General features: G+C 40.8%; 1 protein-coding gene across 1 annotated transcript; it reads left to right on the top strand.

Moving 5' to 3' along the window:
- Window positions 1-12,836: 12,836 nt before the first annotated feature.
- LARS1 (leucyl-tRNA synthetase 1) lies at window positions 12,837-69,392 on the top strand. The gene is made up of 32 exons (XM_066272884.1): window positions 12,837-12,996; window positions 19,809-19,927; window positions 22,199-22,286; window positions 23,021-23,101; window positions 25,259-25,396; window positions 27,031-27,192; window positions 27,757-27,869; window positions 29,250-29,313; window positions 30,708-30,775; window positions 30,880-31,105; window positions 32,710-32,797; window positions 32,877-32,953; window positions 34,151-34,204; window positions 34,974-35,114; window positions 37,189-37,266; window positions 40,032-40,117; window positions 40,212-40,277; window positions 40,372-40,454; window positions 41,221-41,359; window positions 41,735-41,947; window positions 42,440-42,497; window positions 43,605-43,668; window positions 46,099-46,282; window positions 47,426-47,516; window positions 48,340-48,480; window positions 49,515-49,655; window positions 49,908-50,018; window positions 53,024-53,134; window positions 60,346-60,450; window positions 62,193-62,288; window positions 64,334-64,466; window positions 69,002-69,392. Exons 1-32 carry the CDS (start codon window positions 12,991-12,993, stop codon window positions 69,205-69,207), a joined length of 3,531 nt encoding a protein of 1,176 aa, XP_066128981.1. The 5' UTR covers window positions 12,837-12,990; the 3' UTR covers window positions 69,208-69,392.
- Window positions 69,393-72,089: the final 2,697 nt, after the last annotated feature.

Here is a 72,089-nt window from a genome sequence, read left to right as displayed (position 1 = left end):
TACCCTGAATGCAATGCAGACATACATGAATTAATTCAACACACTGATATTGAGTGCTGGTTACCATGTGCCAGATTCTGTGCTATAGGCTTGGGCAGAGACAAAAGTTAGAAAAGTAATATCCATTTACTTCCTTTTGGAAGCTTAGATTCCGGTGGCCTAATAGTCAGACATCAGAAATAATAATCATAGCCAAAGTTGTTGAGCACATGTCTTATGCTAAATATTTTAGTATATTCTTACCACTCATCCTCACACTATCCCTAGGTAGTAAACAATATGACAGACAAGAAAAGTTCATTCCAGAGATCATGAAGCTAATGAGTGGAGAAGCCCAGCCTGGACCATGTGTATTTGACTCCAAAGCCCACACCTATAATCTTTACTTAACCATCTCACTATCAAATAATAAAATATGAAATATGTGATTCCTTCAAAAGTCATTCAAGCCCTGGCCGGTTGGCTCAGTGGTAGAGCGTCGGCCTGGTGTGCAGGAGTCCCGGGTTTGATTCCCGGCCAGGGCACACAGGAGAAGCGCCCATCTGCTTCTCCACCCCTCCCCCTCTCCTTCCTCTCTGTCTCTCTCTTCCCCTCCTGCAGTCAAGGCTCCATTGGAGCAAAGTTGGCCCCGGGCGCTGAGGATGGCTCTGTGGCCTCTGCCTCAGGTGCTAGAACGGCTCTGGACGCAACAGAGCGAGCCCCAGAGGGGCAGAACATCGCCCCCTGGTGGGCATGCCAAGTGGATCCGGTCGGGCGCATGCTGGAGTCTGTCTGCCTCCCCATTTCCAGCTTCGGAAAAATGAAAAAAAAAAAAAATCATTCAAGCCTGACCAGGCGGTGGCGCAGTGGATAGAGAGTTGGACTGGGATGCGGAAGACCCAGGTTCAAGACCCTGAGGTCGTGAGCTTGAGCGCAGGCTCATCTGGTTTGAACAAAAGCTCACCAGCTTGAGCCCAAGGTCAGTGGCTCAAGCAGGGGGTTACTCGGTCTGCAGAAGGCCTGCAGTCAAGGCACATATGAGAAAGCAATCAATGAACAATTAAGGTGTTGCAACACACAATGAAAAACTAATGATTGGGAAATGATGACCTGAATTTCTGAACCCACAAAGACTGGTTGAGGAGGTGGCGCTAGACTACGATACCCCAACTACAGTACTTTCTTACAGTACTTTCTGCTTGGACAGGGCCAGTGCCTCGCAGCCTTCAGTATTCAACTCCAATTTCACTTCCTGCAGCTGGATGGGGCTGTGTGCTGGCATCTAACAGTGTCCTACTCCACAGCCTCCAGCTATGGGGATATAGTTAATAAGACCTGTTACATGATCCTGGACTGAGCCTTGTTAGGGTACTGGAGGTAGAATGGAGGTAACAGGAATGGAAAGAGTCTTGCTCTAAGGGGTTGGGAACCTATGGCTTGCAAGCCAGATGTGGCTCTTTTGATGGCTGCATCTGGCTCACAGACAAATCTTTAATTAAAAAAAATGATTGATGCTTCTCATCTCTCCGTTCCTGTCTGTCTGTCCCTGTCTATCCCTCTCTCTGACTCTCTCTCCGTCTCTGTAAAAAATAACAATAATAAAAAAATTGCTTTATACTATCTAACTATAAAAATGGCTAATATTTGCCGACCCGTGGTGGCGCAGTGGATAAAGCATCGACCTGGAACACTGAGGTTATCGGTTCAAACCCCTGCACTGGTCTGGTCAAGGCACATATGGGAGTTGATGCTTCCTACTCCTCCCCCCCCTTTCTGTCTCTCTTTCTCTTTCTCTCTCTCTCTCTTTCTCACTCTTCTCTCTAAAATAAATAAATAAATAAATAAATAAATGGCTAATATTTAAAAAACTGACCATACTGCATGCTGATAAAGGTGCAAAGAATCTGGATCATGCATACTTTCCCGAATTCCCTAATTCAACAGCATAGTCACTCTGAAAACCAATTGTTTTTCATATTCTGTCTAAACACTAAACCTGCAACTACCATATGACCCAACAATTACACTTCTGGGCATTTATCCCAGAGAAATGAAAACTTATGTTCACTCACAAAAACCTGTACATGAATGTTTATAACAGCTTTATTTATAATAGCCTAAAACTGGAATCAGTCCAGATGACCTTAATTAAACAGGTGAATGGTTAAACAAACTGTGATACATATGTAGCATAGCATGCTACCTAGCAATGAAAAGGAAGGAACTATTGATACAATGCAGCAATTTGGATGAATTATGCTGAGTGAAGAGAAAAGCCAATCTTCAAATGTTATATATAATATATATTGTGTATCTATATATATATTCAATATATATATCTATTGATTTATATAATATTATTTTTTAGAGAGAGATGAGAAGCATCAACTTGTAGTTGCAGCACCTTAGTTATTCATTGATTGATTCTCATACGTGCCTTTACCAGGGGGATCCAGCTGAGCCGGTGACCCCTTGCTCAAGCCAGTGACCTTGGGCTCAAGCCAGCGGCCATGGCATCATGTCTATGATCCCATTCTCAAGCCAATGACTCCAGGGTTTCAAACCAGGGACCTCAACCTCTCAGGTTGACTCTCTATCCACGGCACCACTACTGGTCAGGCCATTTATATAATATTTTGAAAATGACGTAATTTTAGGAGCAGAGGAGGGAGATGGAGATGTAGAAGTAGAAGGAAAGTAGGTGTGCTTATTACAGAGCCATGTGAAGAATTCTTGTGCTGTTGGAACTGTTCTGTATCTTGACTGTGGTGGTGAATACAGGAACTATAGTGGTGATAACATTGTATAAAATTTAATTTATATCTATAAATACACACATAAACATGCACTAATGAACATAAACTTGTATCAACGTCAGTATTCTATGGTATTGTACTATAGTTTTGCAAATGTTAACAATTAGGGAATTTGGGGAAGATATGTAAGAGTTCTGTTTGCATTATTTCTTAGAATTGCATATGATTATGAATATGTCAATTAAAGAGAGTTGCTTCACACAGTTGAGAGTTTTGTCAACAGTAAGAAAAGGGTCAAAGTGGCATCTCTGGGTGTGCACGTACCAGAAATAGTCCTTGTCCTATTCACTGAGGCCTTGCGGGTTCCAGCTGGACCTGTGTGGGGACCCAGACCTGACATCCTTGCAGATTCAAAAAAGCGTGCAGGAGAAATGTGCAAAGTTTCACTGTAGTAGTGACATATTTTATTTGCAGCAGAAAACAGCAATGGTAGTGGACTGAGAAGACAGCAGTACTCTCTGGTTCTCCCTCTGATATTAGGGGGAAAATACTGCTCCCTCTTCTTCGGATTGAATAGCCTCTTGGAATTTGGATACATCAAATAATAAGAACTCATACTCCTTGTGTGCCAGGCACTCTGCCAAGCAACTTTGCATGGATTAGCCTCTTTTGGTGCTTGCATTCAGCCTTTCTTTCTTTCAAGAAATATTGATTGAAAACTGATCATAAGTAAAGTACTGTTATAGTCCTGGGGATACAGCAGTGAAGAAAATAGGCGTTCTCTTGGAGATCAATTTTAACAGGAGGAGAATGATGACAAATAACCAAAATATGTCGGGTGGAATATTTCTATAATGAAAAATAAGGCCCTGGCAGGTGGTTCAGTGGATAGAGTGTTGGCCCACTGTATGGACGTCCCGGATTCTATTCCCAGTCAGGACACACAGGAAAAGCAACCATCTGCTTCTCTCCCCTTACCTCTTCCACTTTCCTTCTCGCAGCCAGTAGTTCGATTGGTTTGAGTGCAAACCCAGGCTCTGAGGATAGCTTGTTGGTCTGATTGTCAGCCTCAGGCACTAAAAATAGCTCAGTTGATTTGAACATCAGCCCCCAGATGGGGTTTCTGGGTGGATTCTGGTTAGGATGCATGTGGGAGTCTGCCTCGCTATCTTCTCTCCTCTCACCTAAAAAAAAAATGAAAAGAAAATGAAGGCAAAGTGAGAAGATAGAGAGTGAGGTGGAAATTAAAAGGACTCTTAGCAGTGGGCTAGAGCTGGAAGGGTGTTATTCATGTGTATATCTGGGAGAAGAGCTTTCCAGGGAAGTGCAAAGACCCTGAGGCAGGAACTAGCTTGGCATGTTTCAAGAAAAAGGAGGAAGCAATGGGGTTGGAGCAGAGTGAGCCCAGGAGGAAAGTGATAGTAGAAGAGGTTACAGAAGTAGTTAGAGGCTAGATCATAAAGGACTTTGTAGGTCATGGTAGGTGCTTCGAATTTTTATTCTGAGTGATACTGGAAGACACTGAAGGTTTTAAGAGGAGGAATAAAATTATCTGATCTGATCTTTAACTTTTTAAACAGTTTCATCATGGCTGCCTTATGGTCATCAGGCTGGAGGGGACAAAAATGGAGGTAGGGAAACCAGTTTGGAGGCAATAAACCAAGAAAAACTTGATAGTAGTTTGGACTAGACTCACAGTGAAAGAGATAGTGAGAAAATTTGAAGGTACAGCCAGTTAATTTTTACCAACAGATTGTCAGTATGAAACACAAAGAAGAATCAAAGATGACACCAAGGTGTTTGGCAATCTGACACTAGAGCCTGCACTCTGGGACACTATATGGAAGAACAGTTATAAGAAGATACTGACTTCTGGCTACTAAAATATTGGGAACCTTACCACTTAATAGAAAAAAAAGTAGAACCATGGTTATGCCCCCAACTAATAATTTAGACCTCGCTAATTTCATTGACCCTTAAAAATAGGAATTATAAACATCATAAATGCATAAAATACATTTTAAAAAGTAGTCACTAAAATTAAAATCTCAATAATGTGATTGGTTGTGTTATTTCTTTCTCTAGCCTTCCTGCCTGCCTTCTTTCCTTTTGTCTTTCCCTCCTTCCTTCCATTTCTTAAGGTAATGGGGCTGACAGGCAGTGTTTTGGTGACTCAGGTGTCACATTTCGCATATGAGCCCATGACAGGGCTAGCAATGCTCTGTGGAATGTTGACAAGGCAGCTGACTGAAGCTTGTGGTTCCTGAGTCTGGAGTGGCATCAGTGAGTGATTTCTGATTCCTGAAAATGGCAGGTATTACTACTTTAGAAGAAATCTGGGCAACAGGGTTTCTCAAAATATGGGTACCTCAGAAGTGCAACTTCTCTAATTTGGCTGTATTTGTCTAAATATAAAAGTCTTCCTAATTAACATAGCTACTTGTTCCTAGCTCATGTCAGTCAAATTTAGAATTTCTGTTAAATGACTGACAGTCTGTTCAGGCTCCTATAACAAAATACCATAATACCAGGTGGCTTATGGACAACAGAAATTTATTTCTCACAATCTGGAGGCTGAAGTCTGAGTGACGGCCCCGTCTGGGTGACACACTTCTCTTTGTATCTTCACAAGGAAGAAGGCAGTGGGGAGTTTGTGGGTTCTCTTTTTAAGGCACTACTCTCATTCATAAAGGCACCATCCTTTTGACCTAAGCACTTAGCAAATGCCCCACCTTTTTTTTTTGTATTTTTCTGAAGTTGGAAATGGGGAGGCAGTCAGACAGACTCCCGCATGCGCCTGACCAGGATCCACCTGGCATGCCCACCAGGGGGCGATGCTCTGCCCATCTTGGGGCATTGCTCTGCCACAATCAGAGCCATTCTAGTGCCTGAGGCAGAGGCCACAGAGCCATCCTCAGCGCCCGGGCCAACTTTGCTCCAATGGAGCCTTGGCTGTGGGAGGGGAAGAGAGAGACAGAGAGGAAGGAGAGGGAGAGGGGTGGAGAAGCAGATGGGCGCTTCTCCTGTGTGCCCTGGCCGGGAATCAAACCCGGGACTCCTGCACGCCAGGCCGACGCTCTACCACTGAGCCAACCGGCCAGGGCCAAAGGCACCATCCTTTTGACCTAAGCACTTAGCAAATGCTCCACCTCTTAATACCATTGCATATAGGATTAGGATTTCTTTTTTTTTTGTTTGTTTTATTGATTTTAGAGAGAGGAAAGGTGAGAACAAGAGAGAGACAGGATGGTCTGTCTGTTCCTGTATGTGTCCTTGACAGAGATCGAACCGGCAACCTCTGCACTCTAGGACAATGTTCCAACCAATAGGACTCTCCAGCCAGGCAAGCATTAGGATTTCAATATATAAACATTGAGGGGGGTGGGAACAAACATTCAGACAATAGCACTGATCAAACTGGTTTCCGGAGTTCTCCACTTTTCTTTCTTTCTGTTCTCTTTAGCTTAATATATGTTCTTGTGCAGTTACCATGAACCAAGCAAGCATCGGGCTAATCATCTGGCTTGATGTAGCTCATTTTCTCACGGCAAGCCTAAGAAGTAGGTGTTATGATCATCCACAATTTACACATGAGGTCCGAGTCCCAAGTAGAAGGAATATAGCTAGCTTGGGACAGAGTTTAATTCAGACCCAAGCATCCTCCTCCACAACCTGTCAGCACAACCACTGTGCAGGCTCTTTCTCTGATGCCCACTAACTGTCAGAGATTACACACAGAGCAACCCCAGGACCAGCTAAGTGCGTAAGTCTGGAAAGATTCTTCTTTCTTTTCCTTATACTCATTTCTTGTATCATTAAAAAAAATCTATTCATCATTTAGGGAGCATAAAAGTAAAGGCAGAACACTAGTGGAAAAAAAATCATTTAAAAACAAAAGGTATCTAATAATGACACCCACATTTGTTGAGTGCCACACGCTACAGGAACAGAAGTCTCAAAAAGGAGTGTCCACAGTTTCTTCCCTGATTGTGTCATCTGTGAGTAGGGAAGTTAGGTAAATATACATGAAAAACAAATACAAAGGTACTCAAAGACAAGCCAAAGCTAATTATAGCTTTATGGATCTTAATTTAGAAATGCTGACTCAATTAAATTGGATTGAGTTACAGGTGGGTGGGTTTGGGGGAAAAAAGGCAAAACAAGGAGGAAGTTAGGTGTGTTGTAAAGTATTGAATAATGATCATGATGTGGTTTGACAGTTGGAGAAGGTGTACCACACAATTATATAGTGATAGGCTAGGGAAGAGATTCTTGTGGGCACAGGTAAGCTTGTTCTATTTTAATCAGACTAACGTTTATAGGCTAATATTCTTAAAATAACAATAAAAATAGCTGACACGTTAAAGTGCCAGATAGATATATGTGTTTTATACATGTAAGAGTTCTTTAATCCTCACAGCAATCCTGTGAAGTACTTACTATTATTACCCCTAGTTTACAGTGTGGTTAATGGTATTGCCTGAAGTCGCCTAGGTAGTAAATGATGAATTTGGTCTGTCTGATTCAGAGACTGAGCTCTTATTCACTGTGCAACCTTTCTCACTTCATTTAGCTAGAGAGAGTATTCCACACAGCCTAGCGAAGAATGGACAATTCCCCATTTAAAAGCCATATTACTATAATCAATTTCATTTTCTAAATATCTCTTGAATCTTGTTCACCTTTCTCCACCTTGACTGCCACAACTATAGCACCATCACCTCTCACCTGGACAGTTGCAATAACCTTCTGCTTCCACTTTTGCTTCCTTTTACTCCTTCTTTAGAATGATTTTTATAAAACACAAATAGAACTTTGTTTCCTCCTTGTCTAAAATGCTTCCACAGCCTCCCATCCCTCCCATTACTTCAAAGTGTGTCTCTTCCACTACACTGGAAGGACGTGACTACACTTATCTTGTTCAAGTGTTGTCTTCAACATCAAGGACAGTGCCTTGCTCATAGTAGAAGGTAAAATAAAAACTTTCTTGGCCCTGGCTGGTCGGCTCAGTGGTAGAGTGTCAGCCTGGCGTGCAGGAGTCCTGGGTTCGATTCCCGGCCAGGGCACACAGGAGAAGCGCCCATCTGCTTCTCCACCCCTCCCCCTCTCCTTCCTCTCTGTCTCTCTCTTCCCCTCCCGCAGCCAAGGCTCCATTGGAGCAAAGTTGGCCCGGGCACTGGGGATGGCTCCATGGCCTCTGCCTCAGGTGCTAGAATGGCCCTGGTTGCAACAGAGCAATGCCCCAGATGGGCAGAGCATCGCCCCTTGGTGGGCATGCTGAGTGGATCCCGGTCGGGTGCATGCGGGAGTCTGTCTGACTGCCTCCCCGTTTCCAACTTCAGAAAAATACAAATAATAATAATAATAATAATAAAAATAAATAAAAAAAACTTTCTTGAATGAATGCAATCCAAGTGACCCTTAAAAGAAGAAAATTAGTCACTTAAATAGGAAAATTAAAAGTAATGAAGTTGGAGACATGGAAGTAGGTTTTTAATGATTTTCATAATTTATAATCACATAATTATTTGTTTATATTCTTTAATGTCTCTTTAAACTGTAAGCTCCAAGAAAGCAGGGACCATCTCTGTCTTGTTCCCCACTTTATCCTAGCTCTATCTGAGATCCCTAGGAGGTACTTAATAAATATTTGTTGTGTGAATAATTTCAGTTATCAGTATGAATTGGAAGCTGATGAATCAAAGATGACCAATAGTACTGGTTAGGGTAGAATTGAAACAAGAAAACATAATCATATTTATAACTGCAGTGGAGGATGAGATTCGTTCACTTATTCAGTAAATATTTATAAGGCACCTGCTATGTGCCAGACACTGTGCTAAGGCACCCTCTGCTGTCATGGAGCTTACAATCTAGTGATAAACAGGCAGTTTAAATTCAGTGAGCCCTGGCCGAATATCTCAATTGGTTCGCAGGCATCCCCAAACTATGGCTGCGGGCCCCATGCGGCCGCCTGAGGCCATTTATCTGGCCCCCACCGCACTTCCGGAAGGGGCACCTCTTTCATTGGTGGTCAGTGAGAGGAACACTGTATGTGGCAGCCCTCCAACGGTCTGAGGGACAGTGAACTGGCCCCCTGTGTAAAAAGTTTGGGGACCCCTGATAGAGCATCATTCCAAAGAGCAGAGGTTGCCGCTTTGGTCCCTGGTCAGGGAATATAATAGGAAAAGATTGATGTTCCTGTCTCTCTCTCTCTCTCTCTCTCTCTCTCTCTTTCTCTTCCTTTGTCTCTTACTAAAAACAGCCTGACCTATGGTGGCACAGTGGGTAAAGCATCGACCCAGAGCGCTGAGGTCACTGGTTCTCTCTCTCTCTCTCTCTCTCTCTCTCTCTCCCTCTCCTCTCTAAAGTTAATAAATAAAAAATATTTTTAAAAAAATCAAAGAAATTCAGTGAGATAAATTTCCCAAGGGAAAGCAGAAAGGGGGTGCTTCAGGGAACATTTAGGAGGAGACATTTAACCCAGACATTGGTTTTTTTGTTTGTTTGTTTGTTTGTTTTTACAGAGACAGAGTCAGAGAGAGGGATAGATAGGGACAGACAGACAGGAACGTAGAGAGATGAGAAGCATCAATCATCAGATTTTTGTTGCGACACTTTAGTTGTTCATTGATTGCTTTCTCATATGTGCCTTGACTGTGGGCCTTCAGCAGACCGAGTAACCCCTTGCTGGAGCTAGTGACCTTGGGTTCAAGCTGGTGAGCTTTGCTGAAACCAGATGAGCCCGCGCTCAAACTAGTGACCTCGGGGTCTCGAACTTGGGTCCTTGGTATCCCAGTCCGACGCTCTATCCACTGCGCCACCGCCTGGTCAGGCTAACCCAGACATTGGCTGTCGGGAAGTGATGTTTAAATGGTTAGTAGCTAAAGGAAGAGGTGTGGAAAGTGATGGAGAGTATTTGTATTTGCTAAAAGCCCAGAGGCAGGAGTGCCACTGGTAGGTTCTCTATAGCCTAAGGTTCCCTCCTTCTTTCATTCAACAAATTTCTATTAAACACATACCATGTGCCAGGCATTGTGTTAGGCCATCATTAGATTTGTATTTCAAAATGAGCTGTTGAAAAATGTATACAGGGTGGGGCAAAAGTAGGTTTACTATTGTGAGTATGCAAAGAATTTATTACTTATTAATAATTGGTATTATTTTCCACACAAACAACTGTTACCTTACTTTTTTGCCACACCCTGTATATGAATAGAATGAAAAAAATACAATAAAGTCACTATAGTCAGCTGCTAAATTACTAAAATCAAGTAGGTTGAGGCATGAGAAAATGATGCTATTCTTGTTTTAACTAGGCACTTACATTTTTAACTGGAATTAAATTTTGAACTTTCCAGTCCTGCACCAACTCCTGGATACACATAAGATCCCCCAGACAACACCCTAATTATTCTCTGAGGGACCAAGGAGAGAATGTTCACATATCTAGACCATCTGACATCCATTACCCAGACCCCAGTCATATAGAGAATTACCAACCCAAAGGCTAAGAATGTAGGATGGATTGATTCTTCTCAAGAATGTACTTTTTACTATAGAAACACTTAGCTTTCTTCTTCAGACCACCCTGGGAATTGCCTAGTTATGTTTATGGTTTGCAAACCCTAAGACCCTTAAATAAATTTTTATCATTTATTTCTAGCAAAAGACTCTAGACATTCTGTGTGTGTGTGTGTGTGTGTGTGTGTGTGTGTGTTGGACAGAGACAGAGAGAAAGACAGAGAGAGGGGCAGATAGGGACAGACAGGAATGGAGAGAGATGAGAAGCATCAAGTCTTCACTATGGCTCCTTAGTTGTTCATTGACTGCTTTCTCATATGTGTCTTGACCGGGGGAGGGGAGGCTACAGCAGAGTGAGTGACCCCTTGCTCAAGCCAGCGACCTTGGGCTCAAGTCAGCGACCTTGGGCTCAAGCCAGCGACCTTTGGGCTCAAACCAGTGACCACAGGGTCATGTCTATGATCCAGACATTTTATTTTTTATTTTTTTCATTTATTGATTTTAGAGAGAAGAGAGAGAGAGAGAGAGAGAGAGAGAGAAAGGTGGGAGAAGAGCGGGAAGCAGTATTAGCTGCTTCTGATATGTGCCTTGACCAGGAAGCTCAGGGTTTCGAACCAGCGACCTCAGTGTTCCAGGTTGATGCTTTATCCACTGTGCCACCACAGGTCAGGCGATCCAGACATTTTTTATATGAGAAAAAAGAATCCACTTTTATTTACTTTTCAGTAAGACTAAGTCCTTGAGGGTTACAGCATAACACAGATTCTGGGTCCAATGGCTTTAGAAGAAAGGTTGATTCAGAATTTGGCATGAGCCATGACGCTGTTTCCATGATTACAGGTTACCTTCCCCCAGATCAGATGACTCTGGTTTTGTTCAGTTTGCCACCAGGTGTCACTGTGCTGCTCTTTGCCTGTACACTTAAGCACATTTCTTGCCTAGACAGAATTGTTTCATGTGGAGCGTAAACACTTTAAATTTTAAGAACTCTGCGTTCCCTCTGGTTCCAGAGACCCTGCTTACAGCAAGCAAAAACTGGCCTTGGACTTCTAAGGCATATTGTCCTGTCCCAGCAGGCCGCCACAGGCTGAGATGGTGGGGAGTCCAGACTTTTTTTTTTCACTTCGTTTGACTATATATCATTTGTAATTTTAAATTTATTTTTATAAAAATTTTCATTAAATTTTTTTCCCCTTAGTCCTTTGAGAAGACACACTTCTTGCACCCCCTCCCCCAAGGTGCTTTGTTGATACTTAATGAATGTTTATTGAATTAATAAATAAATGTATGTCAACAGTAACTAACCTGACCACCAGAAAGTAAAAGCCTGAGATATTTTCACTTTTTTCTTTTTTAAAGATTTTATTTACTGATGTTACAGAGATGAGGGGGAAGGGGAGCAAGAAGTATGGTTGCTTCACTTTAGTTGTGCATTGCTTACTTGTTGCTTGTTGCAAGGTTCTTGACCCAGGCAAGCCCAGGGTCTGGAACCTTCTATTTCAGCATCCTGTGTACGCTCTGTCCACCGCATCTCCACAGGTCAGGCTGGGATCATCCCTTTTCAACAGATCTTATATTGATGATGAAAGTGTTCTATTTCCTCACTGTTTGATGATGTGGTAAATATCGAGTGCTTGAAAAGTGGTTAATGCAACTGAAGAACTTCATTTTAATTTTTATTTACTTTTAATTTTTAAATTTAGCCTGACCAGGTAGTGGCGCAGTGGATAGAGCGTCGGACTAGGATGTGGAGGACCCAGGTTTGAGACTCCAAGGTTGCCAGCTTGAGCGCAGGCTCATCTGGTTTGAGCAAAGCTCACCAGCTTGGACCCAAGGTCGCTGGCTCGAGCAAGGGGTCACTCGGTCTGCTGAAGGCCTGCGGTCAAGGCACATATGAGAAAGCAATCAATGAACAACTAAGGTGTTGCAAGGAAAAACTGATCATTGATGCTTATCTCTCTCCGTTCCTGTCTGTCTATCTCTCTCTGACTCTAACTTTGTCTCTGTAAAAAAAATAAAATAAATTTAAATAGCCACATGTGGCTAGTGACTTCTTTATCAGATAGCTGAGCCTTCAATGGTAGCACAGTTGAAATAATCTGAGATTGGCCCTGGGACCAAGTAGGCTACCAGCCTTACTCTTAAAATTGGAGATTGTTAATAATTGGTTATAAAATGTCTACATTCTGGGCTGTTGAATGCCACCGACAGTATTAAATATCCATGTCATAATTAGCACCTGTCACTGAAGTTTAATAAACTTTGCATCCTGGCATCCTGACGGACACCCAATCAGGTCCGTGGGGTGGAAAGTTTGAAGGCTGGGTACTTCAACTCAAGACAGGGAGCGCGAAATGCAGTCTGCGATCCCGAACTGCATCATGGACTTTGTAGTTCAGCGTGCCCGAGACTTCCCTACCGGTGTCACCTCTCAGTGGCCTAATGGTTCACTTCCGGTATCCCGTTTTTATATGGGAATTGTAGTGTCAGCAGGTGCCTGCCAGACTTGGGGCTTAGCGGCCTTGGAACTACAATTCCCGGCAGGCTACCAGACGCACCCGGAGGTAGTTAGTAGTGAGCCGCTGATTGCCTCAGCTGGCGTGAAGTGTGTGCTTGAGTGTCTTGGGAGGCCTGGATATCCCGATAGGGAGTGGGAAAGGTGGTTATTACTCCTTCGCGGGGGATCGCCGAGGTCACGGTCGTGGGTTTGCACTGTCGGCTGGGTGGCGCCATGGCGGTGAGTTGTTGCGGGAAGATAGTCCGCTTGGCTGGGCCCTAGAACCTGCCCATCTAAGAATCTTGCCAGAACTAGAGGTTCCATGTGGTAGCAGCTGTCTTTCAGGGAAACATCCTTTTTCAAAGACAGAAGAGGACTTGCACCCCACGCTTAAGGCTTGGCTGTTCTGAGCGTGTGCCTTTTCTTGCTAGCTGATGAACGAGGAACTGATGTCTTTAACTTTACAGACTACTTAATGTCATGTTTGTTACTTCACCGAAGTTTATAAAACCTATTTGGAGAGAGAGAGGAGTCTCTAACATTGATTCCTCCGTTCAACAGAAAAATTGAGCCCATCTGGGTGAAACAGACAGAAGTCTCTGCATTCATGATGTTTATATGTGTGTGTGTGTGCGCGCGCTGCAAACTGAAATAAATATATGATAAAATATGTCAGGTGCTGATAAGTGGCAAAGAAAAAGAGCAGGAAGCCGGTCTAAGGAGTGTGAGGTGGGGTAGGGTTGCAATTTTAAAATGTTGATCAAGAAAGGCTTTGTTGAGAAGGTGGCCTTGTGGCAAAAAGGAGGTAGGGAGCAAGCCATACAATGACATATATGGAGGAAAAGATTTCCAGGAAAAGGAAACGGCATGAATGAAAAGCAAGGAGGGTTGTATGTCTAAAAAACAGTGCTATGGGGGGAGACGATGATGATGAAGAAGAATGTGTGTTGTGGGGGTAGGGCTTGATCAGTGGGTTGATGTAGGTCTTTTTTTTTTTTTTTTTTTTTTAAATTTATTTTTTTTTTTAAATTTTTTATTCATTTTAGAAAGGAGAGAGAAAGAGAAGGGGGGAGGAGCAGGAAGCATCAACTCCCATATGTGCCTTGACCAGGCAAGCCCAGGGTTTTGAACCGGTGACCTCAGCACTTCCAGGTCGACGCTTTATCCACTGCGCCACCACAGGTCAGGCCTGTAGGTCTTTTTTTAAATTGATTTTTAGATAGAGCGAGGGGCGAGAGGGAGAGAGAGAGAAACATTGATTTGTTTTTCCACTTATTCATGCACTCATTGGTTGATTCTTGCATGTGCCCTGACCAGGGATCTCGCAACCTTGGCGCATAGGGATGACACTCTAACCAACTGAGCTACCTGGCCAGGGCCTACAGTCTGTCAGTTTTTTTAGAGGGGATCTGAGGATGTAATAAAATGATAGTAGCTAACTTTAAAACATATATATTTAAACATTTTTTCATTTAGAAAATTTAACTAGTGAACAAAATAGAGATAACAGTATTATGTACCCAACTTCAGTAATTCACAACTCACGGCTAATCTTGTTTTATATGTGATATATTTCATGCAGACCTCTTCCCCCCTTCAGGATTTTAGGCTAATTTCAGGCATTGTATCATTTCATCCATACATATTATAGTAAGTTTTTAAAAATATAAGTTTTCTTAAAACATAACCACAATGCCATTTTCACACCTAATAAAAAGCACGTGTTGTCTGGTTGTGTCTCTGTGATAATGGTTAACATTTTTTGAGCATTTACCATTGGTCTGGCACTGTGGTAAGCCCTTCATGTATATCATCTCTTTTCATCCTCATAATAATAATAATAATGCAAGGTAGGTATAATGATTATCCTACTTTTATACATAGGGAAATGCAGGCTTAAAAAGATTGAGGAACTTGTCCAGGGTTCTACAGCTAGTAAGCGGTGGAGCTAAGATGTAGTCAGAGTACCAAAAGGAAGCAAAAATAGGAGTCAGAAGATGACTCCAACTCTACTATTTACTGGCATGACCTGAGCTTGAGATTTATTATCTTTGAAATGATAACTGCTGGTCTGCCCACTTGTTAGGTTATGAAAATCTAATACATTAATGTTCATAAAAGTGTTTTAAGAACTGCAAAATACTATGACTATATGAAAACGTTTATTATCTAGTTAAATGTTTCTTTATTGGGGGTGATTTTTTTGTCTCCCAGAAAACATTTGGTTTGGAGACTTGATTGTCACAGTGGGGGGAGGGGTGTGTGTATGTTACTGGCATTGATGAGTAGAAGCCAGGGATTCTCCTAAACATCTTATAGCACACAGGACAGCCCCTGAAAACCAAGAATTTGACCCAAAATATCAATAGGGCTGTAGTTTAGGAACTCTGATCTAATTAACTAATTAAAATAAACAATTGCCTAGTTGAATAATCAGTGAAGAAATTGAGGCTCAGATTGATGAAGCAACGTGCTCAAGCTTAGCCAAGTTGGTGCTGGGGCTAGTATTAGATTTTATTACATTCAACCTTTGAGGTTTGAGGAACAAGTTTTTCTGAGAAGCAGAAACCCCCCAAAAGAGCTTTTGTGCCCTAAGTGTGCTCAGTATAGTGAAAAGGAACACATAGGTCTAAGTCATTTGTGAAGGTTATTGCTTTCATGTTCTTTAAAGTTGGAAGCATGGTCAATTTTAAGCAAAAAATATTGGTCATGTATCATCTATGTCTATGGCGTGGCACTTGATGCTGAGGTGACTGAAGGATCTAAAAGTTGCTGCCTGCCAGGCATCCACAGTGCCCCCCAGGAAATGTCTTAAGGATCATTAAGTTAAGTCGGTCAAAGTAAAGAGGAGTTTAGGAATAACACAGTGGAATTTCCTATGACCCATGACCCTAGGGTAGAAGGTGCAACTAGGCTTTGTGAGATCCTAGATACTTTTGGCTCTGTAGGCCCTTTTCTCTGTAAAAACCATTAAAAATTCTATTTTAGAACTATTTAGCATAAAGACACTATATTAATATTTCATATTAAAGTTTTTTTCTTAAACCTAAACATTAATTTTTTTTCTTGATTTTAAAAGAAATTAAAGTATTTTTGTGAGCCTCTGGAAGTGTGTGGTCCCTTGTCACTTTGCCTACTCTACCTGCAGATTAAGTCAGCTATTAAGAGTTAGTTGTGGTCTGACCTGTGGTGGCGCAGTGGATAAAGTGTCGACCTGGAACGCTGAGGTTACTGGTTCAAAACCCTGGGCTTGCCTGGTCAAGGCACATGTGGGAGTTGACGTTTCCTGCTCCTCCCCCCTTTCTCTCTCTCTCTTTCTTTCTCCTTTCTAAGATGAATAATAATAATAATAATAATAAGTTAGTTGTGCAGGCTGTTCTAAGGGCTGGGTAGAAGTGACTTACTTTCTTCTGCCCAAAACACCTTGGCCCAGTCAGATAGCTCAATCTAACTGCGAAATAATCTGGAAACTGCAGGGGACACTTAACCACTTCTGCTGCCCCACCTTGTTGGTGAGCAAGAGAGGGAAGGAACAGATATTGCAAAGGCTACCTGCCATCTGCCATAGCTCATTTTTAAATGGTAGTCCTTGTACATTAGAGTTGACAGCAGGGGTTGGCATCTATTGAACTAGAGACTGGAGATGCCTGACCCGTGGTGGCGCAGTGGATAGAACGTTGACTTGGAACGCTGAGGTTGTTGGTTCAAAATCCCGGTCTTGCTCAACACATATGAGAAACAGCTTCTATGAGTTGATGCTTCCCACTCTTCCTCCGCTTTTTCTCTTTCTCCTCTCTCTAAATCAATGAATCTAAAAAAAAAAAGGACCAGAGGCAGGTTACTTGTTAAGAGGGTTTTGCAGTACAGTAAAAGTGGCCCGAGGACCTGAGTCTAAGTGAAGACGGTTAGCAGCAGGAATGGAAAGGCATGAACAAATGCAGGGCCATATTTCTTAGAAAAGGAAATACTTTCTGTAACCACCCTTAGTTTTATGGAAATTCTTGGGAAAGGGTCCAGATTGCTTAATACCTTGATTCAAATATGCAACCAGTTCCTAGTCCATGCTATTTTTTTTTTATGGCCTCAGTATGTAAGAATAGGCAATGTGTTATTCTCTTCTCCTTGAAAATCTTTAAATATTGAGTACATACTTGAGAGTCTACTGTAGGCTAGACTTTGAAGATAAAATGAGAAACAAGATACAGTCCCCACCATGAACAAAGTTACAGTCCTGTGGGAAGCACGGACAGATACTGACCTCACTTTCATCGCTTCATGACTAGGGGTAACAGGGGAAATATTGGTAGGTAGGCACATATTAGGAGTGGCATACAAATCTCATAATAGATGAGATTCCTTGGGAAATCAAGGCAGGTGATTAACTGAGAATTGAAGGGTGAGATAGCCAGGCAAAGAGATTGATTGGTGGGGTCTGAGAGCAGAGAGAATGGTTTGAACACAGGCCCAGAGGTGAGAGACCTTGGCATATTTGGGAAAATGTGGATGACTGAATAGGCCTGGAACGTGGTGATGGAGAGAAGGAAGGAGGGGCCTGGCAGATATGAGACGAGAAGGGCTCACAATGCCAGATTCAAGAGTGTGGACTTGCCTGACCAGGCGGTGACACAGTAGATAGTGTGTCAGCCTCGGATGCTGAGGCCCCAGGTTTGAAACCCTGAGGTCGCCGGCTTGAGTGCGGGCTCATCTGGCTTGAAGTGTGGGCTCACCAGCTTGATTGTGGGGTTGCCAGCTTGAGCGTGGGATCATAGACATGACCCCGTGACCACTGGCTTGAGCCCAAAGGTTGTTGGCTTGAAGCCCAAGGTCGCAGGCCTGAGCAAGGGGCCACTCGCTCTACTGGAATCCCCCCCCCCATCAAGGCATGTATGAGAAAGTAAACAGTAACCAACTAAAGTGCTGCCACTACAAGTTGATGCCTCTCATCTCTCTCTTCCTGTCTGTCCTTGTCTGTCCCTCTGTCTCTCTCAAAAATAAATAAATAAAAGTTGAGAATATTAAAATAAAGTTGACAAATTTATGGTAGATTTATACTAACTCACCCAATTTAATACTAGTTTTTATTGTTATGTAATATACAATGTCTATTTAAGATAGTCATTGGAGAGGGAATTATACTTTTTTGTATTGTATGGAATTCTCTCTTTTTTGAAAAATAGATTTTAATTTTATTTTTTATTTTTTATTTATTTTTATTTTTTTATATTTTTCTGAAGCTGGAAACAGGGAGACAGTCAGACAGACTCCTGCATGCGCCCGACCGGGATCCACCCAGCACGCCCACCAGGGAGCGATGCTCTGCCCATCCGGGGCGTCGCTCTGTCGCGACCAGAGCCATTCTAGCACCTGGGGCAGAGGCCAAGGAGCCATCCCCAGCGCCCAGGCCATCTTTGCTCCAATGGAGCCTTGGCTGCAGGAGGGGAAGAGAGAAACAGAGAGGAAGGAGAAGGGGAGGGGTGGAGAAGCAGATGGGCGCTTCTCCTGTGTGCCCTGGCTGGGAATCGAACCCAGGACTTCCGCACGCCAGGCCGACGCTCTACCACTGAGCCAACCGGCCAGGGCCAAAATAGATTTTATTTATTGAGATTACAGAGAAAGACAATAGAGGGAGGGTGTGAAGTATCAGCTCATAGTTGCTCCACTTTAGTTGTTAATTGATTGCTTGTTGTATATGTCTTTTTTGTTGTTGTTGTTGTTGTTGTTGTATATGTCTTGACTGGACAAGCCCAGAGTTTTGAACTGGTGACCTCAGCATCTCAGGTCCACGCTCTATGCACTATGCCGCCACCTGCCAGGCTGGAATTGCTCTTTGTATAATACTTAAAATTTACATAACCATTTAAAAAATAAAGCAGCTGTCTAAGAATCCAGTGTATCTGTGATGTGAATAGGAAGCATTTATTAAATTGTTGGGTGGAAAGGGCAGAGGGGAGGGCACAAAGGAGACTGAGACCCAGAGGTTAGGTGACATGGCATGGTCACCTGACGAGTGGGTTATAGAAATATGAGTCGAGCTCAGGTATTTTCTCACTTGAAAATGCTGCAGAATCTTGAAATGCTGGCAGGTAAGCAGGGGAAGAAAATCTGATTTCAGTTATTATTTTATACCAGAAAATGGAACTCTAGAAACTAATATTAAGTTTTCCAAACATTTAGATTTGCGTATGGCCCATTGGTATCCAGCTTTCACAGCCTGTTCCCTAGGTGCTATATTCCACTCCAGTCTCAACACACTGACTGTTAGCAGCTAATTCTCTGCTGCAGAGTCACACACGGAGAATGAAGTTCTAACCCTTCTTTTTCAGAGGCGTGCTGATCATGCAAGTTTTGTCACTTTCATCCAGGGTGGCCTAAGGGATGACAGAATGTTTCCAAGTAGATGTCCATATACTAGAGACATTCCTGCCATCCTCCATTTCATTTTAATTTCATGCAGCTATTCTGATAACCATTTTGGAGGGCAGTTCTTCATCAGCTTCCTTGAAAAAAAAGATCGCGCCACCTCTGTCCCTTTGGTCTGTATGTCCTCCTTTGATGGGTGTGATTGCAGCCTGGCAAGGAGGCACTGCTCCATCCGGCGCTTTACGAAGTGCAGCGTGGGGCAGAAGTAGCTTTACAGTTGTGATTACGTGAAACACAGAGTTTATTCTTATATTATTACTAATTACTGTTTTATTTTCCATACACACAACTGTAAACCCACTTTTGCCAAATTTCTGTATTTATGTATTTTATGTAGACAGGAACATTTGACAACAGTGTTATATTACAGTATGTTATATTACAGTATCCAATTTTTACAAAGTATTTCAAAGCATTTTATATAGTTAAGTAATTCTTTAATCATTCCTTTGAGGTTGGAAATACACAGGTCATGATAACACTAATTTTTAAATCTTGTTCGTTTAAATTTCAAGGTAACTATGGAAAAAATGGATCAGTAAACAGCTCAGTTCTGTGTGAACCCATTTTTTAAAAAAAGCAAGCCTGTTAAAGTGCAGACTGGGTTATTCTGTCTCTTTTGTGTCTAATAGGAAAGAAAAGGAACAGCCAAAGTGGACTTTTTGAAGAAGATTGAGAAGGAAATCCAACAGAAATGGGATACCGAGAAAGTATTTGAGGTCAATGCATCTAATTCAGAGAAGCAGACTAGGTGAGGAGTCGTTGGTGAATTCTGCACACTGTGTTTCTAAAACCGTTGGCTTTATAGTACAGAAACTGCTCTGCAGAAAACAGGACGCAGATTGTATTTAGAATGTCTGAAATGGGCTGAAGAAAGTGACTTCCATTTTCTGCACTAAAAATTAGGATCTTCTTATGAAATTCAAAGATTTTTTTCTATATAAAGTTTTTTTTAAAAAACTTCATATTCAGACAAAAGGGGATGTTTTAAAGTTTTTTCTTTGCTGACTGGTAAAAGGAAATCCTATTCGAGAGATTCATATTATAGTGATACTGATCTTCACAGATACAAAAGATAAATTTTGAAAGGTTTCTGTATTTGAAGATCTTATTGCATAAATACTGTATTGCCTCAACGTAAGAATCACTGCTGGCAAGACAAACCACAGACAATGATGTGATCTTAGGGGAATAAAATCAAAAGAACTGCCCCAAAACAGTAAATTCATGTGTCAATTTGAAGATGCATCTCAATTTCAGATATGTCGAAATGTAGAAAAATGTGCTTCTTAGAATTGAGGAAATACATTGATAACAATAATAGTAGCTAAAATTGAACACTTACTGTTTAGTATGCCAAGGCAATAGGAAATAACTACATTTGCTGCAAGCAGATTCTTACTTAATCTTTTTTTTTAGTTTTTCCATTGATTTGAGAGAGAGAGAGAGAGAGGAAGGGCAAGGAAGGTGGGAAAAGCAGAGAGACAAGCATCAACTTGTTCCACTTAGCTGTGCACCCAGTGATTGGTTTTCAGGTGCCCTGACCCGGGATCAAACCCGCGACCTCAGTACACTGGGAGGATGCTCTATCCACTGAGCTATCTGGCCAGGGCTTTGTTTAATCTTCTTATAACCCTTTAAGGTCAGCTATATTTTTATCCCTATTTAATGGATGAGGATACCGAGGCGCAGAAAGGCTGAGTAACAATCTCAAGGTTGCATAGCTGGGAAACCAGAGGCATGGACTTCTTTAGAGGAATTCCTGATGTCAAAGTCCCCTCCTTTCTGCTAAGCTACACTCTATGGAAAAAAAATTTTTTTTTTTTTTGTATTTTTCTGAAGTTGGAAATGGGGAGGCAGTCAGACAGACTCTGGCATGCGCCCGACCGGGATCCACCCGGCACGCCCACCAGGGGGCGATTCTCTGCCTATCTGGGGCGTCACTCTGTTGAGACCAGAGCCATTCTAGCGCCTAAGGCAGAGGCCACAGAGCCATCCTCAGCACCTGGGCCAACTTTGCTCCAATGGAGCCTTGGCTGCGGGGGGGGGGGGGGGGGGAAGAGAGAGACAGAGAGGAAGGAGAGGGGGAGGGGTGGAGAAGCAGATGGGTGCTTCTCCTGTGTGCCCTGGCCGGGGATCGAACCCAAGACTCCTGCACGCCAGGCCGATGCTCTACCACTGAGCCAACTGGCAGGGTTTTTTTTTTTTTTGAGAGAGAGAGAGACAGGAAGGGAGAGAGATGAGAAGCATCAACATGTAGTTGTGGCACTTCAGTTGTTCGTTGATTGCTTCTCATGTACGTCTTTACTGGGGGGGCTCCAATTGAGCCAGTGAGCCCTTGTTCAAGCCAGCGTTATTGGGCTGAATGAAGCCAGCAACCTTGGGCTCAAGCCAGAGACTGTGGGGTCATGTCTACCATCCCACACTCAAGCTGGTGACCCAGTGCTCAAGCTGGATGAGCCTGCACTGAAGTCGGCTACCTCACAGTTTCCAACCTGAGTCCTTAGTGTCCCAGGCCGACGCTCTGTCCACTGCGCCACTGCCTAGTCAGGCTACAAGGTGCTTTTTCAATGAATTTACAACATATCGTGCAATACGGAGGATGTTTTATTTTACGCTAGGGACTTTACATATCTAGTAAAATCAAATCTCATTTCATCAGTAAAACATAAAATTTCTTCAGAGTCCTGAGTCTTTAGGAAATTTAATACTTAGCATATTATCTTTACTCCAACATTTTAGCTTAATTTAAACCTTCAAGTATATTTATTTTCTAGTAACCACCTATAAATGTCTTAGTCCTTCAAAAGTAAGTTTTAATTTCCGAGAGCTTTTAATTTTGGAGTTTATAATTTTAGGTGTCTTTTAAATAACTAAAGTTTTTATTATTTTTTTAATAACTAAAGTTTAACTAATGGTAAATTATTTATAGCAAGCATTCCCTTTACTGTACCCCTTCACTATAAAAAGAATGTAATATTTTCCTGTTTGGACTCTTTGTTTCTATGTGATTGTTTTGTAGCCAGGGCAAATACTTTGTAACCTTCCCGTATCCGTACATGAATGGGCGCCTCCATTTGGGACACACGTTCTCTTTATCCAAATGTGAGGTAAGGCTTCCTTTGTTTGCTGTAATGGGGTGATGGGTCTAGTAAATACGAATTTGAAAAAAGTGTCATTATAGAATTTATCTTGGTAAGGGAGCTTAGAGTTTCTTAACTTTAAGCATCATTTTTATATTTCAGTAATTTGATTTTTATGTTTAATTTTAATATATGATGTGTATATATGTGCAGGGGTCTCTCTCTCTATATATGTGTATATATATGTAAATATTCACAAGTAATTCCTAGGTTGGTGAAGAGACACAAATAAAGGCATAACGGGTTAGAATTTTGGAATGACTATAACATTTAGCTGGTGTTTTAAAGCAGTGGTCCCCAACCTTTTTTGGGCCACAGACCCGTTTAATGTCAGAAAATATTTTCACGGATCGGCCTTTAGGGTGGGATGGATAACTGTATCGGTGACCGAGACAAGCGTTAAGAGTGAGTCTTAGACGGATGTAACAGAGGGAATCTGGTCATTTTAAAAAAATAAAACATCGTTCAGACTTAAATATAAATAAAACAGAAATAATGTAAGTTATTTATTCTTTCTCTGCGGACCAGTACCAAATGACCCACAGACCGGTACCAGTCTACGGCCCGGGGGTTGGGAGAACCACTGTTTTAAAGGAGGCATTTGAAGAGGAAAACTGAACTGATGCTCTTTGTGAAAAGTCAGCATTTTCTATTCACCTAGCATGTAAATTTGTAATTTAAATGTAATTTTCTTTCTTTAGTTTGCAGCGGGGTACCAGAGATTGAAAGGGAAACTTTGTCTGTTTCCCTTTGGTTTACACTGCACTGGAATGCCTATTAAGGTAAGATTGCTTTGGGGATTATTAGTTTTGACTCTTTTTGGCTTAGAGCAAATAGAAATATCTAGTTTAAGAGCTTAAAATAGGTTATATCTTTTGTTTGTTTTATAGCATATTTCTTTTTTAGAATTAGATAATAACTACTCCCAAGTAAAATGCGTAGTGTTTTCAGCATTCATGACATATGTAGGATATCGACATAAAGCAATAAACACTTGTACAGTATTTTGATCATTTTTGCAAATGTCTTTATTTGTTATTAATTTATATTAGAAATAATTCTCAATAAAGAATAGGCCAGAAAACTAGAGCTAAGAGGATTTCCTAAATGTTATAGGGTTGGGAAATTTAACTCAGTTTTCTTTTTATTCTTCAGTGTTTTATTTTGAAAAGTGTCAAACCTGTAGAAAAAGCGAAAGGCTAGCACAGTGATACCCACACACCCTTCACTTTGAGTCACCAAGAGTTAACATTTGCCTTAATTTAGTTCTGTCTCGCAACACACGTACTGTACATGCATGCTTTTTTTTTTTTTTTTTTTTTTTTTTTTTTGCCTTTTCTCTGCATTCTTTCAAAGTAAGTTGCAGGCATTATGGCATGTCACCCTGAATACTTCAGCATGATCTTTTGAGAATAAGGGCAGTCTACATTATCACAGTACCATTATCCCCTCTGAGAAATTTAACATTGATGTAATATTATCATTTTGAGCTAGTCTTTTTTTTTTTTTGAGCTAGTCTTTAGGTAAATGTCTCTAGTCCCAAAATGTCCTTTCTGGGTATTTTTTACTTTTTTTTTTTAATTCATTTTAGAGAGGAGGGAGGGAGAGAGAGAGAGAAAGGGGGGAAGAGCAGGAAGCATCAACTCCCATATGTGCCTTGACCAGACAAGTGCAGGGTTTTGAACCGGCAACCTCAGTGTTCCCAGGTCGACGCTTTATCCACTGCGCCACCAGAGGTCAGGCTTACTTTTTATTTTATGGGTCACTCATTGCATTTCATTTTCAACTCTTTAGTTTGTCACAGCATTAATGTCTTTGAAGAATCTAAGCCAGTTATTTTATAGAACACCCCATAATCTGAGTTTTTTTAAATTGTTTCTTCATGATTAGATTTGGTTTAAGTATTTTAACAATAATACATTGGTGAAGTGTAAACTTTCCATTGTATCTCATTGAAAGGCAAATAATGGCAGTTTGTCCTATGTTAGTGATATTAATACCCGTCAGATTTTTTCATTCTAAAGGTGACTTTATAATTCTATATTTGCATTTTTTTGTAACGTTGACACTATCTACTGGAAGCTGCACTTACTATGGTACAATTGAGAACTGGGCTGGAAAGCCAGGCTCATGTCTTAATACTGAAGCTTACTAGCTTTATGAGCTTGGGTAAGTCACTCCTTCTCTGTGTCTGTTTTCTAACTTCATACCTGCTTGTGATGATAACTAATAGAGTACATATGACAGTCATTAAATTGAGAAATGCTATTATTAAAGTTGTTATTCGAAATAACAACACAGTATATCTTATCCTTTTTTGTTTTACAGGGACAGAGAGTCAGAGAGAGGGATAGACAGGGACAGACAGACAGGAATGGAGAGATGAGAAGAATCAATCATTAGTTTTTCGTTGCGTGTTGCGACTTCTTAGTTGTTCATTGATTGCTTTCTCATATGTGCCCTGACCATGGGACTACAGCAGACCGAGTAACCCCTTGCTGGAGCCAGCGACCCTGGGTCCAAGCTGGCGAGCTTTTTGCTCAAGCCAGATGAGCCCACACTCAAGCTGGAGACCTCGGGGTCTCGAACCTGGGTCCTTCCACATCCCAGTCCAACGCTCTATCCACTGCGCCACTGCCTGGTCAGGCTCTTACTATTCTTGTACTTTGAATGCCTTACACATGGCTTACTACATTGAGTTCTCTGGGTGTTAGATAAATGCTTGCTGGGTAAGTGAAATAAAATACTAATTTATAAATTAGTGAATTTGGGGGCACAGATTTGTATCATTTGAGTTTTCTGTAATGATCCATTTACATATAGATATATTGTAGAAATTTCAGTCAATTTTAGTTGGCCATAAAAGCAACCAAAAACCGAGATTACTGTATTCTGCCTTGAATTTTGAACTTCACTCTCCTAATGTTGTGTTTGTTTAGGCATGTGCTGATAAGTTGAAAAGAGAAATAGAGCTATATGGCAGCCCCCCTGATTTTCCAGATGAAGAAGAGGAAGAAGAAGAGGTCGCTGCTAAAACAGAAGATATAATAATTAAAGATAAAGCTAAAGGAAAAAAGGTTTGGTGGTTGATAATACTTAGTTTGGATGAAGTTTTATATTTGTGTTTGTCTGATTTATATGGGCATTCCAAGTACCAACACAGTATAGATTTTTTTTTAAAGTTCATGATATCCCAGCTCCCTTACAGCATCATTCTAGCATTCTCTTCTCCCTTTCCTTTTTTTCTTTTTAAAATTCAATTTATTGGGGTGACATTGATTAATATGAGATTTACCACTTTTTTTTTTTTTGAGAGAAACACAGACAGGAAGGGAGAAAGATGAGAAGCATCAACTCATAGATATGGCTTTTTTAGTTATTTATTGATTGCTTCTCACACGTGCCTTCACTGGGGGGCTCCAGCCAAGCCAGTGAGTGACCTTTTGCTCAGGCCAGCGACCATGGGATCGTTTTATGATCTCACTTTCAAGCCAGCAACCCTGCGCTCAAGCCGGATGAGCCCACACTCAAGCTGGAGACCTTGGGGTTTCAAACGTGGGACTTCATTGTCCCAGGTTGACATTCTGTCCACTGTGCCACTACCAGTCAGGCTCTTCTCCCTTTCTTTTTACAGAGACAGAGAGACAGATAGGGACAAACAGACAGGAAGGGAGAGAGATGAGAAGCATCAATTCTTCGTTGCGGCACTTTAGTTGTTCATTGATTGCTTTCTCATATGTGCCTTGACTGGGGGTGGGGGCTACAGCAGAGCGAGTGACCCCTTGCTCAAGCCAACAACCTTGGGCTCAAGCCAGTGACCAAGGGGTCATGTCTGTGATCCCATTCTTAAGCCAGTAACCCCGTGCTCAAGTTTGTGAGCCCATGGTCAAGCCAGATGAGCCTGCGCTTGTGCCGGAGACCTTGGTATTTTGAACGTGGGTCCTTAGCACCCTAAGCCAATGCTCTATCCACTGCGCCACCACCTGGTCAGGCTGTGATGATAGTGTTGTGGACCGTAAATGGCAAAAAGCCTTGTAGATTTGAGGCTTAGCAAAAGGCTGAATTCTCCCCCCTCCACCTCCATATTGGCTATGAAGCTGAGTATTTGTACCCACTTCACTGGCTTCCTTAAGTTGCTAGAAGCAATTTACATGCCCTTCCTCTTACTCTTTGTGTTTAGATGTTGGTTGATTTCACTTATGCATGGTGGGGGGGATTCTGTTTATGCCTTGGGAGAGTTCCTGCTTTAGCCTCAGATGTGTAACTTTGTAACAAGGACTTCCTTGATTTGCATATGGCTATATAATAAAGCAAACTGGCAAACTGGGGCTATGGGGCACTCGGATATTGCCATCAGCATTTGAAGAGTCCTCCGGGTTTCATTTTTTCTTAATAAGTGTGTTTCCTTAATTCTGCACCATTATTAGGAGCCGTGCTGGTCCGCGGCATGATAGTTTTTCATGATTTCACCCATTTGGTAGTTTTCCTTGGTATCAGAGTCCTGGTGAATATTAAACTGTACAGTTTGGCAGGCAAAATAACACATCTAACTGCTGCAGTATTGTGATTATACATCAACAGCATTGTTTTGGAAATTAAAAAATTACCAAACAGGATTATTTACTTACAATTATTGTGGGTCTAGTCTAGAATTTGTTAACAAGCTGTTGGTTGTTCTTTGATGGATTGTGTTTTTGCTGGTTATTTTCAGAGTAAAGCTGCTGCTAAAGCTGGATCTTCTAAATACCAGTGGAGCATTATGAAGTCTCTCGGTCTGGCCGATGAAGAGATAGTCAAATTTGCTGAAGCAGAACATTGGCTTGATTATTTCCCCCCATTGGCTATTCAGGATCTGAAGAGAATGGGTTTGAAGGTATGCCTTTCACCCCATAGTGTAAGAAAATATGAAGAACACATTTATGTTTGTGTGATTGCATGAGATTTGGTCTACCCCTTAATTTAGAATATGTTTCACCTGAATTTCTCTAATGATTTAATTGGTACTCTTATTGTTAAATTGCAACCTCATGGGCCGCTATGTAATAAAGTAATATTTGTTGTATTGGAATGTGTATTGATTTCTTAGCATTTAGCAGAAAGAAATTCTACTCAAAGAATATGAAGAAGCCGAAGTGTAACTTGAATATAATATTAGGGAAGACTTAAAGTGGTTATGTACCTTTTTAATTTATTACAATTCCTGTGTGTTTAATATATAATATTATAATATATAAATGTGTGCATTTAAAAATACACATATTCAACAAAAATTAATGTAATGGCGATATGTGTTTAATAAATGTAACTTGAAAAATTTTGTTTTTCCTTTAATATTTGATATCATTCTTAGTTGGAAAATAAAGAGTAAGTAATTGATTAATAGGAATTCTCATTCATAGAAAATACAGAACTCTCCAAACTTTCCTTTCTCCTACAGGTGGACTGGCGTCGCTCCTTCATCACCACTGATGTTAACCCTTACTACGATTCCTTTGTCAGGTGGCAGTTTTTAACGTTAAGAGAGAGGAGCAGAATTAAATTTGGGAAACGGTGAGTTTGTTGTCCTTCGGTATTGAAAAGCAAAAATACAGTTCTTGCATTGTAATTCAGTGCCCCATGGCCTACTTTTTTCTGTTATCTTTTCTGTTTTTATTATCTTTCTTTTTGTTCCCTTGTGACTTTTGTGTTCCTCTTTGTCTTGCCAGTGTCTTAATGTCTCTGAGCTGCTTAGTGTTTATGACAGCTAGACCCAGGGAGAACAGGAGTGTTGGCTTTTATTGTTAAGCCCAATCCGGAGGAACCCGAAACATTGAAGACATGAACAAGGTCCATCGATTATACACCAAAGCTTTATTGTCTAGCTTGGCCAAGTGACAGCAACTCCGACAGAAATCTGAGGGAGAGCGTGCCGGCTCTTTGTTTTACCTAGTTTTTATAGTTTTGTAAGTAGGAAGTACAGAAGCAAAAATTGTAAATAGGAGCCCCTTACCACTATTGGTTATAGTCATATGCCCTTTCACATGATAGGACCATGTTCAGTTTGCAAGCCATACATCCTTTTGGAGAAAACAAAATTTACAAATCAACACAATGGTAGAAAGATATCTCTTTACATATTAAAAGGCATTCCTATATTTTCTAGTGTTCATCCGCCATCTCTCTGTCCAGAGTCACACGTATTAACTACATTCATTTACATAGGAGAGGTAGTTTCTGTGGGGACAAATGCCCGCAAATGGCTCATTGCTATGAGAAAAGGTTTGTTTTGGCTTTTCTCTCCCTGCACCTGGCTAGCCATTCACCCCTTCCCCCACAGGGTTGGTGGAATGTCTTGGGGATCCATGTTTTCCTTCCCTTTGCATTTACAATACAATGCCAAGGGCCATCCTGGTTATGCCAGTCACACAGTACAGAGACTATTCTCACAATTTCTCTGCACACCTTAGCCCAAATTAATAAAATGTTCTCTAAGCCTCTTAAAATATTAATATTAATTCTGTAGTTTTTGGTACCTTACAACACCTGCGGGTGAAGTGGCTCAGTGGCTCCTCATTTATGATCTCACTAAAGATTCTGTTCAGTATTCACAGTCAGACAGATAAATAATTTTGTATTTTAGTTTATTCTTTTGTTGTCTAAATTAAGATTTTTCCCCCTTGATTGTGTGGGTTAATTAAAAGCTGTTTGCGTTTCACAAGTGAATTTAAATTTTTAATTTTTTGTTGACAAAAGCAGAAATCTTTCCCTAAATAAGTAGATTGGCAAAAGAACTTCCCATAAAAGCATAAATAATAAATACAGACATTTTCTCAGTTAGAATTTTTAATTAGATGAAATATTGTAAGATGTTAGGAGCAACTCTGGCAAAATGGTTAGGCTAAAACTTGTGTATGTATATACCTATAGTAATATTTGTCACTTATTTTTTAGGTATACCATTTATTCTCCAAAAGATGGACAGCCTTGTATGGATCATGATAGACAAACTGGAGAGGTATTTATTTGTGACATGGAGTAGCTATTGTCAAAAATTCTTCATATGGCCAGAGTTTAAGAAATAGATCAGACACCTAAAAAACAACTTTATTCCAGTGCTGAGGGGTGTAGATAGCAGTGATCCTCTGGTGGCTGTGGAGAAGGAGGCGGAATGTCATGCTAGGTACCTGTGTCTTGTCTAGGACCATGCTACTCCAAGAGTGGTCCCACACCAGCTGCATCAGCCTGTGGTAGAGAAGCACAGTTCTGAGCCTCACCCCAAAGTTGCTGAATCCAAAGCCCTTGGGGGTGGGGCGCAGGAATCCGCCTTTTAACAGGCTTGCAGTGTGATTCATATGCATGGTAATGTGTGAGAAGGACCCCTGGAGACTCCTCCACTCTGCACGGAGAAAGGGGAAAGGGAATGAGAGATGGCTGACGGATGTTCATAGATTGTATTTATACTTGCTTTATGTGCCTACTTGCTTATTTCCAAAGGACTTACTGTCATGCATGACATCAGTTCATTCTAAATTCCAGTAGGACACATTAGGAGCATTATTTCTTGTAATACTTGAGTGAAACCAGGGTAAATGATTTGCCTAACGCCTTGGCTAAGTGAACCAACAATGCCAGGATCTGCACTTAGGAGTCCCAGTGAGTGTGTCACTATTTATTATCATCTTTGAACACATTTGTAGTCTAGTGACTACTTTTCAAAATTGACCTTCAATTATGATGTTATTTATCTGATAGAAGTGAGAGCTAATCAAAATTTTGAAAGATTTGAGAGACTTCAGAAGGTTCAGTTTACTGACTATGTTAAGTTTTAATATAGTCAATGGTAGCAGTATCCTAAATTTTATTAGTATGCAATATTGTCATTTTTCAAAGCATTTTCCTACCCATTACCTTATGTGTGCCACAGGATAATCCTGTGTATGAGGCTGAGAGAAATTGTAGCTCCCTTGGGTCAAACCATTAGTGAGGGCCATGCCAGGTTTAAATGCACATCATCTGACCCTTGGTCCAGTGTATGTCCCAGACGATTGAGCTCTGTCTTTGCTATCTTCTAATTCTCATTTTGGCCAAAAAACTGTTTTAATGGATTACTCAAAGCCACTTTCCTTTTTCTGTCCTCCCCTCTCAAGAGAGCTCTCAGCAAACCCTCTTTACTTGATAGAGCCTGGGTCTTCTGTACCAGTTCTGATGCGGATGGAAGGGAGGTCCCGGTCATGTCTTACACATTAGACTTCCACGTGGGTGTGGTCAGCACGTCACTGGCAGTCTCTTCATCAGAAGAATTAGTTTAACATTGTAGTAACTCATCTTAGAAATTTGAATCAGATCTCTCACATAGATTTGTAGGTGTAATCCAAGCCTTTTTCCCCCTCAAATTTTTGTTTTGTTTAGGGTGTTGGACCTCAGGAATATACTTTAGTCAAGTTGAAAGTTCTCGAGCCATACCCATCCAAATTAAGGTAGGTTTGCCAAAGAGTTATTGCTTCAGCGTTTTGAATAGCAAATTCTTGTGATAGAATTCACAACTTTTCTTTTTGCTTTAATATATTTTTTTTCTTTTTAGTGGTCTGAAAGGGAAAAATATCTTCTTGGTAGCTGCTACTCTCAGACCTGAGACCATGTTTGGACAGACAAACTGTTGGGTTCGCCCTGATCTGAAGTACATTGGGTTTGAGACGGCAAATGGTGATATATTCATTTGTACCCAGAGAGCTGCCAGGAACATGTCATACCAGGGCTTTACCAAAGACAGTGGTGTGGTGCCCGTTGTTAAGGAATTGATGGGAGAGGTAAGTTGGGTAGCAGACTTTTTATTTTAGGGTATACATTTAGAGCAAAAATTTCAACAATGAAGCTTGAGAAAAAAGTATTTAAGAAAACTTCTTAATTGAGACAAACATACAGTCAAGTGTGTAAATTTGATGCATTTTCAAATGTGTATGCGCTTGTGTAAGCATCACCCAAATCAAAATACAGAAGTTGCAGTTTTCCAGAAGACTCTGTCATGTCCATTTCACAGTGAGTACTTACCCCTCCCCCACAGAGGTATCGCACTCTCGGCTCTCCCACAATTTAGTTAACCATTCTCTGTAAGGGATATTTGAATTGCTTCCTGTCTTTTTGTGTTACAAGCAGTGCTTGTATCTTTGATATACCTGATGTTGGAGTGCTGTCTGACCAGTTTTGGGGAACAGTGTAAATAACACAAATTTTTAACTGTCTCTAATGTACCTTCTTTCCCTGTTCATTTGAGCAGATTCTGGAGGGAGAAAAATGAGCGGTATAAATGAAAATAAGTAGCTTTCCACCTTCAATACTTACAGTAGTTAGCCTTCAGCCATATCACTGTAAATTCTGTAAAAGTGGCTTAAATGTTTGAATGAAGTGGGATGGGTAGAAACTGTGGAAATGAAAAATTCATTTCTTAGCCAAACAAGCAGCTACAAGCCATTTGCTGTGTATGGGAATATGGGTACATTATTGTTGGGTCTTCTAATTTATTTTATTTATTTTTTATTTAGGGAGAGAGATAGAGCAGAGAGAGAGAGACAGAAAGGGACAGACAGGAAGGGAGAGAGATGAGAAGCATCAATTCTTCATTGTGGTACCTTAGTTGTTCATTGACTGCTTTCTCATATGTGCCCTGACTGGGGAGCTACAGCCTGAGCCAATGACCAGTTGCTCAAGCCAGTGACCTTGGGCTCAAGCCAGATGAGCCCGTGTTCAGGCCAGATGAGCCCATGTTCAAGCCAGATGAGCCGTGTTCAAGCCAGATGAGCTCGTGTTTAAGCTAGCGTCCTTGGAGTTTTGAACCTGGGTCCTCTGCATCCCAGTCCGGTGCTCTATCCATTGCACCACCGCCTGGTCAGGTGGATCTTCTGATTTTTTTAAAGAGAAACTTGACATCTTTTTAATTCAGTTTGTCTTCCCAGTTATCATTTTAAGTGGATTTATAGTATTCTAGCTTGTTGAAGTCTCATATTTTATTAAATATTTTTTCTATCATTTCAAGTTTTACTTGTTCCCAGGTTAACACTGCACTGGGTAGGCTTCTTAAAGAAAAACAACTTGTTTTTTTTGAGTGGGAGATAAATTCATAGGATTAGATTGCTGGGTCTAAGTGGTGTGAACATTTTTGTATCTCTTGCTATGGATTCCTGTGTTTTTTTCAGGACTGCAATGTCACAAGCAATGTGTCAGGGTGCTGATTTCCTTACAATCTTAATAATTATTTACAGTTACTTTTGGTCTAGTTGGTATGAAAGAATGAGTTTTGTTTTACTTCCTATATTTTTGATTAGTAGCTGCTTGGGCTTAAAATAGTAACATGGTTTTCAGTTTTATTGGTTAACACGTTTCCTCCCCTTGTGTTGCTCATCTTTTTCTTGCACAGGAAATTCTTGGTGCTTCACTTTCTGCGCCTTTAACATCTTATAAGGTGATCTATGTTCTCCCAATGCTCACCATTAAGGAGGATAAAGGTAGAGTTTATTTCTTTATAGAAATACCATACTCATCACATCTGGCTGCATTCATCAGTGCCATTCTTTCTTTTGTAAGGCACTGGTGTGGTCACAAGTGTTCCTTCTGACTCTCCTGATGATTTTGCTGCCCTCAGAGACCTGAAGAAAAAGCAAGTGAGTATCTGAGTTTAAAATCCTTATTTCCTGCCTGACCTGTGGTGGCACAGTGATAAAGCGTCGACCTGGAATGCTGAGGTTGCCGGTTCAAAACCCTGGGCTTGCCTGGTCAAAGCACATTTGGGAGTTGATGCTTCCTGCTCCTCCCTCCCCCTTCTCTCTCTCTCTCTCACTCTCTCTCCTCTCTAAAAAATTAATAAAAGTAAAAAAAAATACATTAAAAAAATCCTTATTTCCTCTTATCTAATTGGTTAGGAACCGCCAAACTCACTAATGGATTAAGCTAACAAATTATGCATGTATCTTTGAACTACAATCTCTAACCTATTTCTTTCTTTTCTTTTTTGTCAAAGAGAGAGAGATAGGAAGGGAGAGAGAGAGGGAGGAGAGAGATGAGAAGCATCAACTCGTAATTGTTTCAACTTAGTTGTTCATCGATTGCTTCTCATATGTGCCTTGACTGAGGGACTCAAGCTGAGACCATGACCCCCTTGCTCAAGACAGTGCCAGCGACCTTGGGCTTCAAGTCAGCGACCCCGTGCTCAAGTTGGATGAGCCTGTGCTCAAGCCGGTGACCTCGGGGTTTTGAACCTGGGACCCCAGTGTCCCCCCCAGGTCGACACTCCATCCACTGCACCATCACCTGTCATGCTTTTTGGCTCATTTTTTAGCCAGATTGTTTGTTTTTATTTGCTGAGTTTTAAGTTATTCATATATTCTGAATAACCGGTCTTTATCAGATGTACCTTCTATAAATATCTTTTCCCAGTCTGTTGCTTATCTTGTAATTCTTTTGATATTGTCTATTGCAGAGCAGAAGTTGTTCATTTTAATGAAGTCCAATTTACCAGTTATTTCTTTCATGAATTGCTTTTTTGGAGTTGTATCTAAAAAGGCATCATCATATCAAAGTCTTTTAGGAATTTCTTTTATTTTAGTTAAAAAATATTTTATTTGTTGATTTTAGTGAGTGGGGAGAGAAGAGAGAGACAGGAACATCAATCTGGTCCTGTGTGTGCCCTGACCAAGGATCAAACCTGCAACCTCTCTACTTGGGGATGATTCTCTAACCAACCAAACTATCTGGCCAGGGCAGGAAATAATAGCTTTAAAAAAAGTTTGGATTCTTATTCTCTCAGTGATTATGCCAATAAAGTGTTGGTCATTAACATTAACTTGCAAATTTTTTCGTAGGCCTTACGAGCAAAGTATGGAATTAGAGATGACATGGTCTTGCCATTTGAACCAGTAAGTACAGAGATTATTCAGTGTGTGTGTGTGTGTGTGTGTGTATGTGTGTGTGTGTATCTTTGTTTTTTTTTATCAGAGAATAAGAGAAGTAAATAATGGAGTATGGAAATAAGAGGGAGTTCACTTGAGAGCTTATTTTAACTAGGTATTTGGGTTGGCAAATAAGAGTGAGGGGTAAACTAACAAGCATTTTTTAGTACCTGGCACCTGAAATTCTGGAACAAACCAATGGCTTTTTAGCATCACCAATTTTATACTTGCTTATTTTTCTAGTTTGGCCAATTTCCAGACTTCTAAGGAAAAACTTCTGCCGTATAACTCGTGAACGTTTACGTTGTCATGTTAGTGCCTGCAGAAAAAAAGAAATGTAAATTATTAGCAAATAAGTTTCATGAAAAATTCAGACTTATTAGGAACCAAAAACAAGACCGTCTAAAAAGTTGTTTCCACTGTGTTGCTAGTTTCAATGTCAATTATTTAGTGGGGCATCACTGGAGGGATGAGAACTGGGGAAGGTGTGTGTGGGAGGGAGGGACAGGTGGGTTTGCTGTGCGGAATGTGGGTAGTTCCTTGGGGGGAGGAAGACAGCTTCACATTTGGATGTTTGCTGGTCACTCTGGGATTCCCTAGTGTTTGGTGCTGCTGTAATGTTACATCAAGTCTGAAATGACTTAATTGGACAGTAGAGGGCAAAGGACTGTGTCCCACAGGGCTGTTTTTGTGTTCATTCAGGTGAATAAGTCCCTGACATTGTTGATTTTTGCAGGTGCCTGTCATTGAAATCCCAGGTTTTGGAAATCTTTCTGCTGTGACTATTTGTGAAGAGTTGAAAGTTCAGAGCCAGAATGACCGAGAAAAACTTGCAGAAGCAAAGGAGACATTATACCTAAAAGGGTTTTATGATGGTGTAAGTAATACTTTTTTATTGTTTTTATTTGATTTACTTCATGCTCTGCGATTTTCTTCTTAATGATTTAAAAACATATATAGAAAAATCCAATATGGTTTCACCCATATACTGATCTATGACAGATTAATTATGAGCTTAATAAAAGATTCTTCTATTCCCAAACATTTTTGAATCTTTTTTGGGGGGATATGTGGATGGTATTTATAGAAATTAAATTATTGTGCCTGTAGGAATCTCTTAAAAAATGTATTTCTTGAGAAGATATTTAAAGTTCATATTTTTACACAGTAAACTCCAAAGGTTTATTGCATACCCAGTACTTGATCCCTTTGCTTGCTCTTTATCAGATTTTAGATAAGCAGTTTTAATCAGTTCATTCATTCATTTGTTGATGACTACTAAATGCCAAGTGAGCAGCACAACAAACATAATCTGAGCCTCTTCGTCCTAAATTGCACATATGTTAGTGCATTTCCATTTCCATGGAAGGAAGACTAGGTTAGAGAAAGTAAAAATTCAACTAAGTTATTAGTTGCTTTAAGGTTAAAATGAAGATTTAAAAAAACCAAAAATTTTCAATTACAGTTGACATGCAATATTATATTAGTTCCAGGTGTACAATGTAGTGATTAGACATTGATATAACTTATGAAGTGATCACCCCGATTAGTCTTATATCCATCTGACACCATACATAGTTAAAATGAAGATATTCAAGGACATGAGATTTTTTTCCCCTTTATTGTCATTTTTCTAATAACCAAGAATTGGTTGTTTTTTTTTTTAAGTGGTTTACATATTTTGGGTGATAATAAAAGTCAGCACTTATATAGTAATTACATATTAACTTATTTAAATCTCAAAATAACCTCATGAAATAGGCAGTATTTTCCCCATTTTACACATGAGGAAACTGAGGCACTAAGATTAATTTACCCAAGATCAGCCAGATAGCCAGCAAGTGACAGAACTGAAATTTCAGCTAGGCATCTTGGGTCTAGGATTTGTGCTCTTACCTACTGTATCATATGATTGAGAAGTATAATTTCATAAGGATAAGTTAAATAGATATGAAGCATTTTAGTAATGTTAGAGGATCGGAAGGTCAAAGAGGAACTTGTGTCTTTTACGTAGAAATTGCTTGACGGAGACAGGGGAGTCAGGTAAAGGGGGGTCAGTTTTGGCCAGAAAGAAGATTGTGGTTTAGAGCTGTAACGACAATGGCAAACCTTGCCCTAGAATTAAATTTCCCCACGAAGTAAAAGGCAGAGTTGAAAAACAGTAGGCTTTCCTCTATGACCTAAGTTTATCCCATCACATGGCCAAGCAAAGGAAAATGCTTGTTGGCAACGGGCCGGTGAAGAGGAGCGTAAATGGGGCTGCAGCGGATCAGCTCAGCTCCTTCTCCCAGAGCCTCAGGAGTGCAGTGAGGTAGGGCAGTGAGTTTCTCCACTGGACACCCAAGACGTGGAGAGGAAGTGAGTCTTCCTTCCCAGCCACGTTCACGACAGCTGTCCTAATTATGCTAAATAAAAACAAGTGTGTTATAAATGTTAGTTGTCCAGGCTTGGTCAAAATAAAAATTTATGGTTTTAAATGTGATCAATTTCATTCTAAACATATCTTGGGCCTGACCAGGCGGTGGTGCAGTGGATAGAGCGTTGGACTGGGATACGGAGGACCCAGGTTCGAGACCCCAAGGTCGCCAGCTTGAGCGTGGGCTCATCTGGTTTGAGCAGAGCTCACCAGCTTGGACCCAAGATCGCTGGCTTGAGCAAGGGGTTACTCGGTCTGCTGAAGCCCACGGTCAAGGCACATATGAGAAAGCAATCAATGAGCAACTAAGGTGTCGCAACGAAAAACTGATAATTGATGCTTCTTATTTCTCTTGGTTCAGGGTCTGTCTGTCCCTCTCTCTCCTTGTCTCTGACTCTGTCTCTGTTAAAAAACAAAAAAACCCATATCTTGGGTTGGTAGATGGAAGTAAATTTAATTAGGAAGATTTTATGGTGGGACTCAACACCAATTTTAATCCTTTTTTCTGTGTTTTTTTCTTCACTTATCCTTTTAGATAATGTTGGTGGATGGATTTAAAGGACAGAAGGTTCAAGATGTCAAGAAGACTATTCAAAAGAAGATGATTGACACTGTATGTAATAGGCTCTCCTTGGAAGACGGTTTCAGGAGAAAAGCTCAGTTACTAGACAGACTTTACAGTGTTACTTAGCAGCAAGTCTGTAGTAGAACCTTGAGCTTTATTAGAGATAGCGTAGAGTTTTGTGGCAGAAAATAGGAGACCTCTTTGGAGATTCACTGAAGGTGAACTTCCCACCTGTAACACTGATGGAAGTAGTGTTCTAAAGTTGGCACATGCAAAGCACATCCAGAGAACTTCAGTATGTCTCTGGCTGTGGGTATCTGAGATCCTGGTGGTGTAATTCTCTTTCTGTAGTGCTTCATTTTTTACTCTCATTCTCCCTTCCCCCGCCATCTTCATTTCTGTTGTAACTTTTTCCTATGGAGCTACTTAACTACTTGTGCAATTAAAATTTTAGTTTTGACAGTTATATGCACCCATAATAGAGACAATGGTCTGTAAGGCTTATTAAAATAAAAAAAACCCCACAATTTCCTTTTTTATCCTTCTATATTCATTTTAAACTTTTCTTCTTGGGAGGGGCTCACTTTGAACAGTTTTATAATAATTTCTTTTAGTATTGACTTCCCTCCCTCTCATAGATCCCAAATCTAAGTGTTTGTAGTATAATTTCCTGATTTTACTTTTCAGTTTTAGGCATGAGCCACTGACTTTGTACTACAGGATATCAAGATTTAACTCTTCCTTCCATCTTGTGGCTCCCTCTCTAACCTCACCATATTCATGTACACTTCTCCATCCTCCATCTTTCTGATGTTAGTTAGGGCTTCGTGGATTCATCAGATTTCCTACAGAAGATTCTTCCCATCTCTGGCTTAAAGGGCCTAAGGCTCTAAGCTAACTGAGCATCCTTGGAGCTGAATGGGAGATTGCTAGTGTGGGTACCAACTCCCAGTGTGCTGACTTGCACTTCATCCCCATTTTCACTATGATACTCAGATCCTCAGCTTTGTCTTCTGGCTGAGAGACTCTTATCCTCTGCAGAGAGTAAATCTTCACTGTCCGTTGGCACAGGGAGGGCCAGGTGCCTGTCTGCATAGTGTGGGATTGGGGTATCTGGGGTTCTAACCTCTCTTTAAAGACTCATCCTCTTTTCAGCCTCACGTTACCTATTTCAGAACTGTCTTGTGCCACCAGGTACTGAGTTTTTTGGAGGTGCTGCAGTGCAGATTGGATTGCTCCTCAGCTTCCTCTACTGCTGGCTTAGAATTCATCTAGCTGTCCTCAGTCTGCCAACACATTAGCACTCGTTCTGCTTTTTAGTTTTCAAAATCTTTTGGTGGATATTGTTTTCTTCTCCCATTCTTCTTGTCTCTGTGGGTTCATGTCATTTAAAAAAGAAAGAGAAACCTTTCTGTTGTTTTTTTTATTGGAATTTTGAGAGGGAGCAAAGTTAAATGTGTTTTTAATTCACTGTCTTTAAAAAAATTCCCAGCTATTAAAGTTCAGCATGAGGAATTGATTTTAAGAACACAGAGCAATGAATCATTTTATGAATAATGCTGAATATTATTTTTTAAAACTTATTTATTGATTTGTGACAGAGAGAAACATCGATCTGTTTCTATATGTGCCCTGACTGGGGATCAAACTCACAACCTTTGCATACTGAGATAATTCACTAACCAACTGAGCTATTTGTCTAGGACGTAAATATTATTTTAAAAAATTTTCCTTGCTTAACAAGTTTGGGACCATATTACTTTAAGAGATACATAATAGGCCCTGGCCGGTTGGCTCAGCAGTAGAGCATCGGCCTGGCGTGCGGGGGACCCGGGTTCGATTCCCGGCCAGGGCACATAGGAGAAGCGCCCATTTGCTTTTCCACCCCCCCCTCCTTCCTCTCTGTCTCTCTCTTCCCCTCCCGCAGCCGGGGCTCCATTGGAGCAAAGATGGCCCAGGTGCTGGGGATGGCTCCTTGGCTTCTGCCCCGGGCACTGGAGTGGCTCTGGTCACGGCAGAGTGACGCCCCGGAGGGGCAGAGCATCGCCCCCTGGTGGGCGTGCCGGGTGGATCCCGGTCGGGCGCATGCAGGAGTCTGTCTGACTGTCTCTCCCCGTTTCCAGCTTCAGAAAAATACAAAAAAAACAAAACAAAAAAGATATACATAATATTTGGTAAAAAAAAAAAATCAGTTTTCTAGTGGGAATTTTTCGTGATGTTGTCTTTAGTAACAGCATTTTCTATTTTTAACTTTTTGTGCATCTTTTTAAACAAAGTTTTCTGCATTTAATTTTCTATTTTATTTCTATTGTTATTATAACAAGAATAAAAGGATGTCATAGGCAGCCTAACCTCCAAACTGTAGGCTAAGAAACAATTGAACTTTGATTTTTTCCACTGAAAGGGAATATTCTACCTAGGGAAGGTGATCCACTTGACGAAGATACACACCTTTTCAAATGCAAGTGTTCTATAGAAAATAAGCCAGATAACTTTACCCTGGAAAGAAGGATTATAATGAAAATTGGGGGTTTGCCCTGGCTGGATAGCTTGGTTGGTTAGGGCATCGTCCTGAAGCTCAGAGGTTACCAGTTCAATTCCTGGTCAGGTCGCATATAGGAACTGCTTGATGTTCCTGCCTCTCTCCCTCTCTTTCTTGCTTAAATCAATAAAATAAAAAAGATTTTTAAAAAGAAAAGATGTAGGGTTTTGATTATTGGTGGTACAGCATTTAAAAAAGATATTTATTATACTTTAGGAATAGAGATTGACTTGACATGATACCTAACATATTTTTATTTACTTTCATTTAGAGAGATGCATTTATTTACATGGAACCAGAGAAACAAGTTCTGTCCAGGTCTGCAGATGAATGCGTCGTGGCCCTATGTGACCAGTGGTCAGTCTCTCCTCTACCAAGAAGCTATCTCCTCCAGTCCCTTGCCTTCCTCTTTTGGCTTTTGTTCTTTCCTAATCAATTTGTATCCTTCCAGGTACTTGGATTATGGAGACGAGAACTGGAAAAAGCAGACATCCCAGTGCTTGAAGAACCTGGAAACGTAAGACAGAAGGAAGTGACACGGAAGGGAAGGGACGTGAGAAACAGGGAAGAGAGTGGAGGTGAAGAGAGACACTTTATTTGTTACTCTCTAGATTCTGCGAGGAGACAAGGAGGAATTTTGAAGCTACCTTAAGTTGGCTACAAGAACATGCTTGCTCACGAACTTACGGCTTAGGTAGGCAGACTTCACGTTTTTCTGTCTGAATGACTTTGGCAAATTAACACTTTTACCTTTTTCCCCTCTCTTCTAGTGTTTTTCTGAATTGGAAGTGAGAACTTTTGGGTAGAGGGTGAGGGAAACTGAGTTGTGGTCCCCTGCCATCTACCTGGGGGTAGAAGAATGTCTTTTCTAGCCCAGCTTGCTCTTTATTTACCATTTTGTTATTAATTATTTAATTAAATTTAAGAACTTCCTCTCTAAGCAGCTTTGTAAATGCTATAGAACGATTATTTATTTATTTATTGTTTGATTGATTTTATCTTTTTTATTTTTTTTATTTTTTATTTATTTATTCATTTTTTTTTATTCTTTATTTATTTATTCATTTTAGAGAGGAGAGAGAGAGAGACAGAGAGGAGAGAGAGATAGGGGGGAGGAGCTGGAAGCATCAACTCCCATATGTGCCTTGACCAGGCAAGCCCAGGGTTTCGAACCGGCGACCTCAGCATTTCCAGGTTGACGCTTTATCCACTGCGCCACCACAGGTCAGGCTGATTGATTGATTTTAGCGGGAGAGGAAGGGACAGAGAGAGAGAGAGGAACATCAATTTGTTCCTGTGTGTGCCCTGAACGGGGATTGAACTGGCAACCTCTGCGCTTTGGGACGACGTTCTAATCAACTGAGCTGTCTGGCCAAGGCTAGAACCATTCTTAAAATGTGGATTTATAGATGAAGTATCTCTTAGCTACCTTATGCATTAGTTTTCTTTTTGTCTTGCAGGTACTCGTCTGCCTTGGGATGAGCAGTGGCTGATTGAATCACTCTCTGACTCCACTATTTACATGGCATTCTACACGGTGGCACACCTGTTGCAGGCGGGTAGCTTGCGTGGGCAGGCGGAGTCTCCACTGGGCATCAGGTTGGTAAATGGATAAGAGAGATAGTCTAGTTTGTCAGCAAGATATGTGATCTTTGATTTATGTATTGAAGCTCCTTTTTTAACATTTAGTTTTCATAAGAACTCATTTAGCAGAATTTTGTCATGCCATTTTTTTTGTTGTTTTGACATTGAACTAGAAAAAGTAATAAACAACCCCTCTTCTGGTATTGTCTGTCTTTCACTTTTATTGGAGTCTGCGGTCCTCATTTGTTACTCTAACTACATTAAGAGAGTCTTAATATTTGGATTGAAATATTGACTGACTCTTCCTAAAAAATTACACACATTACACACATACATATATATACATATACATGTATATAGTTGTTGTTGTTTGTTTTGTTTTTAATGCAGACCACAGCAGATGACCAAGGAAGTTTGGGATTATGTGTTCTTCAAGGAGTCTCCATTTCCTAAGACTCAGATCTCCAAGGAAAAATTAGATCGGTTAAAGCAAGAGTTTGAGTTCTGGTATCCTGTGGATCTTCGAGTCTCCGGCAAGGACCTTGTTCCGAATCACCTTTCATATTACCTTTATAATCATGTGGCTATGTGGCCAGAGCAGCGGTGAGTGCTGACAAAGATGTAGACTAAATTGATTGCTAATTGGCACAGGAGTCTTATGGCTTCAAATATATACGAAGTAGTTGTGCTGGGTATAGATTGCTAGTTACACTAGCATCACATATCTATACTTATTTATGTTTTAATTTATACAAAGATGCAATGTTGTTGACACTATTTCTGTCTCATGTTTTTTCATATAATAATATATTTCTAAGATCTTTTATCCACATTTAGCCCTGCCTGTATTTTTTCTGTACTTACATAGTGATTCACTGTGTGCCTGTACCATAGTTTTTATAACCAGCCCTCTGCTAATGGACATATCCGTTATTTTGATTTGTTCCCTGTTTCAAACAGGGCTTACTTAGTAAGTATCCCTGTACGTTTGTCTTAGCAAACGTTTACAGATCTCTTAGTATTTATCTCAAAAGTTTAATCCTAACCCATAATCTTTATGTTTCATTTTCTGTCCTCACACATTTACCTGTAAAGTGACAAATGGCCTGTAGCTGTGAGAGCAAATGGACATCTTCTCCTCAACTCTGAGAAGGTAAGGCTCCCTGCCTCTGGGGGTTAACAAGTCTGCAGAATGCTTTTCAGGTGCAGGAAGTTACACTTCCTTTTATTTAAGAAATAAAGAATTTGAAAATAAGAGCGTTAAAAATCTTACATTTAAAATGTTTAGAACTAACAGCGTGAAGTTTTATCTTTAAAATTGAGTGTGTTGAGTAGATAGTATTAATTGAGGGGAGAAACCTACCTGTTATAACATTTTCTAGTAAACATTTGTACTTAGATTCACAAAAGGTGACATGAATCGTGACTGGCGCAGAGAGAGAGAGAGACAGGGACACAGACAAAGACAGTGAGCAGAAAGACAGAGTATCTTTCTCATCAAGCTGAGAAAATAGTTTGGTGGTTTTGGGTTTAGTTTTATACTGTGACTGGCCAATAAATTAAAAGAATAGAATTTCAGAGTTTGTTATAACATGACATTTTCTTTGGTCTCAACATTGTATTATACACTCTACTGACTTCATTGGTACAAGATACTTTATTGGCATATAGTGGGAGATTGATGTAATAATCATCTCTCTTTGGTATCAGCAAAGTTACGATAAAGACATAAAATTGGGAAATAGTGAAGATTACTAGGCTGTGTACAGTGCCTCTGTAGATGTGCTGTCCTCAGGTGGAACACATGTGAACAACCAGTTCTTGTGACCCTAAAGACAGGAAGTTCCCTAAAACCCCACTGACCTCATGAACTACCCCGTTTATTTCTGGATGACTAATTAATATAAAGCTCTTCTGTATGCTCAACTGAAGTGTTCCAAAGTTGTAGTGGGAAAATTCCCACTGCTATTAGTGTATAAACTAACAATGTGGTCTAATGGAAAGAGCAGTGGACTGAGTGTCAGACTGGAGAGCCTATCCTAGCTCTCACTAACTAGCTGAGTGACCAGATAAGTCACTGTGGACTGAACTTGTCTTTGCCTCTGTAAAATTAGTTTAGGGTATTTTTTCCTTGTCACATTTCTAATCCTTTTTTTCTTGATCTGATTGTAGCCAACCCATTTAATTTGATTTGGTTGATTAGGTTTGTTTCCTTTGTGTATGGCCTTCCTAATGCCTACTCATTGGCTTTCTATTCCAGATGTCAAAATCCACGGGCAACTTTCTCACTTTGACCCAAGCTATTGACAAATTTTCAGCTGATGGTGACTATACTTTTTATTTTATTTTTTATTAAAATTAAAAATTTATTGATTTAGAGAGAGAGAGAGAAAGAAGCACAGTTTGTTCCACTTATGTATGCATTCACTGGTTGATTCTTATATGTGCCCTGACTGGGGATTGAACTCACAATGTTGGCAAATTGGGAAGACACTCCAACTGAGTTTCCCGGCCAGGGCTGAGTATATGTTTTTATATTATTGCTACTGCATAGGATTCAGTTCTCCTCAGATTGCACAAGGCAATCTGTTTAATTGTTTTAATTTTATTGCTTTTCTCTTTTGCTTTTACGTATACTTTAAAGTATTCATTTTTTTTCTTTTTTGTGACACAGACAGAGAGGGACAAATAGGGACAGACAGACAGGAAGGGAGAGAGATCAATACTTCGTTGTAGCACCTTAGTTATCCATTAATTGCTTTCTCATATGTGCCTTCACAGCGGCGGGGGGGTGGTGGTTTCCAGCCAAGTCAGTGACCCCTTGCTCAAGCTAGCAACCTTGGGCTTCAAGCCAGTGACCATGGGGTCATGCCTGTGAACCCATGTTCCAAGCCAGCAACCCCACGCTCAAGCTGATAAGCCCGCAGTCAAGCCGGCAACCTCGGGGTTTCGAACCTGGGTCCTCTGCGTCCCAGTCTGACACTCTATCCACTGAGCCACCGCCTAATCAGGCTAAAGTATTTATATTTTGTGTACAAGCACCATAATATTTAAAACATAAGAATTGCTGAGCCTCAACAATATTGAAATTAGGTCAGTTAATAACCCTCCCAGCGCTGGCCAGAAAGTTCGGTTGGTTGGAGCATCATCTGAAAGTGCAGAGGTTGCCGGTTCAATTTCTGGTCAGGGCACAGACAGGAACAACTTGATGTGCCCCCCTTCCTCTCTCACTGAAATTAATAAATAAAAAACAAACAAACCAAAAAACCCTCCTATGGCCTGTTAAGTGTTCAAGTGAAATTAAGAGTCATATGTCATTCACTTTAAATCAAATGCTAGAAATGATAAAACTTAGTGAGAAAATCATGTTGAAAGTTGAGAGGGGCCGAGAGTTTCAGCAGTTAGCCAGGTTGTGACTGCGAAGGAAAAACTTCCTGAAGTCTGATTAAAAGTACCACTCCAGCGAACACAGGTATAATAAGAAGGCGAAACAGCCCCATTGTTGATACGCAAGTTTTAGTGGTCTGGATAGAAGTTCACACCAGCCACAACACTCCCTTAAGTCAAAGCCGAACCCAGAGCAAGGTCCTCTTTTCAGTTCTGTGAAACCTGAGGGAGGCGAGGAAGCTGCCGAAGAGAAGTTTAAAATCAGCACAGGTTGGTTCATGAGGTTTAAGGAAGAAGCCATCTCCATAACACAGTTTCCTCACCCGTTTTAGCAGCAGTAAAGTGGCCCATCGCAAGGGCGTCCTGTAGTGTATTTAATTAAGCTCCTGTTGATGGCTTTTGCCCTTAGTATTTTAGAAGGGAAGATTTTGTTTGAAAAGTAAAATTTTATTAGTAGAAAACTTGGAAGAATCTACTCTAAGGACTAAGAATTAAATACGTATTTGCACACATAATGTACCAATGTGTGTTCTCAGGCATTAAAATCTTATAATAGTTTGCTGCCTGTAAATGAGACCGAGATGTTGATAGGGATATCTGTCCCCAGTTTATTATTTTTCCTTTGCCTCATTGAAAATCACTTTATCTCATTAACTCAATGTGCCTGAGAAGAAACACGTATTGATGCTAAGGGTATGCAAATTAATACAGATGGTTCAGATATTTTAACAGCATCATTAGGGATTCCACTTTTGGTGATTTTTATTTTTGCTCTTGACCCATGACAATCCTTTAAAGAATTGATTATTTCTTTTTTTTATAAACACTTTTTAAAATTCTATTAATTTTTAGAGAGAGAGAAGCATGGATTTGTTGTTCTACTTGTTTATGCATTCATTGGTTGATTCTCGCGTGTCCCCTAACTGGGGATCCAACCCATAACCCTGGCATGTCAGGACGATGCTCTAACCAGCAGAGCTACCTGGCTAGGGCTGGGTCTTCTTTCCTTCTTTCTTTTTATTCAGTGAAAGGAGAGGAGGCAGAGAGACAGACTTCCACATGCACCCTGACTGGAATCCAGCTGGAAAGCCCACGAGGGGGCGATGCTTTGCCCATCTTGGACATTGCTCCATTGCTCAGCAACCAAGTTCTTCATAGCACCTGAGGCAGAGGCCATGGAGCCATTCTCAGAGCCTGGGGCCAAATTGATCCAATCGAGCCATGGCTGCAGGAGGGGAAGAGAGAGAGTAGAGAAACAGAGAGAATTGAGGGGGAGAGGTAGAGAAACAGATGGTCACTTCTGTCTGCCCTGACCGGGAATTGAACCCGCGACATCCATACGCCGGGCTTTTGTTTTCTTCTTTCAGGAATGCGCTTGGCTCTGGCTGATGCTGGTGACACTGTGGAAGATGCTAACTTTGTGGAAGCCATGGCAGATGCTGGCATTCTTCGTCTCTACACCTGGGTGGAGTGGGTGAAAGAAATGGTCGCCAACCGGGACAGCCTAAGAAACGGCCCTGCCGGCACCTTCAATGACCGAGTCTTTGCCAGGTAACCACGGGCTCCAACCACTGTGTGCTTCAGCGTCGCTTAGTCCTGCTGCATTTTTAAGTTTGCTTTATTCCCCTCAAAATAAATTTGATGCTAATAATAGCTCCTATTCATTGAAAGCTTACTTGTGCCAGTTACCATGCTAATTACTTTGAATCCATTATCTGATTTTAGCCTCATAGCAACCTTATATAATAAAGATATTTTTAGTTCTATTTTATAGTTAGAGCAGTTGAGGCTTAGAAAAATTATTTCATTAAATGCCTTAAAGCTGGTAATCGCAAACTAGGGATATGAATTTGCTTCTTTCTCCAAAGCCTGTTCTCATAACCATTTACCAGGCTCTCTTGCGTTAAAGTAGGGCAGAATGGTTCAAGGAAAGGTAGATGAAAGGAAATGGAGAATTATCATTTTCTTTTTCCCTTCAAAAGACATTTATCAACCTTGATGTATCGGGAACCATCCTGAGCACTGGGGTTACAAAGGCGGGTAAGACTCGATTCTTCCCTGTTGTCCAGCAGGAGAGAAAGAACACTTTTCCCGATTATAAGTGTAAAATGGGGATGCAGGGAATTCAGATGGTGTGTGAGTTATGGATTTCTTAAAAATTAACCAGGATTTTGCGAGGCACGGAGAAAGCCGTGGGAAGAGTGTGGTATTTATTCGCAATACAGTGTGTGGAGAGCACACGTCCCAGGTGAAACACATTGGGGATAGATTAAGAAAGGCCTGCAGTAGAGGGAGGTGAGGAGTGTTTTCCTAGCTATCCAGTGTCAGCTGTTTAAGATGCAAGAGTTAAACCTGACTACATTATGTCAGCTATTTTCAGATTGCAGGTTGGGCTCTGAAACAGTTTCCATCAAGGAATTTTGAAATAGGAACATGGTTGACAGTGTTGTCATAAGCAGGAGCTCTCAGCAGTGTCAGATAACAATGTGTACTTAGAGCTGGAGACATAAGTAATAGGAAGGTGACAATAGGTAGTTTTAAGGAACACAAAAGTGGTTTTGAGGTGGAGCAGTTTTAAATGTTTAGGCATTGTTCTCATTTTAACTGCGTTATGAGTATGTGCCGCAGGCTTTTGTACCGATCTATACTGTACTTGCCTTTATACTCAATACCCTTTTTTTTCCTATTCACTAGTGAAATGAATGCAGGAATTATAAAAACAGATCAAAACTATGAAAAGATGATGTTTAAAGAAGCTTTGAAAACAGGGTTTTTTGAGTTGCAGGTAGGCTGTTCGTTTTTTTAGTAGCTCTAAATGTCAGCGTGAACATGATGTATTTGCCCTTTCCGCTTCCTACTGTATCCTAAAAGCTCATCTCAAGTGGAGACCAGGAATTTTGTTAAGAAATTTTAAAATTCTTCAATAAATTGTGATTTTAAATAGTTTTTTCTGGTACTTTTTCTCTTCTGCTCCTTTAACATAAGTAATTCTGCTTCTAGTTGAACTGTGAGCATTAATATGGAGAATATCTAAAAATTGGGAATACTTTCCAGAGAAACAATTTTAAGTTGACGAAAGTCCTCTAAGAAAATAAAGGTATAATTGTACCATTTTCTGAGGTTTTCCACAAGGTGTCAGTATTTTCTCATGTTTGGCAGTTCAAGTCTGTAAAGTAAAAATGTAGCTTTAATCAGTTTTGTAAAATATTGCATTGGGATTTATGTAACTTGGTTTTGATGGACTTGGTTAAGTAAGGATGAGTGCTGAGCACACCAGTGTGCCTTTTTTGATACCTAATATCTTTTTTTATATGCTGCTGAGAACATTCACCCTTAGTATACAGTTTAAATGGTTCAGCCTGTTTGTGTTACAAAATATCTTTTAAAAAACTCGTTCTTGAGACTCATCAATCTGCAATATCTTTTGGACAAGGATTGACATACATTTCCTTGCAAATTGTTAAAGTAATGGCTTTACAAAAATTCTTCATGGAATTTTAAAAGACTAAAAATTTAAAAATGCATTAAGAGGGAGCTACTGAATTTTTTTCTCTTCATTTTTAAAGAAGAATGGGGAAAGAAATGGTAAATAACTTTATATTTTTTAGGCTGCTAAAGATAAGTACCGTGAATTGGCCATAGAAGGGATGCACAGAGACCTCGTATTCCAATTTATTGAAGTTCAGACACTTCTCTTGGCTCCGTTCTGTCCACATGTGTGTGAGCACATCTGGACACTCCTGGGAAAGGTATCTTTATGCATTGAAGACGGTGTGGGTGGTTTTGACTTTTGTATCATTAAACAAATGTCGTGGTGCCGTTGTTATTTAAGAGAAAAAAACTGAAAATGAATATTTTAAGAATAATGCTGGATTCATCATCATAATTGCAAAGGGTTAAACTGAAGCTGCCTCCTGTTTAGACAGGTGCATCATGTATGTGCCTTTATTTGTATACATACAGTGTATATATAATTATATTTTTAAAGTATTGATTGTATACATGTTGTCTACCGCCTGATTCTTGGTAGGAAATGTTATAATACATTTAAATAATTTAGGTATACATTTCAAGACTTGTATAACTAATATTGTCTTTCCATGTGTTTGTTAAAGAGGCAAAAATACTGAGAAAGCTATGTTATGAACTGCTTGTAAACAAAGATAGAAGTGTGTATTTGCATAAATATGCTTGTTGCGTATAAAATTCCTGGCATATATCAGGGTGCATATTTGGGGATATTATATTAGCATTTTTACTGTGAAGATAAATTCAATTATTTCTCCCTGGCTTGCAGATAAACAGATTGGCTGGTTTAATAACTTCTTTCCAGCCTTATTAGCTAGGCTCTTTTGCATTTTCCTGCATGAACAATACGAAAATGTGTTCACAGTGTATGTACCAAAAGCCATACTTTCAAGGCTGGGTGTCTTAATAGGATAAAAACTGAGAGTGTGCATAATTTATATAATAATGATGAAATTGAAGCAAATTAGCATTACATAATTTTCTTTGAAAGTGAGCATATGTGTGTGGGTATTAATACGCTTGTACAAATGGATGCTAATTAAGAATGTCAAGTCAGACTCTACAGCTTGAAATCTTGGGAACATTAGATCAGGGCCGGTGGAAGTGTGCCGTGTGGAGTCAGGGTTTGAACTTTGAGCCGCAATTACAGATGGCAGCCTGGGTATAAAATTGTATTCAAGAATCATAAAATAGTTGTACTGTCTAATCTCCCTGAATCTCTCTTTTTTTTTTTTGGTATATTTTTATTTAAAAGCCTGGCTCAATTATGAGCGCTGCATGGCCTGCCGTGGGTCCTGTGGATGAGGTCTTGATCCGCTCCTCGCAGTACCTCATGGAGGTGGCACACGACCTTCGACTGCGACTGAAGAATTACACGACGCCTGCCAAGGGGAAGGTGAAGTCTTTCTTTGAAAAAGCTCATTCCTGGAGAGTTTCGGCCAAATAATATTTTAACAGTGATGAAAATGAAGACAATTTGCATTACAGTTTATAGTGCTGTCTTCATTGCTAATGCAGTTAGTTCTGTACTGTGTGTACTTTTTCTGTTAAAGGCAGTGTTGATATATACTGTGGGAGGGTTCTTTTCATTTGAGGTTTATACAAAAGTGATTAGATGTCTGTCACTTCCTTTCCTTCTGCCCTGTAGAAGACAGACAAGCACGCACCTCCAAAGCCTACGCATTGTACCGTCTACGTGGCGAAGAACTACCCATCGTGGCAACATACCACCCTGTCGGTTCTACGTAATCACTTCCAGGTGATGCTCCCAGCGGGCCTCCCCCAGCGTCGTGGTGTCCTGCCTGTGCTGGTTCTGTTTTTAGGATGTTGGCAGTGTCGGGGGTGGGGCGAGGAAGACTGGCTGCTTTAATTACCTCTACTTGTGAAGCTTCCCTCGTTATCCCTGGTGGCTCTTCAGTGGATGCCAAGGGAAAAGCTGCAGTTTTCATCATTTTTGAAACTGTCATACGAAAATACACTGAATCTAGTTGTGTGTAATTAAAGGCTGTGGGACTTTTCATACATGTGGTTAAAGTTAGGAAGCAAAAACACTGAGATTCATGAAGCCTTGACCTTATGACGTTTGAAAAGTTTGAAGCTTGGCTCTTGGGTAATTTAAAAGAAAATGTATAGTATAATAATTACCCATAGAAATGGAGAGGTTGATGTTGTTTTTGTTTTGGCTATGTCAGGTAAATAGCTATCAAATATGATAGTTCTATTGAAACTCAATAATTAAGCTTAGTTCTTTAACTTTTTTTTATTCATTTGAAAGAGGAGAGAGAGAGCGAGAGAGAGAGAGAGAGAGAGAGAGAGAGAGAAGGAAGACAGAAGAGGGGAGGAGCAGGTAGCATCAACTCCCATATGTGCCTTGACCGGGCAAGCCAGGGTTTTGAACCGGTGAACTCAGTGTTCCAGGTCGAGGCTTTATCCACTGTGCCATCACAAGGTCAGGCCAGTTCTTTAGCTTTTTAAATTGAATTTATAGGGCTGACAGAGGTTTACATAATTATCCAGGTTTCAGGTGCCCAACTGTACAACACATCTCTGTACACCATATTGTGTGTTCACCCCCTGATCCTCCAAAACTTAGTTCTTTAAACTTAGATGCAAGTCATGAAGGTGCATATAAATAAGAGAGAGAGAAAATATAGATGATGGCCAAAGTGTAAGCTTTGATTTTATAGACTTACTAGAGTTTTGCCTCCATAAATTTTATAGTTAATTAGGAAATACTTAGAAAAACTTTTACGTTGGCAAAATTGAGTGGAAAGAGACGAGCACGTATTTCTTACTGTTTGTGACCCTGTTTTTACGAGAACTGCTTTCCCATTTGATTGAAATGGAAAGAGAAGGTTGCCTTTAGAATCTGCTTACAGATTCTAACTTAGAAATAAAAGGGGACAAGCTCCTTCCGAGGCAGAGAAGTGGAACTGTGCCTTAGGGGACTGTTTATTCATCCCAGGATTTTCAAGGAAGCAGGAGAACTAAATATCGTCTGTAATGTTCCAGGTCTTCAAAGGAAATACATCGCCACTGTTCTTTTAGAGGTGATAGTTTTACTTAGTATTTGTTGACTAGTTATATACACTTTCAAAATGTCATCATCTTTGGGCATTATTTGGAACGAATGGCTTCCTTTAAAATTTTGTTTGCATCCAAAAGAACCTAAAGAATGTTAGTTTGTAATCGAGAAGAATGGTCTTGTGTAGAATACGGCATCTTTTTTGTGACAAGGAAAAGGAATGTGTCCTACACTCTCCTTTTCCTTTCATCTGTATTTCAAAGCAAAACATTGACAAGTAGAGAAAAAAGTTTTTCCCATGTACCTCACCTAACAAAGGTTAGAATTGAAGGAAAATGGATTATTGGAAATCTGACTATGTTACTTTTCATTTAGATTCATTCCCAACCCTTGGCTTTGATAGTATGCTTCTACAGTAAGAGCAAATGAGTCACCTGAAACTCTGAAAAGGCCACTTGCTTTCTCACTCTATTAAAGGGGACAGTCGATGTCTGCCTAAGTGAATTTAAATTCAGGCAGCACATTTGGGACTTATGCTTATTCGTGATTAGGATACAGGCACTTGGTTTTGAGTAGATAGAAATGATTCTATTTTTAATAGGTCCGTAGCTAGGGATTCTTCTGTTCACATTGGTGGCAATAATTTATAACGGAGTGTTCAAATACAAACCTATAAATCTGTATGACAGTTGTGTATAGTTTTTCATTTTGATATAACTAAGGAAATACTTTCTGGAGATGCCATTATTTAAAAATTTTTTTTTTTTTTACAAAGACAGAGAGTCAGAGAGAGGGATAGATAGGGACAGACAGACAGGAACAGAGAGATGAGAAGCATCAATCATCAGTTTTTCATTGTGACACTATAGTTGTTCATTGATTGCTTTCTCATATGTGCCTTGACCGTGGGGCTATAACAGACCGAGTAACCCCTTGCTCGAGCCAGTGACCTTGGGTCCAAGCTGGTGAGCTTTTGCTCAAACCCGATGAGCCTGCGCTCAAGCTGGCAACCTCAGGGTCTCGAACCTGGGTCCTCTGCATCCCAGTCTGACACTCTATCCACTGCGCCACCGCCTTGTCAGGCTGGAGGTGCCATTATTATAAGAAAAAGTTAACATTCAGCATGGTGTGCCTGCTTTTCTTTTTTATCCTCAAAATCCTGTGTCCTCTGAATTTAGAGGGAGCTCCCTTCTGTGTTACTCATTCACCTCTCACTGTCCCACGATGCCAGGGCTGCATCCTCTCTGTTCTCTAGCAGACTGGTCAAGACCTTCCTCTAGGGCTGGCCTACTTCCTCTACGCACATCCATCTTACATCATCTTTAAAATATTTTTCTTGGCCCTGGCCAATTGGCTCAGTGGTAAAACATTGGCCTGGCATATGGATGTCCTGGGTTTGATTTCCGGTCAGGGCACACAGGAGAATTGACCATCTGCTTCTCCACTCCTTTCCCTTCTCTCTCCCTCTGTTTTTCTCTCTCTCTTCCCCTTCTGCATTGGCCCTAGGCACTGAGGATGTCTCTGTGTAGCCTCTACCTCAGGTGCTAAAAATAGCTTGGTTTCAAGCATGGCCCCAGATGGGCAGAGCATCAGCTCCAGATGGGGGTTGCTGGGTGGATCCCAGTCAGGGTGCATGTGGAGTCTGTCTCTCTATCTTCCCTCCTCTCATTTGGAAAAGAAGAAAAAAATTTTTTTTCTTAACTTTCTTCCCCAACTCTTTTTGTTTCTTTTTTTTTTAGAACAATAGTGGAAAGTTGCCTGATAACAAAATCATTGCTAGTGAACTAGGCAATTTGCCAGAACTGAAGAAATACATGAAGAAAGTGATGCCATTTGTTGCCATGATTAAGGTAAGCTGTGCAGCTTGTGCAGCTGTGATAGGTGAGTAATGGTTACCTAGGAGAGCAGAAGGAGGGGGACATCTCCCCAGTAAATCTGCTGAAAAGGCACTTCTCAGTCAGCGGTCATGGCATATGCACAGTCAGATTTGGGGGTTAGCTGTGGAGTTGCTGAGTGTGTGGACATACATCTTGTGGAGGAAGAACGTGGAGGATTGCTGCACCAAATGACTTTCTTTAGGGTCTACCTTCCTTTCAGTTTGAGGAGGAAGCATACGTGGTCTTTTGACTTACATTAGGATGTTTTTACTAGATCCTATTACAGGAATCAAGGTCCTACTTTTCTACAGGGTTAGCCAACAGGATACATGTTATTTCTAGTGGTGAGACGAGGGCTTCTCAGCATTGGCCCTATTGATATTTTGGGCTGGCTAGTTCTTTGTTGTGTGGAGCTTTTCTGTATAATGTAGAGTTTAGCAGAATCCTTGGCTTCTACCCACTGGATGCTGGTAGAACCTCCCTTTTATTCCCTTTAACTGTGACAACCAAGAGTGTCTTCAGACATTGCTAAATGTCTCCTGCGACCAAAATCAGTATTCCCCTCCCTACAGCTCCCACGTTAAGAATCTTTGGGATAGACTCTTAGTTTTTTTCTTCATATGCATAGCTGATGTATTGGGTTACTTGACAAAGTGAAAGAGAAAGAAGGCTGTGTGTTGCTTAAGATCTCAGGCTCTGGGGTCAGGCAGATCTTGGTTCAAGTTCTGTTTGCCTGTTACTTCTTAGTTTTGAGGCCTTAGACAAGTCACTTATATTCTCTGGGCCACAAGGTGTTTCATCTATAGCATAAGGAAATCAATAGGACCTACGTTTTAAGAGTGCTTTGAGGAGTCATGAAATAATACAGTTAACACTTCACTACCTATCAAGAAGTAGACTCCCTAAAGTTTTTTTTTTTTAACGTAAATCAGTGTCTTCTAGCCTGCTGGGCACATAGTGGTTATTCTTGTACTTGAAGTTTAGTCTTGAATCTTCTAGGCTACAGCTGCCTGCCTGATAGAGACACAAACTCTTAGCTTCTTCTATATTGGAGTAATTGTATTCTTAGGAAATCCTTTTAATTCTCCAAGATTGAAGTTAACTAATGGAGCCGTATGCTATTTCAGGTTTGAGAAATAATTTACAATTCTGGTTTGACCTATACCAATCAAGTTATATTTCTGCTGGTATGCTCCTAAGTCATTGGTCCCATTGGTCAAATTGCCAGGTCAGTTGTCAATAATACAGATTCAACAATATATCCCATTGTTGATTGCAAAGAAAACTCACATTGATGATGTTCATTGACAGAATTCAGAGAAACTGATTTGAAAAGTAGTTAAATGATATTAGATTCAAGAAATGACTTTTTGAAAAACCAATGTTAGCCTATTTGAGTAGTAATATATTTTTTGAGTAATATTGGTAATTTTCCAGGCATATTAGTGGTGTTGAAAAGTCTTTAATAACTCTGATAATAAGAAAATGGCTTTTTAGCAACTTTTTTCCCCACAGGAAAAGAAACATACTTAGATGAAATGAAAACAGTAAATATTAGGAATCATGTCAGGTCACTTTGAAGTAAGTGCAATCTGTTCTAGGCAGTTAGCTATATTTCTGTATATGAACTTGACTCTCCAAGGTTACATTTTGAGTTGGCAAATAGTTTATTTCATGTTCAAGAAAATTAAGAAAATAAATTGTTTTTTTAATAAGCGTAGAATTATTTGAGTATTCATATAGTATGACTTTTTTTGGCGGGGTGGGAGAGACAGAGATAGACAGGATGGGAGAGAGATGAGAAGCATCAACTCATAGTTGCGGTGCCTACCTTAGGTGTTCATTGATTGCTTTCTCATATGAGCCGTGACCTGGGGGCTCCAGCCGAGCCAGTGACCCCTTGTTCAAGCCAGTGACCTTGGGCTTTAAGCTAGTGACCTTTGGACTCAAGCCAGTGACCATGGGATCATGTTTATGATCCCACACTCAAGCCAGCGACCTCGGGTTTTCGAACCTGGCACTTCAGTGTTCCAGGTCAAATTTTTAAATTTTATTCATTGATTTTTCAAGGGAGCTAAGCAAGAATGATCAACTTATAGTTGTTTCACTTTAGTAGTTTATTGGTTGCTTGTCTTATGTCCATTGATCCAGCAAGCCCGGGTTTGTTTGTTTTTTTTTTACAGAGACAGAGAGAGAGTCAGAGAGAGGGATAGATAGAGACAGACAGGACGGAGAGAGATGAGAAGCATCGATCATTAGTTTTTCGTTGCGACACCTTAGTTGTTCATTGATTGCTTTCTCATATGTGCCTTGACCATAGGCCTTCAGCAGACTAAGTAACCCCTTGCTCAAGCCAGCAACCTTGGGTTTAAGCTGGTGAGCTTTTGCTCAAACCAGATGAGTCTGCACTCAAGCTGGGGACCTTGGGGTCTCGACCTGGGTCCTCCGCATCCCAGTCCGATGCTCTATCCACTGCACCACCACCTCATTAGGCAAGCCTGGGGTTTTGAAACAGTGACCTCAGTGTTCCAGGTCAGTGCTCTATCCACTGCGCCACTGCAGGTCAGGCTCCATCTAGTATGATTTTTTAAATTTTATTTTAAAATTTGTCAGAATATCTTAGGGAAATTTTTTTGTGTGTATGACAGAGAGAGGGACAGATAGGGCCAGTCAGGAAGAGAGATGAGAAGCATCAATTCTTCTTTGTGGCTCCTTAGTTGTTCATTGATTGCTTTCTCATATGTGCCTTGACTGGGGGACTACAGCAGACTGAGTTACCCCTTGCGTAAGCCAGTGATCTTGGGCTCAAGCCAGCGACCTTGGGTCCAAGCTGATGAGCTGTGCCCAAACCAGATGAGCCTGTGCTCAAGCCGGCTACCTCGGGGTTTCCAACAACCTGGATCTCTGCATTCCAGTCTGACACTCTATCCACTGTGCTACCACTTGGTCAGGCTCTTAGAGAATTTATTATTAGTCCACTATGCTCTGAAATAACTTTATAAAGAGCTGGTTTCTTGGAAATTTTTATTATTACTTTTGTTACTTGAAGTGATATTTTCACACATTTGATTTTTTGTCAAGCAAATTCTTTGGATTTGCATATTAAATCAGTCTAAATAAACAATGATAACATCATATTTTTTTGTGAATTTGAAGACCTTGTCTTTTCAGTCTTTTCATTACTGCCTTAATCTTACCATATTTTAAATGATAATTACTCTGAGCTAGTGCTTTCATTAACAAGCAGGCAAAGATAAAGAAAGCCGAGTCCAAGGCCTTTCCTTTAAAACTGTTAAAATTTGAAGATTTTATCAGTTGAGAGAAGAATTATTGCTTTGGAGGAAATACATTATTGTTTTTTTAAATCACTTCTTATTTTTCGGGTACAGTTAACATACAATATTATATATATAACTTCAGGTGTGCTCCCCAGTGATTAGATATTATATAACTTACTAAGTGATCACCCTGATAAATCTCATACCCTTCTCCTACCATACATAGTTATTAGGATATCATTGACTATATTCCCTATGCTGTACTTTCCATCCCCATGACAGTTCTGGTACTACCAATTTGTATTTAATCCCTTAACCTTTTCACCCATCAGCCTGCCCTCCTCACCCCCCAATCTGCCAACCATCAAAATGTTCTCTGGGCCCTGGCCGGTTGGCTCAGTGGTAGAGCGTCGGCCTGGCGTGGAGAAGTCCCGGGTTCGATTCCCGGCCAGGGCACACAGGAGAAGCGCCCATCTGCTTCTCCACCCCTCCCCCTCTCCTTCCTCTCTGTCTCTCTCTTCCCCTTCCGCAGCCGAGGCTCCACTGGAGCAAAGATGGCCCGGGCGCTGGGGATGGCTCCTTGGCCTCTGCCCCGGGCGCTAGAGTGGCTCTGGTCGCAACAGAGCGACGCCCCGGATGGGCAGAGCATTGCCCCCTGGTGGGCAGAGCGTCGCCCCCTGGTGGGCGTGCCAGGTGGATCCCAGTCGGGTGCATGCGGGAGTCTGTTTGACTGTCTCTCCCCGTTTCCGGCTTCAGAAAAATACAGAAAAAAAAAAAACGTTCTCTGTATGAGTCTGTTTCTGTTGCTTGTTTTTTGTTTTTTTTGTTTTTAGATTCAATTGGTGACAGATAAGTATTTATGGCCATTTTATTGTTCATATTTTCTTTTTTCTTTTTTTTTTTAAGAAAACCCTTTAACATTTCATGTAATACTGGTTTGGTGGTGATGAATTCCTTTAGCCTTTAGCTTTTTATTCTCTGGGAAGCTGTTTATATGACCTCCAATTCTAAATGATAGCTTTGTTGGGTAGAGTAATCTTGGTTGTAGGTCCGTACTTTTAATCACTTTGCACATTTCTTGCCACTCCCTTCTGACTTACAAAGCTTTTTTTGAGAAATCAGCTGACTTTCTTATGGGATCTTCCTTGTCGGTAACTAACTGCTTTTCTCTTACTGCTTTTCCGATTCTCTTTGTCTTTAACCTTTTGCAGTTTAATTATGATGTGTCTTGGTGTGGGCTTCCCTGGGTTCATGCTGTTTCTGTGCTTGTATGTCTATTTCCTGCACCAGGTTAGGGAAGTTTTTTGTCATTGTTTTTTCAAATAACTTTTCAATTTCTTGCTCTCTCCTCCTTCTGGCACCCCCATGGTGCAAATGTTGGTGTGCTTTAAGTTGTCCCAGAAGCTCCTTACGCTATCTTCGTTTGTTTGGATTCTGTTTTCTTTTTGCTGTTCTGATTGGATGTTTTTTGTTTCCTTATAGTCCAAATCGCTGGTTTTATTCTCAGCATCATCTACTCTACTTGTTGATTCCCTGTAAATTATTCTTCATTTCAGTTAGTGATCCTTCACTTCTGACTGGTACTCTTTTAATGGTTTCTAATGTCTTTTTCATGCAGTTGAAGTTCTTATTAAGTTACTTGAAGTTCTCACTAAGTTTCTTGAGCATCCTTATAACTATTGTTTTGAACTCGCTATTTGATAGTTTGCTGCCTTCATTTCTTTTTCTGGAGATTTCACTTGATTCATTTGGGATCTGTTTCTTTGTCTCTGCATTTTGGCTGCTTTTTATGTTTGTTTCTGTTTATTAGGTAGAGCTTCTATGCCTCCCAGACTTGATAGAGTGGCTTTGTCTAGTGGATATCTTCTAGGGCCCAGTGGCACAGCCTCCCCAGTCACTTAAACTGGGCACTCCAGGTGTGCTCCTGTGTGGGCTGTGTGCACTGTTCTCTGGTAGTTGAGCCTTGGTTGATATTTGCATCCCTGGGAGGGATGACTCCCAGGCTGATGGGCTGTGAGGACTGGCTGTGACTACAATGGAGGAGCTGCTGTGTAGGAGTCGACCCTATGGAGCACAACTTGCTTCAGCGGGGCTTTGGTGCTCCCTGAGTCTGTCCCTTGAGTGTGTCGCTTGTGAAGGTGGTAGAGTGGTAATCTGATGTGATCTGAAACTATTTACTGCGTACACAGGATCTAGGTCCTCCCAGGAGGTACAAGGCCAGCCACCGCCTTTGCCCTGCCTGGGACCATCTGGCATGAGCTACAGGGCAGTGTGCAGATGGCTGCTATTTTTGCTGGGCTTAGAGGTGCCCAGGAGAAGCCCAGCTGTGAACCAAGGTCTGCTGCTACGTGTGCTGGGCCTGAGGCCACTTAGGAAGATGTATGGGTTTGCAGAGGTCTGATGCTGCTTGTTTGAGAGATTTTAGGAAAGTCCAAAGCAGGTGTCCCCAAACTATGGCCCGCAGGCCACATACGGCCCCCTGAGGCCATTTATCCGGCCCCCTGCTGCACTTCTGGAAGGGGCACCTCTTTCATTGGTGGTCAGTGAGAGGAGCACTGTATGTGGTGGCCTTCCAACGGTCTGTGGGACAGTGAACTGGCCCCCTGTGTAAAAAGTTTGGGGACCCCTGGTCCAAAGCATGAAGCAAGAGAGGCTATTGTATGGAAAAGCCACTGGAAACAGCTTGGTGGGCCTGTAAGTTTGGATGTGGCAGGGCCTCAGGGAATCACCTAGTTGGGTCAAATAGCAATAGCCAGGTTGATGGAGACTCAGATGACGCCCCCGCCTGCAGGTTCTGTCGGGGGAGGAGGTATTTTGGAAAAGGAGCAGCGGCATCCGCCAGCACTTTTGTTTGGAAGAAAGCTGCCCCCCAACCCCCCCAGTCTTACCCTGATGCCAGACAGTTTATTTCCTCCCCTATGTCCCTAGTTCCTTTCAAGCTGCTGCCTTAGTGCTGGAGCTCAGAAGGAGTGAGTCCGAGTAAGTCCATGTATAAGCCCTTTAGAGGAGCTATCTGGGACTCCAGCAGCCTCCTGTCTCACTCAGCCACAATGCCCACTGGCTTTTACAGTCAGAAGCTAGGGGACTTCTCTTCCTGGCTCTGGAACCCTGGGATAGGGGACCTGGTGTGGGACTGGGACCCTCGCTCCCCAGGGGGGGGAGACCTCTGCAGCCGAGATATTCCTCCTGATTTTATTCTTTTTTTTTTTTTTTCATTTTTTCATTTTTCTGAAGCTGGAAACAGGGAGAGACAGTCAGATAGACTCCCGCATGCGCCCGACCGGGATCCACCCAGTACACCCACCAGGGGCGACGCTCTGCCCACCAGGGGGCGATGCTCTGCCCATCCTGGGCGTCGCCATATTGCGACCAGAGCCACTCTAGCGCCTGGGGCAGAGGCCAAGGAGCCATCCCCAGCGCCCGGGCCATCTTTGCTCCAATGGAGCCTCGGCTGCGGGAGGGGAAGAGAGAGACAGAGAGGAAAGTGCAGCGGAGGGGTGGAGAAGCAAATGGGCGCTTCTCCTGTGTGCCCTGGCTGGGAATCGAACCCGGGTCCTCCGCACGCTAGGCCGACGCTCTACCGCTGAGCCAACCGGCCAGGGCTCCTCCTGATTTTAAACTGCCACACGTGGATGTGGGACCATCCCATTCTGTGTCTCTGCCCTCCTGCCAGTCTCAGTGTGGCTTCTTTAAGTCCCTAGTTGTAGAACTTCTATTCAGCCAGATTCCAGGTGCTTCTGAATGATGGTTGCTCTGTAGTGTAGTTGTAGTTTTGATGTGGTTGTAGGAGGATTCAAGTATCGTGCTTGTTTACCTACACTGCCATGTTGACTGGAAGTCTCAAAATATATTCTTTTCAACATATTTTAATGTGATTTTGTTTTTCAAAACCATTTTGGCTGTTAGGAAAATCTGGAGAAGGTGGGACCTCGTGTTCTGGATTTGCAATTAGAATTTGATGAACAAGCGGTGCTTATGGAGAATATAGTCTACCTGACCAATTCACTGGAGGTAAGAGGGGCCAGGTATTGTGATAACTAGTTAACCATAGTAAACATAATCCAGGTCTTTTGTTTTATAATAAACCTTTTATAAACTTCACTTTGTATGTTTAGTAACTTTGCCAAATATAGTCAAAAATTTTTTGGAAAAAAAAAGTTTTTGGAGAGAAAGAGAATGGATCAGTATAGAAGTTTCAGGAAGAAAAAATGATCTGTTGTCTTGTTTCATTTATCAGTTATTCTATACATAAAATACTAGCTGTATAGATCTGGATCCTCTGTCACCCAAATTATCTTTTAAAAATTGAGGAGAGACCGTATATTCAATTTACTTTCAAAATATCTCATATTATGGGCTACTCTGAATTGCTTTTCCCCTCCCTTCTTTCCTTTTATCCCTTAGATTCACAGAATTGGATTAATTAGAATTCTTGGCTCATGATATATTATTAATGGTCCATGCTGCTCATGATTTTTAATTTAAATTAAAAAAAATTTTCCATTCTGGATTATGTAAGTTTTTAAAAAAGAATATATTTATTGATTTGAGAGAGAGAGGAAGAGAGAAACATGAACTTGCTGTTCCACTTAGTTGTTCCCTTCAGTCGTGCACTCTTTGATTGCTTGTTGTACATGCCCTGCCCAGGGGTTGAATCTGTGAACTCAGTGCTCTGGGACGATTCTCTAGCCACTGAGGCACCTGGCTAAGGCTGCTTTTTAATTATAGTTGACATACAATATTTTATTAGTTTTAGGTATACAAGATAGTTATTTGACATTTATATACATTATATAAAGGGATCACCATGAGAGGTCTAGTAATCATATGTCACCATACAAAGTTTCTGTGATATTACTGAGTGTGTTTTGTATGTGTACATTATGTCCTGTTTTCTTTAAATTGATAATACAATGGATATCCATGAATCTATTACCAACTCAAGAACTAGGACATTACCAATAGCTTTCACATATTCTCCCTGTCCTACCATCCTGCCCTAGTCACCACTTCATGAATGGATTCTAGAAGTGCTGTCTCTCAGGCAACTTAGGCAGAAGGAAGGATAATTTAGTGCTCTAGGAAAAACGTTAGAAGACTGTACTGGTTGTAGCGATAGTGAAGACACTGAAGTAAAGGACAGCAATGCAGGTTTAGGTTTAGACTTTGAATAATATGGTTTCATGAAATATTAGACTGGAAGATAGTTGTTTCTAAATAAGCATTTTATATCGTAATTATAAATTAGTAATTAAATGAATAAATATTAGTGGACATCTATTTCAAGAATATTTATAAATATTCATATATATTCATGGAGGTCAAAAAGCTTGGATCTTTGGGAAATGGGGACACATATTTAGAATCATCTTATATTCAAGCCTGTGTAGTGTTACATTTCTGAGTTTATTTCAGTGGAAGCCTTTTATCCTCAAATGCTAGATATCTGAACTTTATATAAGTTTAGTCTTTTATGCTATTTTTCATTTTCTCTTATATGACAGTAGATATCAGATTACATTATAGAAAATGTTAAACATGACTATACAAATAACAGTACTATGAGACAGCTAAGATCGGTGTCAAATAATTGATTACATTTGTTTAATGTTTATATGGAAAATAATAAAATTGCACAGACCATTTCATGTTAAGTGGAGAACTTAGATTTGCTCTTTGGTGAAATAAGGTGATGATTAATTTCAGTCATATTAAGTCATACTAATGACTTTCATTTTTTCCCCTCTATTTAGCTAGAACACATAGAAGTCAAGTTTGCCTCTGAAGCAGAAGATAAAATCAGGGAGGAATGCTGTCCTGGGAAACCACTTAATGTCTTTAGAACAGAGGTAAGTTAGAAGAAGCTAACTGAATTATTGCATTTTAGAGCTAGAAGAGACTGTAGAGATCATTACATCCAAACCCATCATTTTAAAGCTGGAAGGAAGTGAGGTCCAGAGAATTGGTTAAGTGATTGGTTGGGTCCAGGCTGTTTAGTTTATTAGAAATGGGGTTGGATTTGAGGGCTCCTAATTCCCTGGTTTGTGCAATACTCACTTTTCCTTATTCAACTCTAATGGATAGCATCAGATGTTATTTGTGGGTTAAAAAAATAAAAATATGATTTTCAAAACCTGGTTTTTATTTTAAAAAAATACAGTGGAAATTGAAATGTGAGACTTTTAATTTATTTACTGATTTTTAGAAAGAGAGGATGGTATGAAGGGAAGAAGAGAGAGAGAGAGAAAAACACTGATTTGTTGTTCCATTTATTTATTGGTTGATTTTTCTATGTGACCTGACCGGGGATCAAACTCAAAACCTTGGCATATTGGGACGATGCTCTACCGAGCTGATCTACCCAGCCAGGGTAAAGTGTCAGAGTTTTCTTTTTTTTATTTATTAATTTTTTCTTTTTTTTTTTCTAATTTTTATTTATTTTTTACAGAGACAGAGAGTGAGTCAGAGGGATAGACAGGGACAGACAGACAGGAACGGAGAGATGAGAAGCATCAATCATTAGTTTTTCATTGCACATTGCAACACCTTAGTTGTTCATTGATTGCTTTCTCATATGTGCCTTGACCACGGGCCTTTAGCAGACCGAGTAACCCCTTGCTGGAGCCAGCAACCTTGAGCTCAAGCTGGTGAAATTTTTGCTCAAACCAGATGAGCCCGCGCTCAAGCTGGCGACCTCAGGGTCTCGAACCTGGGTCCTCTGCATCCCAGTCTGACACTCTATTCACTGCGCCACTGCCTGGTCAGGCAAGTGTCAGACTTTTTTTAAAAGTGAAAAAGCACTTTGCTTCTTCCAGTGGGTCTTGGTTTGATAATGTTATTCAAGAGTTTTTGGTTTCTGGCATACAGTAAATGAGATCGATGCATTATCTTAAGTTATGCTGCAATTGACTTTTTCCTCTTATGGTTTTGGCCATTATTGGTGAAGATAAATAGCTTTTGGAGTTTTGGAGGATTCTGTGTGTTTGTTCTCCAGGAATCCATGGAGAATGGCAGCACTGGGCAGAGTCCAGTGCTGCAGTTGGGAGAGCCCATGACATTCCTGCTTCTCTTGATAAGCAGTGGACTTAGCTATATCCTGTTCCTTTTACCACATTTAATTGAAAACCCAACAAATAGAAAAATCCCATTTTGAAAGAATGAGGTAATTATGATCTTGGAAACTTCCTGAATTTGTTATCACATAATGAATACACTCATTATTTAAGATCTGGTAGCTTTTAAACGTGCAGTCATTCGGGCTGTGGAGATAGGTTCTTAAAAGTGTTCTATATACAAATATGTTTATTTCAAGCCATGGCCAAGCATTCTTTTAAGATATATGTATTAAATCTTTCATAAGACTCAGTTGATTTTTTTCTATTTAAAATAATGAGAGGGTCTTTGACTATATAGCTTATACTGTATAATGTGGGTGGTATTATGACATAGAACTGGTTTAATCCTGTCTCTGCCTCTTTTGTTTTATGACCTTGGCCTACTTTGTTAATAATCTGTCTAGTTCTCAGCTTCTCATCTGTGAAAGGGAGTCTTAAAGAACTACCTTTCAGGGAATAAGAATAATGTCTGTAAAGTGCTTTGTACAGTGCCTGCGACACAGAAATTCAATAAATGATGGTAGTTGTGGAAGAGAAAATATAATTATTGTTAATTATCTGTCATCAGTATTAATACATGTAGTTGTCACTTTTATCTAGGATTGGGTTGTAAGCATGTACATCTTTTCCTGCATGTCTGCATATCCCTTTGTCTGGTATTAGAGCACCAGAATTAAACCTGTCTTTCCTCGGGCATTAAAAATGTAGCAGCTTCCTTTTCGCTCAGCAGTATTCAAGTGTGATTTCCCATAACAATTATTTTCTCTTTATTTCCCCAGCCTGGTGTGTCAGTTTTCATAGTGAATCCCCAGCCATCCAATGGCCACTTCTCAACCAAAATTGAAATCAGGCAAGGAGATACTCGTGATTCTATAATCAGGCGTTTAATGAAAATGGACCGAGGAATCAAAGGTGAATGGTTTGTTTCCCTGTGCATTTGGCAAGAACTTGTGGAGTTGATGAATTCTAAGCAGAAGGAAGAAAGAAAAGTAGCTGGCTTGCTTAGGGACAGCTATGTAATACTATGGGAAGAGTATTGGACCCAGAATCGGGAAACCTATGTCTTTGGGACATTGTGACTAGGTAGCTTGGTGACTTGGCCATGTCATTTAAGCTCTAAACTGATCTCCTTTTTAGTAAAGTGAGGATACTGTATGAATATTTTTCTAAGGCTCCATCTAGCTTTAAAATTGTAACAAGCAATGTCTCTCTCTCAGAGGTTTTCAGCGTTAACGTGTATATACCCTTAATTTCCTGAACCAACTTGCTCAGGTGGTTCTGTTCCTATTGAAGGAGGAAAAACAGAGTCAGCATTAGCCATTTAATCAATTTTGTGACCCTGTAACACAGAGGGTGTCATTAGTCCCCTGTTACAGGTCATGAAATGGAGGTCGGAAAGACTAACTTGCAGTGATCATTCAGCTAGTAAATCCTCGAGCTGAAATTCAAACTCAGGTCTGTCTGACTCCAAACTAAGCTTGTTCTTTCTTCTAAACAATGTGCCTCCAAGTGAAATATGTAAATGATCTGAATTTCTTATCAAGATTTAGTTAAGATGTCCTATGATTAGATTTAATGTAATAGTTTATAGCTTTTCTTCCCCCTCATCACTCATCCAGGTCGTACGCTGATCATAGTACGAAAGGCGTTAGTATGTCTTTGCGTTATTTTTTTCTCCAATTATGAAGACAAATTAATGTTGAGATTCCTTATTTTGTATTATCTCTCTTCTTAATGGCAATCAAGAATTGATTGGGCCTTATTCCGTTAATGTAAACTTGTCTGAAAAGATCTACGGATCTCAGACAGTGACCTAATTTATGAAAATATATTCAGAGTAACAGAATGCCATTAACACAGAAGACTGGAAATAGGCCTTTGGACTTCCTTCTACCATGTTAGGTTTTGTTCTCTTGAAGTCATTTGCTCACCTGTGCACAGTTCTTGATTGACTATCATGTATAGTATGTGGAGCAATAGTGTGGATGTAGAGACCCCTAGTATGCACTAAGAGGCTTGGGGAGTCTACAAAGTATTGTTCATTCAGACTCTGTATCTGATAATCCTAATCTAAGGAGAGACTGCTGAGTGCAGTAAGAGAGGTATAGATAAAATTTACAGCAGAGAAAAGGGTGAGGTTATTTCCAACTGTGATGATCAGTGATGAATTTATGAACAAAACATTGTTTGGATGGGGCATGAAAATGATACCTGTGAGGGTGGGGGAAGGGTGTCTAGCAGGAGGGAAACACTAATCCTTGCCTTACTATGTATCAGCTGTGTATTAGGGCTGGAGATTTTATTTTTTTAGACATTATTTTAGAATTGTTGTAAAATATACATAGCAAAATTGAGCGTTTTCGTCATTTTAAAGTGTGCAGTTGGGTGCCATTAAATACATTCACTTTGTTGTGCGACCATCACACTATCCATCTCTAGAACTTTCTGCATCCTAAAGTGAGACCCTGTGCCCATTAAATGATAGCTCTCCGTAGGTCTGCCTCTCTCTAGTCCCTGCTGACCACTGTTCTACTTTCTGCCTCCAGGTATTTGACTGTTCTGGCACCTTATATAAGTGGAACTAGACGGTATTTGTTCTTTTGTGTCTGGCTTCTTTCACACAGTAAAGTGTCTTCAAGGCCCACCCATGTTACAGGCATTTACCGTGTTTCCTCAGTAAACCAAGTACTGTAGAGTGATAGCATCACCCTTAGAACCTATGACCACAAAACGCAGAAGATTTTGAAATATGAGTACAGGCAGTCCCCGGCTTACAAACAAGATAGGTTCTATACGTTTGAAAATGTTTAAGTATTCATATGCGCAGAACGGTACGAATAAATACTATTGATATATTAAGACAAACGTTGTTGCATTTAGTAGGTAAATGTACCTGTTCCAACTTACGTACAGATTCAACGTAAGAACAAACCTACAGAACCTATCGTTCGTAACCCAGGGACTTCCTATATATAGAGAACCGTACTGTGGCTTTACTTGTCTATTTTATATTGCATATATGCAGTCATGAGAAAACTTTGTGATAGAAATAACTCTTAGCCATGAAAAACAATATTGTGGCTTTTATAGAAAATTGGTATTTGGACTCACTGGACAGGATTATCATGCGTGTAGCAAACGAGAGGATGTATTTCTCTATTGAAAATTGTATTATATAATGTTAAACCCACCTCTCTGTTACATATACTCAGACAGAGCATTGACCAGGTTCGTTGGAATGGTACTGAAATGTGTTTCCTACATTTTGTCCTTTCACATTGAGCCTATGGCACAATTCTTATGTCCTTTGTCAAGCTAGCTGTGAATAATATCATCATAAAATCCTTTAAGTTGGGTATTAGTAGCTGCTATGAATTTTAGAAAATAGATAGAAATGTTAGGGGAGTTTGAAATCAATATTCTTCCAAGTGTCTACAGAAGAGCTCTAACCTTGGGACTTTTCCGGAAGCCCGCAGGAGACTTTGCTATCTGAGGGGACTGAGGTATGAGATGGGAAGGAAGTGAAATTCAGTAGTAGCATTTCTCTGTCTGTTGCAGTAACCAGTGAGTCATCCAATTAGTGCCGATTGTGTTGAGGGTGATTCTGATCTAGGTCCGGGAGGAACTGGGCCAGCCCATCATTTTGCTCCACAAAGACCACTGAGAAACTATTTGATGATAATGACTTGAAATCACTCGCAGCCCATACCACATATGAAGTAATAACTTGGAGGTGAAAGGCTCCGTTTCACATTATCAATCCCTAGGGATGTTCAATTACTCTCATCTCTTCTCCAAGTGCCTTAACTCTTGTGTAGTTGCAGACTCAGATTTCAACATTTTCATCGAGGTCTGGGATAAGAAAAGATAATACCTCCACTAAGAAAGCTTCAAGATTTATTGGCTGTAATGAACTACATGGTGAAACATCAAAGCAAATGTGTTGTCACTTAGCAGCCTGATTGAGTATTAAGGCTTCTTTGAAATACTTTGATTCAGAATTGCTTGGGATGATGAGGGAGGTCTGTTTTAAAGGACACACACACACACACACATCTTCATTAAAAGGACTTGTGCATAAAATCTGCTGGCAGAACTGTCACTGCTTCTGTAGCAGAATAATTTGGTATCGCTGATGTGCCTGTTGCATTGCACAGGCTGTTAGAATGAATAGTATTTCCCCCAGATAGACCAGGGCTGTCACACAGACTGCGTCTGCTCCTTTCCCGGGTAACCTGCAGGGCTTGGACTATGTCTGGGAATAGGTTATATGGCCTCTGCAGAGACTCTCCAGAGACTCTGACAGGGTTTGCCTTCCTGGTAGTTGCTGGTAATTGCTCTATAAGCCCCAAGATCCCTCTTCTAAACTTGCAGTCCTTCAGTCTCTGTTTCCCAAGGAGAAGAGGACGCCAGATAACTTGTACCCCTGCCACAGCCGCCAGCTGCTTGAGTGTCTCTTTTTATCTCTCGCTGAACTTCACACCCTCAAAACAACACCCCTGGGAGCGCAGTGCAGACCACCCGCGCTCTGCTGTAGAAGGGGTGGGAAGTAACTTGGAAGATATCTCTGTTTCTGTGGATCAGGTTAAACATAACCAGCCACGCTACATTTAGAGTGAGATAGAAACCTAGAATCACCATTTGTAGTCATTTGTCGTGTCTCTCCACCATACAAAATAAAATCATTTGGCATTGGGAAGTCTTAGAATTGCTGAAATAAATTGTTTTCAGGCTCAATTATTAGCAAGCTCATTGGATTGTACACTTGATCCAGGGACAAGCGCTTTCTGTGCCAGGAGCTGCCTTATCAGCTTGCACAAGAGCAGATCGGGGAAATCTCAAACCAGGGAGCGTTGGAGCTCGTCCAGAAGCTCAAACTTCTAGAATCTGTGCCCTTTCTCCGGCCTTCCCCTGTTCTCCTCATCTCTCATCGGCTTGTTAATACAAACGCTTTCATCCTTTGAGCAAAACAAGAAACTGGCAATGCTAGGCGTTACAATAGTAATTCTCTTTTCCAAAAGTACCTTCCAAAAAAAACCCAACAACTCTTAGTTTCATATATTCCAGGAAGCAAGATAAGAAAGAGAAATGTTTTAGACTTTCTGATACAGTTTTCTGAAAAAGAGTTAATTGAAGCATATAAAAAGTGATTCAAGAGACCATATAGGATAATGCTCAAAGTTAGACTCAATTCTGCCTCTTGGTTTATAATCCCAAGGCGTGTTTTATATAGACTCTGACGATCTTTGACCTGGGTGAAAAGCTGACAGAGGATGAAGACTGGTTAGATTTAGCTTTGTTACTGGATCTTATTTAATGTAATAATCTGATGGAAACATATTTTAGATATCATAATTAATGTGTTTAAAAAGGTGAATTATCAGACTCAGGGCATGGGTTTGAGTCAGTGACTAATTAAATGTTCATATTGATCTTTTTTGCTGTAGATCTTTCCAAAGTGAAACTGATGAGATTTGACGATCCCCTGTTGGGGCCTCGGCGAGTTCCCGTCCTGGGCAAAGAGCAGACTGGGAAGTCCCCCATTTCTGAGCATGCTGTTTTCCACGTGGACCTTTTGAGCAAGAAAGTTCACCTCACCGAAAATGGGCTCCGGGCAGATATTGGTGATACAGTGGTCTATCTGGTTCATTAAACTCATGGCAATTGAACATTTACCCTGCTTTCTGGGGATAGTGCTACTTTGTGCCTACAGATCAGCAATGAGAACCTTCAGCTGGACCTAAATAGATTTCATTTCTAACCATCAAATTCTGCATGTAATCATAATTATACCAAGTCATCTTGGATTCCTGGACCTAATAAATTTTTTTTTCTTTCCTGGGGCCTCTAAGAGAAATAGTTTATACCATACTTTTTTTTTTTTTAAACAAAGTATTGCCACTTCCCAGAAGCTTCTAGAGTTTCACACACGAAGTGTCAGCATGTTGCTTTTCTGAGGTGTATTTTACACCTCTGAAGGCTAAGGGGTTTCTAACAACTTTTACATTGTACCCATTAAGGAGTTAGCTGTATTCTTTAAAGAGAAAAAAGTAAATTAGAAAGCTGGTATTGCTTTTTTTTTTTTTTTAATACTTTATTGATTTTACAGAGACAGGAGAGAAATGGGAGCATGGAATGGGAAGTAACAACTCATAGTTGCTTCATGTTAGTTGTTCATTGCTTGCTTGCTGTATGTGCCTTGACCAGGGAAGCCCAGGGTTTCGAACCGGCAACCTTGGCATTCCAGGCCAAAGGTTTATCCACTGCGCCACCACAGGCCAGGCTGGTATTGCTTTTTAAGGAAAGGAACTCTTGTGACAATTTAAAAGAACAAGTGAGACTATTTTGACTTGACTGTGAACCACTAAAACTTTTATGTAGAGAACAAAACAGGTCTTGTATTTATAAGAATTTGTTTAACTTTAATATGTTCAGTTAACCACCAGTACTGTTTTCCAAGGCTAATGTTAATAGTTTATAAGCAGTTTCTTTTATCTGCACTAAATTTAAGCATTTTAAAAGAAGGCATTCCCCCACCCTCAAAAACTACATTTATCAAATTGTCTTTAAAGACCATGCCGACTATATTGCAAATTTATGTTTTTATTTTTGCTGGAATGCCTTTTGATGTGATCTGTGCCACCTGTCTTCATAATGAGGAAAAAATATTAGGTATTGAGTGGCAGAGGAGAAAAACATTTCCATTTCTTGAAGGGTTCAGTATGGAGGAAGACCAGCTCTGATAACCCCAAGGAGCCTGAATCCTAACTTGCACGTCATGCAAAGAGATTTTATTGAGCTTCTTTCATTTGCTTTGCACAGTTTGAGATTTCTGGGCCTCATTGAACGCTTTGTCATAGATCATTAAAGCGAAGCATAGAGCGATAGAGCTGGAAGAGCCCCTAGAGCTCATCAAGTGCCAGTCATCCTTTACCTGCGAGGGCAGGCACTACAGCATAGTAGGTAAGATTACAGGTGCTGAAGTCAGACAGGTGAGGGTAGAGCTCCATTTCTTTTCTTTTTTTTTTTTTTACAGGGACAGAGAGAGAGTCAGAGGGATAGATAGGGACAAATAGAAACGGAGAGAGATGAGAAGCATCAATCATCAGTTTTTCGTTGTGATACCTTAGTTGTTCATTGATTGCTTTCTCATATGTGCCTTGACCACGGGCCTTCAGCAGACTGAGTAACCCCTTGCTCAAGCCAGCAACCTTGGGTCCAAGCTGGTGAGCTTTTTGCTCAAACCAGATGAGCCCACGCTCAAGCTGGCGACCTTGGGGTCTCGAATCTGGGTCTTTTTGCATCCCAGTCAGACGCTCTATCCACTGCGCCACCGCCTGGTCAGACAAGCTCCCCTTTCTTCCACTTGCTACTTGGGTGATCTGGGCCACAATTCAACCCATGTCTCCATCTATAAAATAGAACTAATGTACCTACTTTGCTAGGTATATTGAAAGATGTTGAGAAAAAACCACATATATAGTATAGTCCTTGGCAAGTAGTAAGTTTTCCATAATGTCCTGACGAGGATGATGAGCCTTCAGTAAAGGTTAGTGATGAAAGAGTAATAATAATAACCTTCCAGGGCATATTGGCTTAAGATTATCATAGGTAGCCTGACCAGGCAGTGGTACAGTGGTAGAGCATCGGACTGGGATGCGGAGGACCCAGGTTCGAAACCCCTAGATCACAGCTTGAGCGTGGGCTCATCTGGTTTGAGCAAGGCTTACCAGCTTGAGCCCAAGGTTGTTGGCTTGAGCAAGGGGTTACTCGGTCTGCTGAGGTCCCTTGGTTGAGGCTCATGAGAAAGGAATCAATGATCAACTAAGGTGCCGCACCGAAGAATTGATGCTTCTCATCTCTCTCCCTCCCTGTCTGTCCCCATCTATCCCTCTCTCTGTCTCTCTGTTGTGCGCGCATGCACACACACACACACACACACACACACATTACCATAGGCTATCATCACGTCATTTGTATTGGTTCCTTTGGGGCACCTTTTTGGTTGTTTTCTCTCACTTAGATTTTTTTGCTGCTACCTCAATCTGCATAACCTTAGTTATCCACCAAATCAAAGTTGGTTTGTTTTTTTTGTTTTTTTCATTTTTCTGAAGCTGGAAACAGGGAGAGACAGTCAGACAGACTCCCACATGCGCCCGACCGGGATCCACCTGGCACGCCCACCAGGGGCGACGCTCTGCCCACCAGGGGGCGATGCTCTGCCCATCCTGGGTGTCGCCATGTTGCGACCAGAGCCACTCTAGCACCTGAGGCAGAGGCCACAGAGCCATCCCCAGCGCCCGGGCCATCTTTGCTCCAATGGAGCCTTGGCTGCGGGAGGGGAAGAGAGACACAGAGAGGAAAGCGCAGCGGAGGGGTGGAGAAGCAAATGGGCGCTTCTCCTGTGTGCCCTGGCCGGGAATCGAACCCGGGTCCTCCACATGCTAGGCCGACGCTCTACCGCTGAGCCAACCGGCCAGGGCCAAAGTTGTTTTTTTTGTGTGTGTGGCAGAGATAGAGAGTCAGAGAGAGGGA

This window comes from Saccopteryx bilineata, chromosome 4 (genome assembly GCF_036850765.1).
Source record: "Saccopteryx bilineata isolate mSacBil1 chromosome 4, mSacBil1_pri_phased_curated, whole genome shotgun sequence".
Classification (NCBI taxonomy): Eukaryota; Metazoa; Chordata; class Mammalia; order Chiroptera; family Emballonuridae; genus Saccopteryx; species Saccopteryx bilineata.
This window is presented reverse-complemented; position numbering and strand designations above follow the sequence as displayed.

Coding starts and splice junctions, on each gene's coding strand:
- LARS1 (XM_066272884.1), top strand. Junction 41,948..42,439: donor GCTATGTGGCCAGAGCAGCG/GTGAGTGCTGAC, acceptor TTACCTGTAAAG/TGACAAATGGCCTGTAGCTG. Junction 53,135..60,345: donor CATTTGTTGCCATGATTAAG/GTAAGCTGTGCA, acceptor TTTGGCTGTTAG/GAAAATCTGGAGAAGGTGGG.